The sequence below is a fragment of the Mesoplodon bidens genome (genome assembly GCF_964165515.1).
Source record: "Mesoplodon bidens genome assembly, chromosome: 3".
Classification (NCBI taxonomy): domain Eukaryota; kingdom Metazoa; phylum Chordata; class Mammalia; order Artiodactyla; family Ziphiidae; genus Mesoplodon; species Mesoplodon bidens.
In genome coordinates, this window is record NC_138178.1 from 101,962,487 (window position 1) to 102,023,434 (window position 60,948).

The 60,948-nt window shown below is 40.3% G+C and overlaps 3 protein-coding genes across 3 annotated transcripts in view; 1 reads left to right on the forward strand and 2 right to left on the reverse strand.

Annotated features, from left to right (window-relative positions):
• The window catches only part of AVEN (apoptosis and caspase activation inhibitor), a 164,626-nt gene extending 150,108 nt beyond the window's left edge, over positions 1 to 14,518 (reverse strand). The window contains exon 1 of the mRNA XM_081227521.1: positions 14,192 to 14,518. Within this exon, the coding sequence (XP_081083647.1) occupies positions 14,192 to 14,437 (246 nt within the window). The 5' untranslated portion in view covers positions 14,438 to 14,518. The remainder of the gene's footprint in view (positions 1 to 14,191) is intronic.
• Positions 14,519 to 27,014: 12,496 nt separating this feature from the next.
• Positions 27,015 to 28,613, forward strand: CHRM5 (cholinergic receptor muscarinic 5; the record flags this gene model as incomplete). The annotated part of the gene is made up of 1 exon (XM_081227910.1): positions 27,015 to 28,613. One exon carries the CDS (start codon positions 27,015 to 27,017, stop codon positions 28,611 to 28,613), a length of 1,599 nt encoding a protein of 532 aa, XP_081084036.1.
• Positions 28,614 to 41,390: 12,777 nt separating this feature from the next.
• On the reverse strand, positions 41,391 to 53,595 carry EMC7 (ER membrane protein complex subunit 7). The gene is made up of 5 exons (XM_081228598.1): positions 53,302 to 53,595; positions 49,648 to 49,767; positions 45,447 to 45,585; positions 44,072 to 44,152; positions 41,391 to 41,865 (listed from the first exon to the last, which is right to left on the reverse strand). The coding sequence occupies exons 1-5, from the start codon at positions 53,532 to 53,534 to the stop codon at positions 41,713 to 41,715; spliced, it is 726 nt and encodes a 241-aa protein (XP_081084724.1). The 5' UTR covers positions 53,535 to 53,595; the 3' UTR covers positions 41,391 to 41,712.
• Between the last annotated feature and the right edge of the window lie 7,353 nt (positions 53,596 to 60,948).

Consider the following 60,948-nt stretch of genomic DNA (forward strand, 5'->3'; position numbering starts at 1 on the left):
GCAACTAAGCCCGTGAACCACAACTACTGAGCCTGAGCTCTAGACCCCGTGTGCCACAACTACTGAGCCTACATGCTGCAACTACTGAAGCCTGCACGCCTAGAGCCCGTGCTCTGCAACAAGAAGACAGTGCAATGAGAAGCCCACACACTGTAATGAAGATTAGCCCCTACTCGCCACTAGAGAAAGCCTGCATGCAGCAATGAAGACTCAGTGCAGCCAAAATAAAATTAATTAATTAATTATTTTTAAAAAACTACACTTAACACTGCCAGCCTCCTTCACAGGGAAGTTCTGATCAGTTAAATGTAAGGATGGCTTTCAGGGCCTACAAAGAAGCAGTTCTAGGTAATTTAAATTAATGTTTGTTTCTTTACTCATATGAGTAATGCATGTTCATGGAAACAAAATAAAATTCAATAGTACAGAAAGATATAAAGGAAAATCTTCCTTTTCTCCTATTCTTATTCCCCAAAGGTAACCACTACATACGTTTCTTATACAGCCTTCCATTGTATGCCTATGTATGAATATCTTCTTTTTATACAAATGTAATACTATACTTAGTTTTCTGAAGTAACCTTTTCCCTTGATATTAGACATTTTCCATATCTACCCCATTCTTTAATAACTACATGGTATCCCTCTGCATAGACATACCATGATTTACTTAACCAGTCCTTCTTAACAGACATTTAGGAAGTTGTTTCTAGATTTTTCTTATTTTAAGCAGTGTTGCAAAGAACAATCATCTACTTACATTTGCTAACTATTCAGACATATTTGTAAGATAAATTGCTAACATGGAATTGCTGGGTCACAGGCTAAACCCTGATGTCAAATGGTTTCATTAATGAGTTGTATCAACTCCCACCAAGAGAAGAGTATCTAAGTGTTGAATATGATCAACACTTTTTTAAAAAACATAGTTTTAAAGGTTCTTTCTGCATATGCTTTCATTAGGAAGTTTATCTGAAAGGAAATTAACATAGCTTTTTTTTTTTTTTTGGCTGCGTTGCGTCTTTGTTGCTGTGCACGGGCTTTCTCTAGTTGCGGTGAGCGGGGGCTAGCTACTCTTTGCTGCGGTGCACGGGCTCCTCACTGTGGTGGCTTCTCTTGTTGCAGAGCAGGGGTTCTAGGTGCACGGGCTTCAGTAGTTGTGGCATGTGGGCTCAGTAGTTGTGGCGCATGGGCTTAGTTGCTCCGCAGCATGTGGGATCTTCCTGGACCAGGGATTGAACCTGTGTCCCCTGCAATGGCAGGTGAATTCTTAACCACTGCGCCACCAGCGAAGTCCCTAACATAGATTTTTAAATATTTGTAAGCAACCTAATTCATGTTCCCACCATCTCTTTGAAGCAAATAAAGAACCTACAATCTCTACTTGGCAAAACAAACAAAAGTAACAATAATAATAAAATTAGGGCACAAGAAATGCTCTGTCCTAGGTTAGTCCTGACCTAATTTTATAGCATAAAGAAACACCACTAAAAAGCTAGTTACTTTCATTATTCCCTGCTAGATAAAAAAAAAATTTTTTCTCCAATCCCATTATTCTATACATAGAACTAACACAGCACATTTTTATAAATAACTTCTAGTTTAAATTTAACAAACATGTACTCTTGTCAATTCATTAGTAACAGATTAGGAAATAGTTAAGAAAAAACAGAAAAATAAACACTAAAATTTCTTATGGACTTTAACATTTCAAATATAATTTAAAATATACAGAACCATATAAATCAGACAGCTTTAAAAAAAAACTTTTCTATTTAATAACTGACCAAAAAAATGGCAAAGATAAAAATGGCAAGGACTCCAAAGTATAGATGAAATAAGAATCGTTTGAATAATACATACAACAAATGAGTTTAAAACATAAATAGAAAACAAAATAGTGAAAAGGGGCGCTATACATATAAGACCTCTGGATACTATAATTCCTGTTTTATTCTCACAGTCTAAAAAATCTGTGGTTTGCATTACACTGGAAAGTTTAAAAGATTTAGAACAAGGAAAATATAAAATCCAATGTGATTTAAAGCTCTTGTGTAGATCTGGCCCTTGGGAGAGCAATAACTTTTTAGTTACTGAGCTCTCAACCACCAAAGGAAGGGTACTTCAAATAGCATAACAAAGGCAAATGAAACATAAAGGGTTCCCCTGACCTGAACTCCCAAAATGGCACTGTCTAAAAACACACACTCTCTAGCTTGCTCCATTTACCTTCTAAATTACCTTCTATTGATAAATCCTATCACTCATCTGAACACCACAGTGCTATATCATGTACAGGCCTTCAAGTAGCTTACAATTAATGAAGGAGACATACAAGTAAATAACTGACTATAATAAAATGAAGACTAAAAATAAGTGCTCTATTTACAAAGTACCACATTGCTAACCGAGGAAAACTGGAAGCTTCACTAAAGGTGGCATTCGAACTAGCATGTGAAGATGAATAAGATTTTGAAAACCAGAGAGTGTGAGAAATGTAATATATCAGTCAAAGTTTGGGTTGCAACTATAGAAATCAATTCTGGCAAACGTGGGCAGCAAATGAATTTACTAAAAGAATTTCGAGTAGCTTATAAAATAGATGAGAAGTCTAGAGGCTGGGGAAAAAAAACAAAACAAAACCCAAGCAGGAAACTGAGCACTCAGTCACCTAACAGAAATAGTGAGGATGCCATGATAATTGCTATAGCAAATAATCTCTAATTATCCTACATCTATACGTCATTGCCTCAAGATTCAAAGCCTAATAAAGGACATTATTGGATCAACTGGAAAAATCTCAATAAAGTTAGATGATAGTATTGTATCAATTTAGTTTCCTGATTTTAATAATTGTTCTATAGTTATGTACGAGATTTCCTTGCTTTTAGAAAATACAGGGCTTCCCTAGTGGCGCAGTGGTTAAGAATCCGCCTGCCAATGCAGGGGACACGGGTTCGATCCCTGGTCCGGGAAGATCCCACATGCTGCAGAGCAACTAAGCCCATGCACCACAACAACTAAGCCTGCACTCTAGAGCCCACAAGCCACAACTACTGAAGCCCGCATGTCTAGAGCCCGAGCTCAGCAACAAGAGAAGCCACCACAATGAGAAGCCCGCGCACTGCAACCAAGAGTAGCCCCCAGTCACCGCAACTAGAGAAAACCTGCAAGCAGCAACAAAAACCCAACGCAGCCAAAAATAAACTGATTAATTAAAAAAAAAGAAAATACATACTGCAGTGTTTAGGGGTAAAGGGACATCATGTCTACCATTTACTCTTAAAGATTCAAAATAAAATCTTTAAGAAAAAACAAAATAGTCGATGCTTTGTGTCCACCTAGAGGGGTGGGATAGGGAGGGTGGGAGGGAGATGCAAGAGGGAGGAGATTTGGGTATATATGTCTACGTATAGTTGATTCACTTTGTTGTACAGCAGAAACTAACACACCATTGTAAAGCAATTATACTCCAATAAAGATATTTAAAAAACAATAGTGTGTGTGTATGTGGAGAGAGAAATAGGAGAGAGACAGGAACATAACCTGTCCAAACTAAAGTGATTGTCTTTCTGCACAAAGTCCTTTGTACAGTGCGTGACACCACACAGTCCCTTCACCCAGAGATAATCCCTATTATTTGTATATGCATCGTCTTGCCTGCCCATCTTGTCTTATTTTCTAATCAAAGTTTATTTGCAAAATCCTCTTTTCAAATGCTATGTATTTATGTTGCTAATAATATACGACTATAAAAAATTTGAATAAAGGGAAAGACAAAGTTCCACATAGTCCCTACATTTTCCCCACTCCAAACACAGATTAATAGCTTGATACGTATTCACACCCTTTCAGGGTTTTAAATTAATGTACACATCTTATAATTTTCACATAAATACATATTATCTTTTTTCCTTAAAGTCTTATCATGACATCTTTCCAGTTTTATATCGAAAGACCATACAGCAAAATGTTGACAGTGGTTATTTCTGGGTAATGATATTACACGTAATTTTTATTTTCTTCTTGGTATTTTTCTGTTATTTAACAGACTAGGTAGAACTTTTGATCTTAGGAGATACCTGTATCTCTGATACAAAAGGGAAGGAAAAGAAACAGATTAATTTTGACAACATAGGGAGGAATATTGGAAGAAGTCAAATTTGAGAAGTTTAGAATTGAAGAAATCACATGATAGAGGCCGTGATGTGGTGTGTATCAATCACATATAAGTGAGTGTCACCCAGGATGTACTAAAAAATATAAACTGTAAATTAGGTGCCAAAATCTTCAGAGGAATCAATCATGAAAATAGTCTCATAAAATGATAAAATATCATATTTGACTAAATAATTAAAAATCATTCATTTTTGCCTACTTACCATACTCTGACTATATGTGATCAATCCCAAGTTGACAGTTTCAGGGAAAAAAAAAAAAAAAAGTCTCTCAAATTAAACATTAAAAAGTCCCCCAGGGCAGTTTTTAGTCTTAAGGGAATTCTTCCTATGTTTTGGCTCAGTCAAAAACGCTCTTGTTCCAGAGAACAGAACTCTGTCCTACACATAACAGCATTAAGGGGAGACATGTTTTGTCACAAAAAGAAAAAGAAGTTTCCAAAAATTAGAAAGAGTAGCAACGGCTGCTTCAAAACACAGTAGGATAGAAGCACTTCCAGAATGGCAGAGTAAGGACTTCCGAATATCCACTCTGCCACAAAAGCAACAAGAACACTGACAAAAAATTGTTAAAACCAACACTTTCAGAACTATGGAAATTAACCAAAACTTTGCAACAACCCAAGGAGTGTTTATTCAAGAAAAACAGCTAAATTTCTGTAAGAACAGCAACTTGCTTATTCCAATCCCACTCTACCCAGCTCTACAATAGCCCTGAAAATCAAAAGCCTCACTACAATGGTGACTGTGAAAACCAGCAGCCTTGCAGCCACTGGAGAGGGTAGAAAAGCTTGCCAAAGTCCCATCCCCAGAGAGGTGTCACTATTTGACTTTTCTGGAAGCTCTGTAAAAAGCTCCATTCTCAGATCTTGCTCTTTTTAATAAACTTATTTATTTATTTATTTATTTTTGGCTGCGTTGGGTCTTCATTGCTGCAGGCGGGCTTTCTCTAGTTGCAGTGAGCAGGGGCTTCTCTCGTTGCAGAGCAAGGGCTCTAGGCATGTGGGCTCAGTAGTTGTGGCTCACAGGCTCAGTAGTTGTGGCACACGTGCTTAGTTGCTCCACAGCATGCAGGATCTTCCCAAACCAGGGCTCAAACCCATGTCCCCTACATTGGCAGGCGGATTCTTAACCACTAAGCCACCAGGGAAGCCCTCAGATCTTGTTTTTATTTGAGCAGACTTAGAACTCACCCTCGGTAAACAGTCATATAACCAGGAAGTTTGTAAAAAAGAAAAAAAAATCAGCAGCAAAAGTTTAAAATCACAGCCACTTGAGGCAGTGATACCAGATGGGCTCAAAAGAGGCTGAAACTTATAAGGTAAAACTGGAGAATGAGATGCCCAAGAGGGCACTGTAAAGCTTTGACATATTCCTGAGAATCTAGCCGGCCATGCACATGTGCAAAGCTGTGGGCATGCCCAGGAAAGATCTGAGAAGGCCCTAATCTTTTCCCTCAGGCCAACCTTGAGGCTCTACACAAGCAGGAAGTGAACGTTAAGGCAGAGCTGTAAATTTCCTGATAGAGCATTGAAAACATACCCAGAAACACACGCACAGAGCCTCTCAGTAAAGGCTGGGAGACTTACTGCTTCAAAGCTTTTAAGGAAATTCTAAATGAAAAAAGATAATACCTTATTCAATAAGTAATACAAATTCTAAATATTCTATACATCTGTAAGTTCCTGTGTGTGACTAAGTGTAGTTTTGCATTTGACCTGCATACTCTAAGATGATTAAGACTCTGCATGAGGGAGGACAGCAGCATGACTGTAGATAAAAGAACCACCTTTGACTGTGTTCATCTAATTTCAATCTTTACAACTTTGTAAGGTAGACACTCTTAGTCACCCTTTACAGGTAAGGGAACTGAGTTTCAGAAAGCTTATGCAACTTTCCTGAGGTTTTACAACTAGTAAGTAGGGGTTTGGAAGGTAGGTTTCTAACCAGTCGGCTACACTGCAAAACACACATCACTGACCGCCATGTGATATAGCCCCTGAAAGAAAAATGAAAAAACAGGAAACAAAAAACATGGGCGGGGGCTGGGGGGAGGAGAGAAAGGAAGGAAGAGAGACAGGCAAAAAGCAGAACTTAGGTAGGTTTTGAGAAGTTATACCCTAACTATTCATTTGTCTATGAAGTCCCGTTATCTACCACCTTGAAACAGTAATTCCTATTTGTCCATAATTCTTCAACTCTAATACTTAAGTTTTCAGAGACCCCGTCCCACATGGGATCACCGTGATGCCCCCACCAGCATGGACACCCATCCTCAGGCTTCAACAGCACTTTCCCCTCTCCTCCCTGCCCCCCACGAAGCCACTCAGGAAACAGATGAGGTGCAAACCTGAAGCTCCCCTCCCTGCCAATTCTGTCTAAAAACCCTCCATTTTAAGTCCACTTCCATACTGTAAAAATGAAAAACCAACTTATCTGCTTAATTTTCCCCTCCAATATACATAAAATAATTGCTCTTAAAATAACATTTTCTATTAACCTCTTAATTCAATGATTCTCTTGACTGTGAAAAAAAGAAGAATACTTTTTAAAACTTAATAGGTAAACAAGGACCTACTGTATAGCACAGGGAACTCCACTCAATATTCTGTAACAACCTATATGGGGAAAGAATCTGAAAAAGGATATATGTATATGTATAATGGATCACTTAGCTGTACACCTGAAACTAAGACAACATTGTAAATCAAAAATACTCCAATATAAAATAAAAATTAAGAAAAACTTAACAGGAATTGTCCTACAAAATCATAATACTACTGACATAAAAAAAGAAGCAGCAAACCAAAATACAACCTGGGAGTGGGGTGAGGGACAGTAAGGGAAAATAGGAAGCCAAGCTTTGCCTTTAGAAAAATATTCATTTCTTAATCAGGCTTTGCTCCCAGAGAACTCACAAGTTCTTCAGAAGGACCTGAAGTTTGTGTATCTGCAACAGGGATTAAGCCTTCTTCAGTAGTATAAAAAAAGACTAGGCTTTAGTTAGTCCAAGTATTAAACAAAGACTTGTTATTTTATCATCAGCATTGTAGTAAAAGAAAAAAAATGAGAGCAAAATATCCTAGTCCTCAATATCATGAATCCATCTACTGGGATGTGAACTTCAGATTCATAATAGAACCACAGATCCAAATCCATGATTTAAATGAAATTCACACTGCATTAGACTTTGAGAGAGAAGGCTAAGTATTTTACATTTTCCCAAAATGCAGCTGTTAATGGTCCTTTCAAGCCAGAGACTACAGACATCTAAATGTGGTGACTAATTATTTCACAAAATACACATCCATTGACAAAATCTCCCAGTGCTAGTAACTTCCCACAGCTAAATACAGAAACGGAGGGATCACAGCACTGATAATCCAAGCATATATATGAATTTTGGGCAACAGTCCTGTCATCCCAATACTTTGCTGAGGTTAATATTAAAATGTGTTTGCTATCCCTCAATGTAAGTTTGACTTGGTACTAAAGAAATATGGATCAGAGGTATTTGTATCAGTCCTTAATAGCAAGAAGAAAAAAGGCGAATTAAATATGTACAATGGGGAATTCATTCTATCAGTCTCTTACAAATTTTTTTAACTGTCATGCTATTTACATATACCAATGATGTGACATGGATGGTAGAAATGGCATCCTTGGGAGTACTGTTCTTTACAGAAATTGTCTTTTAAGTAATTTAAGGCTGACAGACATCAGGTTAGTCAAATTCTAAAAACAGCATCCTAGCGACATCAGGATAAAACTAAGCATATCAATTTGTATTTCTCAACACCCTTTGACAAAACCCACTCAAAAGTGTGATATCATCTATAACAATTATCAAGGCACTGCCCCATGAAAACTCTGTAGAAAATATTCAGACCAACAAAGTTGTTGATTATTTCCATCCAAAAGGAAAAAGAAGAAGTATTAAAGAATTTATTCTTGGTACCTCAACACACACGCACAAACGGCTCTAACAAAAGAAAAAGAAATTTTAAAGAGAATGAATGTAGTGCCCTAATAAGTTAATCGGGAGCTTCTATAAAATAGAAATAATTGTGTCAGTATGGTCTTTATTTCTCCCTTTGGTATTTCAAAGTGCATCAGGAAATAGCGACATTTGAAGAGAAAACACCTTTACAACCACTTAAATTAATTTCTTAAAAAATGCTTGTCAGTCATGCTGTGGTGTGGCTAAGACCAAATGACTTCTTACATAGCCTCTCTAGAGGTCACTTGCCCAGTACTGTGAAACGTAATCACTACTTTTTCTGAAGAAAAAAGGAAAAAGCAGAAATGGCTTACTACGTAATTCCCCAGGAAATGTAGCCGTGTTGAATTATGAGCTTGCCATTTTCCATCCTAGCAGTAGTTTAAATCAGAGACAGTAACACTACTAAGAATGACAAAAAATTGGAAAATTGGAAACCATACTCTGCACATAGCGTAAAACCCAAAAAAAATCCCAGAAAAAAAATACTCCAACCTTCTGGGTGAATACATGCAATAAACTACCTTACTAAGGAAAGAAAAAAAAAAAAGTAAGTAATGTGATTTTTTTTTTTTTCAACTTAACAGTGAACAAGACAAGCTCCTGTCCTCTAGGACAAAGCAGAAAGTCAAGGGCTAAGGTAGCTCAAATACGGGGCACTGAGCTCAGTGAGAGATAGGGTTCAGGTCACAAGGAGATGAGGGGAGATGAGGGGAAACCATCCCTAAGGAGATCCTGAACAGGGCCTTCTGACAGTAGTGCAATTAGCAGAGCCTTCACGTACTGATTTCCTCTTTTCCCTGTTTAGAGCCCTTTTTCACAGGGCTCTACACAGGCTCCTGATAGGAAGGAGAGCTCGTAAGTAATGTGATCTCAGCAGCCCTCTGATGGAGTAGGCATAGGCCTGGATGGGGGGAGGGGGGTCATATAGATTTTCCTAAGGGTTTTTGAACAAGCAGGTTGTTAAAAGAATCAAGTTCCAGTTCCAAATATTCAATGTCCATACTCTTTCCTAAGAGCAGTCTATCTTAGAAATACAGGACACTTAGAACTGGAGGACAAGGCAACCCCTTCTCGGCCATTCTCAGTCTGACTGTGGTGCATTCCCTGAAGCCCAAGCAAAGGGTAATTTGAAATACAGGTGTAGATACTGAGAAAGTATTGAGACCTTTCACAAATCAGTAGTTTCCAATTCCTTGTTTTCAACAAAATTGAGGAGGACCTAGTCTAGTTGTCAGCTGACAGATCATTCAAATGTTTTACAGTAATGATTTCAGCATATAATCAGAAAGGTATTCAAAGAGTTGAGTGACACTTATGACGAAAATCCAACCAGTCCCATCTACCAATTTATGAGAACTATGTTTCTCAGTACTTACATCTATAAAAAGAAAAATTAGGAAGAGAATTGACAGTGAATCCTGTCTCATTCGGGCACTAAGTAATATTCATTCATGGATACCCAACTAAACTCATTAGGGAAAAAGATTATTTACATGATCTTTTTACATGAAATTTACATGAAAGTTTACATGTTTAACAACTGCTAATTAAAATAGACTGTATATAAATCAATGTGATTTTAATTTAATCTAAAAGAAAAATTTATACTCAAGCCTTAAGGTTACAGAACATTTTTTTAAATCACAAATTGTTACAAGGAAGCAGAAAGGGTAATCACTAAAAGATTTTCAAGTTCAAAAATATATTACACTGGGTCAAGCTCTAAGGGAGATGTGGGATTAAAAAACAAGTTAAAAAGAATAAGGAATAATGTAAGTCTTCTCACTGTTCATATTAATGTGATTCTTAAATGGATGGTGGTGTACAAACTTCCAGTTATAAGATAAGTAAGTACTAGGGATGTAATGTTAACGTGAGCAATATAACACAGCTGTATGTTATATATGAAAGTTAGAGTAAATCCTAAGAGTTCGCATCATAAGGAAATTGTTTCCATTTTTTTTAATTTTCATCCATGAGATGACAGTTGCTCACTAAACTTATTGTGATGATCATGTCATGATGTATGCACACCACATCATCATGCTGTACACCTGAAACTCATACAGTGCTATACATCACTTATAACTCAAACTGGAAGAAAAAAATAATATCGAGGGACTTCCCTGGTGGCAGTGGTTGAGAAACCGCCTGCCAATACAGGGGACACGGGTTAGAGCCCTGGTCCGGGAAGATCCCACATGCCTCAGAGCAACTAAGCCCGTGCGCCACAACTACTGAAGCCTGTGCGCCTAGAGCCCGTGCTCTGCAACAAGCCATCACAATAAGCCCATGCGCCGCAACGAAGAGTAGCCCCCACTCGCCGCAACTAGAGAAAGCCTGTGTGCAGCAATGAAGACCCAACACAGCCAAAAATAAAAATGTTTTTAAAAAAAGAAAACCTTGAAAAGAAAATTTTTAAAAATAATAATAACATCGAAAAAAGAAAAAGGTGGAAAAATAGATAATGATGGCGAATATTAAATGACTATAGTATTTAGACTCCATGCATAAGAATGATGTGACACTTCTATTTAAAAAGTCAATACAGGGGCTTCCCTGGTGGCACAGTGGTTGAGAGTCCGCCTGCCGATGCAGGGGACGCGGGTTCGTGCCCCGGTCCGGGAGGATCCCACGTGCCGTGGGCTGGCTGGGCCCGTGGGCCATGGCCGCTGGGCCTGCGCATCCGGAGCCTGTGCTCCGCGGCGGGAGAGGCCACAGCAGTGAGAGGCCCGCGTACCGCAAAAAAAATAAAAAATAAAATAAAAAATAAAAATAAATTAAAAAAATAAGTCAATACAGAGACTTCCCTGATGGTGCAGTGGTTAAGAGTCCGCCTGCCAATGCAGGGGACACGGGTTCAAGCCCTGGCCCGGGAAGATACCACATGCCGCGGAGCAACTAAGCCCATGCGCCACAACTACTGAAGCCTGTGCGCCTGGAGCCCATGCTCCACAACAAGAGAAGCACCACAATGAAAAGCCTGCACACCGCAACCAAAAGTGGCCCCCACTCGCCGCAACCAGAGAAAGCCCGCACACAGCAACAAAGACCCAACACAGCCAAAAATAAAAAAAAGTAAATGTATAAAAAAAAATGAATAAGAGCAGCTGACACATTAACATGGAGCAAGAAAGCAAAGATCTGACACCCACAATAATTGAATATGGTATCTGTATTACCTTAAAACCTTACAATCATATCAAAACATCAGGAAAACAGGTATGTGAAAAGGATCACTCAAGTCCTCCATACATCCACTCTTCAAATCTCAGAATCACTCCAGATGCAGTTTGGGGTAGTAGTTAAAAGGTTCAGCTGTGGAGCCGAAATGGCTGGGTTGAATTCAGACTCCTTAATTTGGTGGTTGAGTGATATTGGGCAAATCACCTAAGCTCTCCTAACTGTGAGTAATCTAACTGTGCCTCAGTTTTCTCATCTCATACTAAGTGCTCAATAAATGTAAGTTACTATTAATATTTCAGGGAAGAAAAAAATTTCCAAGGACTGCCAGTAGGCCTTGACTTCCTCTCTGTCAACAGTTCATCAAAAATATTAAAATAATACTATGCAAATCCTAGTATTGGGGTTTTAAGTTAATGATTGCATTAAATACAATATTACACCTAGTGGGTATTCAATGAAGATAATTAGCCTTATGACATGATAATTAGCCTTATGACATCCAAACTCCATAGGCTTGGGGTTCATACCATCTATAGAGGAAATGATTTAAGAGCAGGAGAGTAGCAGATGCAATGTACTCAACTAAGTTACCTTGGAGTATTACCTATCAAGAAGTTGTTTTGTTTAGTTTTATTTTGTCCTGTTTTCTACTTATAAGCCATGTATCCGTAGCAGTCTACAACAGTAGCAAAGGGAATAGACAGTATTCAATTCTGCAGTTAGGTACCTGGTCCTTACACAGCTAAAACTCTACTGTGAACTTTTTTTCTTTCTAATCATTTCAATTAATCTCCATTTGGGGCACAAATGCACCATAGGATATGAGAGCAAGGAGGCCTCAGGCACCTTAATCAACCTTGTCCCATTTAGCCTTTAGGCACCAAGAATGGTATTCTTAGCAAGCCTAAATAGGAAGAGCACTTCAGAATCTGAGACGTGGAAGTGACCTTACAGGCCACCAACCCAAACCAAAATGAAGGAATAATCTTTCCAACCTCTCTTCATCCACCTCTGCCTGAAAATATGATGGTGGTGGTAATAGTGGCTGCAGCTATGCCCCAGGCACTGTGCGAAGCATCTACATTCACTGACACACTGAATCATTAAACTGTGAAGTAAGAAAATCCTAAAAGAAAACACAAGATGGAATTTTTCAGACCATTGTAAAAAAGGATAAAAGCCTAAAGTTTTAATACAATGGTTACAATATTAGCATAAATCAAAAAATACATTATTCATCTCTAAATGATACACCATCATTTCACTCAATTTAGTTCAACAGAGACCAAATACCAAAGGTACCATTACTACAATTACTGTTAAAACGTGATCCCTGCAACCAAGGAGTGTCCCCTTTATTCTCAGTAAAGCAGTAATTGGTTCACAAAAATATAAGAGATAAAACACAGTCAAGTCAAGGGCAGCTGGGTATAAATCCCAGCTCTGCCAATGGCTACAACAGCTTAGGCAAGTCAGTTAACCTATAAAAATCAAGATTTTATACATATAAAGTATACATATAACAAATTTGTTATCAAGTTATTTAAACAACTTCCAAGTTACTAAAAAAATTAAGTTGTAATAAAGTTATATAGGTAAATAATGTTATAAAAACAAGATGTGATATATAACGTGCACTAGACTGGTCAGTTTCCTTCATTTCCTGGTGAGCTGACTCTAAGAATTTCTTCATACCTCTCTCAAATTTTACTTATTACCTGCCTTAACCCTAACAAGGTTAAATATAGCACACTTAAATTTTGTATTTTTTTCCAACTCTATTTCTGTACAGAACTCCTATCTTTAGGGACATCCTACCTACTATGCCCTTAAGATATTACAAATATCAATACTTCAGTAATAGGAAATTTAACTCAACCCAAGACTATAATAATTTTTTAATCTATGCACATGGGAATTCAAAATATAAAGACAGTTTTGTACTACAAATGTTAAAATAACAGAGCAGCTCATAAAGACAGTAATTTAACTCCTTTAGCTAGGGTATCAGTAGAGTAACAGTTTGCTCCCAAACCATTCCCTGCTCCAAGCTGTAAGACACTTCCAATTATGAATGTGTGAATATGACCGATTATATTGCTAGTAAAATTGAGACCTGACTGCTGAAACATTTACAGATTGAAAATTCAAATAGACGAAGGCCACCGACCCGATTCCTACACATATACAATGAAAGAGAACTATACTATTAAAAAACAAAGAGAGAGAGAGAACTATGCATCCGATCCCGCCCCCAAATACTATAGAGTCCAGCTCGTCCGAGTCATTCTTTCACTGAGTAAACATTTATTATGTGCCTACTGTGTGCCACGCATTGCACAGGCAGTGAACAAAACTGACCCCCAAAACCACTCCTTCTTAATAACAGTAATGTCTCCCTGTGAGGTTAGGCACTGGGAGACCAAGCCCTGGTTGTCCCCACCCCAAAAGGGTTAATCACACAGACACCCGCACCCGAACCCAACCGGCCCACTAGACTTGCGGATACATAGCCGCGGCCGCTGGGTTCTTTAATAATTGGGCCAAGACCCCTTGGGCAGGCTGGGGAAGCCCATGGCCTTGACCCTCCAGGGCAGCCCAGCAGAGATGGAGCAAGGGACGCACACCCACCCCCCACGCCACGTGCGCACCCCGGCGCACGCCCCCTCCGCCCTTCCTGCGCAGGCGCTGCCGCCGTCGGGCTCGCGCGTACCCTGAACGCCGCTCGCGGCTTCTGACTCGGGGCCCGGACCCCCACCGGGCCCGGTCCCACGAGGCCGCGACCCTGACCCCGACCAGGACCCCACCAGCCGTCACCTCTTACCGGCGCACTGGGCCCGGCGCCCCGGCCTCCTGGCTCTCGGCGGCCGCCTCGCGGACCTCCTCCTCCTCGGCCTCCGCGGCTGCCTCGGAAGCCCCTGCCGCGGCCCCGGCGGCCGCCACCATCCCCGCCGCCGCCTCTCGCCACCGCCGCCGGGGCGCCCGCCCGCTCGCGGTCGCGATCCCCGTTAGGCCGGCCGCGGCCGGGTCGGCGTCCCCGGCCGCCCCGAGCTCCTCGCTCCGCCTGCATCTGGCCACCGCCGGCGGTGCTGAGCGCGCGGGAGCCGGGCCGCCGCGGAGACGCCCTTGCCCCACCGGAAACGGGCCGCACGGAGGAGCCGCGAGCGACGGGCCCCCGGTGACAGCGAGCGCGGGGTGCGGGGCCGGGTATGGAAGCTGGCCGCGGCGGGGGCGGGGCGGGGCGGCCCCGGGGCCTAGCAGGTGGGGCCGGAACCTGGTCTCCGGCAGGGCCGGGGGTTCAGAGGAAAGGCCTGACCAGTAGAAGCTGCAAGTGGGAGACAGGGGTGTTTCTGGGGGAAGGGCAGTAGTAAGTAAAGGGATGGGTTATCAAATAAAGTTTACATAATATGAACTCGTTTTTTAATTAAAAGAAGACATACTGATACGGTGTATTTGCCTAAGAAAAGGTCTTAAAAAGTATATAGCAAAACCTTAGTGTTACCGAGTGCAAGCTCCTGGTGCACGCTGCAGGCCAGTGAATCCGAGAGATGACTTGTTAGAGCAAGGAGTAACGACTTACTTGGAGAGACAGCAAACCGAGAAGAGGGTGGACTCCTGCCCCCCGAGGAACCAGCTGCCTGCGTTGGAACTCAGGCTTCTTTTATACTAAAACGGGAGAGAGCAAAGTCAAACATGTCCTCTTCCTCCCTGCAGTCATTCACAGGTGGGCCTGGTCAAGATGTTTCTTGTGAGCTAAAAAAGGTATTTTAGCTTAATGCTAACTACCTGGGAGGCAGGGTTCCCAGAGATGGGCCATTATGTATAATTGAAGCTTACACAGGCAACAGCCCTTTAGTGACTAACTTGTAATAGAATACGAAGGTTCTTCCCTATTACATTAGTGGTTAACTGCGGGGTGAGACTTCCAGTGAGTTAATTTTTCCTTTTTTTTTTTCCTATTTAGTCTTCTGATCTTCAAGAATGAATAGGTGTAATTATTAAAGTTCCTTCATACCTCTGGGTTCAGGAGGAGCTATGAAGGAAGTGGGGGTCGGCCCTCAGGTGAGAGGTGTGGCCTGCAACAAGCCACTGGGAGTAGAGAGAACAGTGCAGCCTGTCATGGACAGAAGGGGCTCCCAGGACGTCAGAAGAATTTTTATAGAAATGGCTGCTTTAGCTCACACTTACTGAGCACACGAGCATTTAATTCTCCTGTCAGCCCTGTGAGGTAGGTACGACTGTCATCCTTAGTTTACAGATAAGGAAAGAGCCCTAGAGAAGTTAAACCACTTGTCTGATGTGACACAGCTGCGGTAGTGGTGGAAATGACATTCTCATTCAGGCAAGCTCAGTCTCTTCATGTTTGTGTGTCAGTGTCACTTAGTAGACAGTTTTGGGGACTCACCCATATTTTATGATTTAATATTTTGTTCCTTTTTATTGCTAAGCAGTAGTTCATTTTATGGATCCAGTCTATTTTAACCAAGGGGGGAAAGGGCAGTTTGTTATGTGGATACATAGGAGCCATTTTTAACTTTGTATTACCAGGACTTCCCTGGTGGTGCAGTGGTTAAGAATCCGCCTGCCAATGCAGGAGACACAGGTTTGATCCCTGGTCCGGGAAGATCCCACATGCCGTGGAGCAACTAAGCCCGTGTGACACAGCTACTACTGAGCCTGCGCTCTAGAGCCCACTAGCCACAACTACTGAAGTCTGCACACCCTAGAGCCCGTGCTCCACAACAAGAGAAGCCACAGCAATGAGAAGCCTGCACTCGCCACAACTAAAGAAAGCCTGTACGCCGCAACGAAGACCCAATGCAGCCAAAAATAATAAATAAAATTATATTTTTAAAAAAGCTTTGTATTATAGAAACCACGTGAAAATAATACAAAGAAGGGTTAAAACATCCATCATCCAATCAGTGTGGCGAAACAGGTGTTTTTTTCCCAATCCTTTCTGTCCCTTTCTTACATTCATACATAGTTAACACTGTTCATTGCTTCTAATTATCTACTCTGTGTTAGGCACAGTGCTTGGTCTTGAAGATTTAGAAAAAAGAAAAAAAGCCACAGTCCTTGCTCTCAAGCATCAATAACTCACTTCCCAGAAGGAAGATAATAACTCTGTAAGCAGGTGATTGCACTATTGTGCTGAGTGCAGTGAGAGATTCAAGGTGGTCTGGAACGAAGAAAAGTTAAACTGCCTAAATGAGTCTCCCAGGGCTTCATGAGAAACAGACCCAGGAGCCAAGTCCTGATGGTTGATCAGGAGTTGGCCTGGTTGATAAGTGGGACTAGAGAACTGCTGAAGGGTTTTAAACTGCAATCTTGAACAAAGTAACGCAGAGCACAGTTCTAACTAAGTACTTCCCATATAGCACTTCCTTTAGACCTCACAGCAGCCTTATGAGGTACTACTAGTGTCATCCCTGTTTCACAGATGAGGGACCTAAGGCGGAGACGTAAAGTAACTTCCAAATCACACAGCTAGTGAGTAATGGAATGATTGGAACCCAGGGCAGTCTGGCTTCAGATTCTATACTGTTAACCACTGTACTCAGAAAACCATTCTGTAGAGGACAATCAATTCCAGGCAGCCATCAGGAAACTACTGGAAGAGCCCAAGCCACAAATAATTAGGGCCTAAATTAAGTTGAGAGCTAAAAAGGAAGATAATAGGACAGATAGGAGATGAGAGAACTGATAGGACTCTGTGTCCAAAGTCTAAGTGGGGAGGTCAGGGTGAGAAGTTAGGGGTGATGCCCAGGTTTCTTGCTTGAGTGACCAGGTAGCCAATGATACTATTAGTCAAGAGAGGAAATACAGGGTTGGGAGAGGAGATGTGTCAGGATAATAGTATTTTTTTAACACTGTATTCTATTATATATATTTCTCTATTCATTGTCTTAATAGTTAACATTTTTGTCAATACAGTCACTTTTCACACAGTACATCAATTTTTCTTTCTTTTCCCTCTCTACTCTTCTCCAGCCTTTCCCATTTTTTATTCCTCCACATCCTATTTCTTTTTTTTTACCTTATCTTTTTTTGTGAAATTAACACTGTCAATGGCACTCAGAATTAAGATGAATAACTTAATTCATGCTCAAATTCATAATCCCACCCCTAGAGAAACACTAAACAAGCAGATGGGAGTGGTAACAAGAATTTTATCCTTTTCTCTGCACCCCATAAAGGAACCAACAGGAGAACCCCTTGGACAACATGGGCCCCCATCCTCTATGTGGCCAGGAACTGTAATGGTTTCGTACATTATCTCTTCCTAATTCTACGTGCAGTGACATAAAGTTGGTTGCTTGAAACGGGTTACAGTGGGAATTTTTACACCATGGAAATTGGCAAAATTCTGCAAATCAGGACTTTGTTTCCACCCCCATCAGCGGGGGTGGAAACAGGTTGTTAAATATTTATCAACACACCACAGATTCAGTCTGTCACCAAGATGAAGATCCACATATTAATCTCACACCAGACAGCACAAATCAGGGCTTCTCAACTCTGACACATTTAGGACTTGGTAATTTTTTTGTGGTGGTGGTGGCTTGTCCTGAGCATTGTAGAATTTAACAGCATCCCCAGCCACTAGGTGCTACCGACTGGCGACCCTCCCTCCCCCCAGTTATGACAACCAAAAATGTCTCCAGACATTTATCCCAAGGGGCAAAATCACCCTGCATGAGAACCACTAGCAAAAATGGATTTAACTGTATAACTATCCCTCAAGAAGCCTCCAAAAGTATGACACTGAAAAGATCAGTGGGGGTGGGGAGCAGGAATTCCCTGGCAGTCCAGCGATTAGGGGTCCACACTTTCACTGCTGAGGGCGTGGGTTCAATCCCTGGTCGAGGAAATAAGATCAGTGGGTTTCAGATTAAGCCAACTTTGTTCGAGCACAGAGAGACTTGTTTGTGGGTAGTAAAAGGTAACATTTATTTAACATTTACTTTGTTCCTGGCACAATTCCAAGCACTTTACACACACTAACTCATTTAATCTTCATTAATATTTCTATGAAGTAAATACTATTATTCCTATTTTACAGATAAGAAAACTGAGTCATAAAGGAGTTCAATCACTTGCTCAAGCTAATGAGTGACAAAACTGAGATTCATGCCCGGTCAGTCTGGTTTCAGAATCTGTGCCCTTATGTCTATGCTGCAGATGTCATCAGAAGTCCAGGGACTACATTACTCTGCCCTCCCCATCTATGAATTCAAGGTTTTTTCAATTCAACCAGGAGTGTTTAGGATATGGAGAATTTGAAGGTCTCCTGCTAACACTTCCTAACTGGAGGACATCACTGACAGAAATGCTTTTAACCAGGATGTTGAGAATGCTTTCCTCATTTGATTCTGATCCACATGGGAAAAGTGTCATCAAGGATGAAAATGGCACACAAGTACCTACTGCATTGCAAAAAAAAAAAACAAGAAAAAAAACCCAGAGAGCTTTTAGTTTTATAAATAACAAAGGGAAGGAGGATTTTCTGCAGCTGCTTTGACATAATAGTCCTGATTTTAAATATATGCCATTGTGAATAAAAAATTCAGTTTTCCCTTAGGTAGTATTCATGAGATATCTAAAACAAAGTCCCGAATTACATAGGTAACTCCTAAGAAAATAAACTGCACTTGTTGCATATTTTAAAATATATATGACCTAATTTTTTAAATGAAACCAATTCCTTAAGGTAATAGTTCTCAAAATGTGGACCAGCAGCATAGCATCACCTGGGAATGTATTAGAAACGCAAATTCTCAGGCCTAACCCTAGAATCAGAAACTCTGGGGATGAGGCCCAGCAATCAGGAGTTGCACAAACCCATCAGGTGATCGTGATGCATGCCCAAGTTTGAGAACCACCATCTCAAGGTAGTATTGGGCATTTAAACACCACAAGAATACCTCCTAATTCCTAGTCCAAGATTTTATAAACTCTCACTCTTTGATGAAAGTACATGTTATTTTTCTTCTTTTTTTTCAATTTTTTTTATTGAAGTACAGTTGATTTACCATGTTGTGCCCATCTCTGCTGTACAGAAAAGGGACTCAGTTATGCACATATAGACATTATTTTTTATATTCTTTTCCATCATGGTTTATCCCAGGATACTGAATATAGTTCCCTGTGCTATATAGTAGGACCTTGTTGTTTATCCACTCTAAATGTAATGGTTGGCATCTACCAACCCCAAACTCCCAGTCCATCCCTCTCCCTCCCCACCCCCGTCTCCCTTGGCAACCACAAGTCTGTTCTCTGTGTCTACGAGTCTGTTTCTGTTTTGTAGAGTCTGTTTCTGTTTTGTAGATAGGTTCGCTTGTGCCATATTTTAGATGCCACATATAAGTGATATCATATGGTATTTGTCAGAAAGTAGCTGTTATGATAGGATTTTTTTTTTAAAGGCACTGTGTCCTTGCACATATAATTCTTATGGGGAAAAAAAAGCATCTTCCTGATTCTTCTCTTTACAGGCAGGCAGATTTTCTAGTTTAGTTGATTTCTGATGCTTAGTCTATGAACAATGCAAATTGGAAAACACTGATAAGGTCTCTTATGTCTGTTTATTTACTTTGTGTTTTGAACAGCAGCATCCACCATTGAGGGGTGCTCTCTGGCTGAAGGGGGAGGGAGTCTGACAGGAGTCATTCTTTCAGGCCAGGTTCCCCAGCCTGTAACCCGGGGAAGATGAGGGCAAGTGAACCGCCTGTCAGCTCACAATGGTGCTTTGGCTTCCAGAGCTGGTGTCAGGGGTAGAGAACTCCCAAAAATGAACGGAACAAACTCCGAACATACAGAATTCATGACTTGATCCCTTCTCCTCTCTCCCTCCAACCTCACTCCCACTCCTGCTTTCTGTTTCACGGAGAAATGGGAGCAATCAGAAACGACTCTCCACCACTGCCATTACTACAACTCCCAGCCTACCAGTGCCTGCACACATATACCTTTCCTCCTCTCCTGTTCCTGAGAAGGCCTCGGCTCCAGTGCGAGGTCAGTGCCTTTAGTACGGCACTGGGTCCTATCCTTGCTCACCTATTGGAGGACATCTCTCCAGCAACTACCCCTCCTCTCTCCTACACATCAGTTCTTCTCTTCTAATGACTGGATGGCTCCCATCAGGCTGCAAACATGCTATAATTTACACCTTTCTTAAAAACAAAAACAAAAACACTCGGTCCCACATTCTAATCCAGCTTCTGCCCCATTTCTCTACTCCTTTCTACAGCAAAGCCCCTCAGAAGAGTCATCTATGGCACTGTCTCATTCCTTCTCCCATTCAGCCTTGAATTCACCCCACAGGGCTCTCATGCCCACCACTTTACCAACGTGACTTACGTTCTCCATGTAACTACATCCATGAGTCAGGTCTCGGTCTTAATTTTTCTTGTTTTAATCAGCTTCATTTGATACAGTTGATCGATCACTTCCCCCTCCTTGAAACATTCCCTTGTTGCTTCCAGAATGACACACCATCCTTGGGAATTCAAAGATGAATATATGATCCATGCCACCAAGTCTGTTAGGAAGACTTGGACAACACCGTCAAGAGCTTCTGGACTTCCAGAGTCTCACATAAATCCATTTGTGGCGGTACCGCCCAGACTTTTTCATGTCCAGGCACACATAAAAGATGATAACATCTGCCCCGTACTTCGGGATAAGGAGACGACCGACCCCAACAGAAGACAACCCACCTAGGCAACTCCAAGGCCTGAGGGTCACAACACGTGCTTTGAATGGCTCCAATTTATGCCTTCATGTAAAGCAACCCAGCTCTGTTTTCTTGGGCTACAATGAAAATAGTCATTTGATGGCCTTGGTCATAGACTTCTCTGTCGCATAAATGTAGTGCAAAGGCTCAGTAATTCTTACATACTCTTGTTCTTAGAATTGTAGAAGTTTAACTCCTTCAGTTCAAGGCCTGTTGTATATCCCTCTTACATGCCCCGCAGCACCTAGCACAGTGGTGAACACAGAACGTATTTTAAAAAATATGTCAGATTAAAATTCTGTGCCAGATACTACTGCTTCAGCAACATCATCTTTTTTTTTTCTTTTATGTGAAAGCAGGTTTATTTAGAGAGATACACATCCCATAGGCAGGATGCAGTGCGTCTCAGGAGGCGAGAGTGGCCGAGAAGTCCTTTCTTAATCACCATACGTTTTTGGACAGCATTCCGTTCTATCAATCAAAGGTTAGATAGACCTTACTTGAAAGTAGAAACCAAAAAAGACAAGTCCAGAACTTCCCTTACTCACACATTGTATCATTGGAAGTTCTTCCTGATGTCTAACCTGATGGTACCTTGTGTCTAAGCTTACTTTCTGAAAGATTTAGCTTTGAAAAGGAAGGAGAGGAGGAGTGGCACGTGAACAGTCTGCATAACAACACAAGCTGGTGATGATGGTGTCCTGGTATCACTGGATTGTAGATGCTGTTAAAGTTTTCCACTGTGGTTGCTATGGAAACAGTGAAGAGTGGTTTAAAGCTTCTCAGAGAACAGGTGTTTCAGAAAAGCAAAGCCCCTGAAGTCATCAAGGCCACTCCACAAGGAAAGGAATTCATTTGGTACACAGTGTTACCTTTCTCAGTTTTTATGTTGTTTTGCTCCATTTCTAATTTATTGACAACAAAGAAGCAAGAAGCAATCTACCGAGGTTGGGAACAAGGACACTTTTATTACTCTGAGATTCTTGTTTTCTGTTCAGTAGTGGAAAATAAACCAGGGATGTATCTGTTCTCTGCCAATGCAGGCACCCTAGAAATAAACATATTCTCGACACTATGGTGAAAAATGGAAACTTTTAAAGTTTGAGTAACCAAATAAGAACTCAGAAGAATTCTCACTCCTCCCCATAACCACTTCTATTTCATTTGCATCCATAACACACACAAAAACATTGAGCTTCCCCTCCATAAATACAATCTTTCAGTCAAAAACATTTTAATGATTCAAAAAGTTTATTATGGAAGACTAAGATGCCTGAAACTCAGTTTTCACCCTCAACTATCATCCAGCTATCAGAACAAAAAGAAATCAATCCTCAGTCATGGAACCTACCTCATGTCCCAGATGCCTTTGTCTGTGGAAAGTCTGTCCATCCCAGCAGTTTAGGAATCAGGAAAATCACTCTCAAAAATGAGGCAGGGGAAAAAAAGGAAAGAATAGAGGGAAGCAAAGCTGGAAAGGAAATATGTATTAATGTCAAATAAGAACTCTGTGCTTGTGATTAAGTAATTTTTTTTTTTTTTTGGCCACGCGGCATGTGGGATGTTAGTTTACCCGATCAGGGATCGAACCCACACCCCCTGCATTGGAGGTGCAGAGTCTTAACCACTGGACCACCAGGGAAGTCCCTCAACTGTCCTTGGAAGGCAGAAGGGGATCCGAATTGTTACTGAACATTTCAGTTGGAAAATTCCATTTTCAACAGCACATTGTAAGCTATGGTTCCCCTTTTCTAAGAAGTTCAGAAATTACCCCCAGCCTTGCTATTTAAAGTATGGCTCGTGGATCAGCAGCATTGAGAGGTTTTGAGAAATGCGGAATCGCAAGCCCTGCCCTCCTGCAATTTAACAAGATCCTCCAGGTAATTCATGAGCATTTTGGGAAGCACTGATCCTGGTCATCCTTCAGTTCTAACGTGCTCTGAGGTGATGCCAACGCTGCCCCTCTATCAACCGCACCCTGAGTAGCAAGGATCTAGAGAAGGCACTGGCTTTCCACCCTGGCTGCAAGTGAGAATCACCTGAGGAATTTCAAAACAACATGAGCCTGAGTCTCTCCTACATAGATTCGGAATTAACAGGTATGGGGTGGGGCCCAGACATTAGTATTTTTCAAAAGCTCCCAGATGATTCTAACAAGTGGCCAGTGGTGAGATCCACTTACCTAGACTAACTCTTCATTTTATAATAATTAAAACTCCAAACTGCCATTAGAATAGGACTTGGTGGTTTCCCTACATTGTCTCATTTGGGAGTCCTCAAAACAACTCTGTAAGGTAGATACAGCAGATATTGTTATACCTGTTTTAACAGATACGAAAATTAGCTGAGAGCTGCTTTCACTACACTAACTTAGGGCGCAGCTAAATAACTGCTATTTCCCTGGTTGAGAATAGCAGAAAGTTGAGGTCTAAAGTTAATACAACATCCAGTGTTTTCCACTGTGAGTCTATAGGAAAAGCCTGAACTCGTTTTAAAGGATAAATCACCAATGCCAATCTCTTAATTTTATATGTGAGGAAACTGAGGCCCAGAGATTTGTCTCAAACCACAAATTTTAGCTGAAATGAGAACTCAGATCTCCACACTCCTAGTTCAGTATGTTTCCCACTAAATTGCATTTCCCAAGCGTGATCCATCTTGAGGGAGTCCACAAGATACTAACAGGTGTTCCAGATTATGGAGGATAATCTGCTTTACCCAAAGCCTACTGATTCAAACGTTAGTCACATCTACAAAATGCCTTCACAGCAACACCTAGACTCAGGTGTTAGACCAACAGCTAGGTACTGTAGTCTGGCCAAGGTGACACTTAAAATTAACCATCACACTATGTAATAAACAAAAATAAAAAAGCATAGGTATCCTAGATTGCATAGTCCAATTTCCTTATTTTGCAAATGAGAAAACAGATCAGAAAGGATAAGCCCCCAGTGACACACATGTGTTCACAGGAGAACATGCACACCCACATTCACAGAACCTTTCATAAGTTGCTCACTACCTTCTAATACAATTAAGTAGAAAAATTAAATCCCTCCAAAACACCATTTATTTTTATTTTGAAGACGATTAGAAAAATTCAGCGGTCCATTGTATTACTTCTCTCCAGGCTAATGCTCCCACACGCTGGATGTGGGGACTACTTTCAGAGCAGATGGGGAGTCTGGAAATAGCTGACACTTTTCTCCCCAAAAGCGGACTTACTCTCAAGTTCATTCCTGTCCCTCCTACCCACCCCCTCAACCTCTCCAAGTCTCACCTGTCACTTCTCAGGCTTTCTCCAACTTGATGCCTCCTTTTGCCTCTGGGCTTGCAAACAAGCTCTTCCATCTGGGGCACTCTTTCCTCAACCCCCTACCCCTCCACACACACACCCCTTTTGCCTGGCTAAAGCCCAGTCATGCTTAAGTCTCAGCTGAAACATCTTTTCCTCAGGTAATGCCCCTGCCCCTACCAGACTGGGTTAGATGTCCTTCCCATGCACCCCTATGGCACACAGTACCAACCCCTGATATTTACTGTCTATTTATCTATATCTCCACTAATGATATCCCCAGCATGGTATCCCCAGTGTTAGAGTGTATCACATAAAGACATTCAATAAATATTTATTGGGGGAAGGAAGAAAAAGAGGAATGAAGGAAAAAGGGAGGAATGAAGGAAAAAGGAAGGAATTTCTGTAGGGCCTATCTTGCACTGCATAACTGAGATCTGACTATTAGAAACAGTCTGTGATGAAATTTGCCCAGGGAACTGCAGGGGGTGGAGCAAATTTGGTCATTTCAGGTGCTAGGGAGTCTCTGTCGAGTGACCTGGCATCCTGGGCACTGTTCTGCCGTCATTTGGACATTGATATCACCAGGGAGTTATCGGTGTAAGGTAACAGGAAGCTGAACCAGGGTAGTAGCAGCGGGAATGGAAAGGGACCCATAAAGGGATGTTTCATGGCTAATTTGGACTGCATGCATTGGGATGTGAAGGAGAAGGGTGCAAGATCAGGAGGCTGGGAGAATCTGATTTCCAGTACAAGACAATATCATCAATTCAATTCCATACTGAATTGGAGGTATTAGGAAAGCATCTAAAAATACAGCTGAAAATAGAAAACAAAGCCAAGAAGATCTATAGTCCTTCACAAATTATTTTTATCAATTACTGTTATCAAAGAAGTGTCAAAACTGGCCAGTAGGCAGAACCGGTATTGCCTATATGATGTGCTTTGAGGGTCATCAAAAAGACTCTTCTCCTTCACGATCTATCATCATGTCAAGGTACCTGAAATGTAATTAAAATGGTACTTTTCGTATATCATCACATATAATTTGTATGCACATATTATATCTCTGGAAGGAAAGATAAGTCATGGTAACAGTGGTTACCTCTGGAAAAGGGGGATTAGGAGATTGGAGGTCAGAGATGGGAGGGGAAACCTATCTTTTAACATTTACACTTTTGTACCCACTGAAGCTTTTTATCATGTACATAGATCTTTAATGTAGAAAAGAAAATTTTTTATTTTATTTTTAAAAGTTAGAATTTGTCAATGGGCAGTTGGTTAAATAAATTATAGTACATCCATTAAGTGGGATAATGTACAGTCATTAAAATGAAAAAAATGAAAAAAAAAAAAAAAGATAGATTTGATCCAAAAGATGTACTGATCCAAAGGTGTCCATGATGATAAGTGAAAAACAAAATTTAGAGTGTAAACATTAAAAATCCACCCATTAGAAAAAAATGTGTTTGAATATTTGTTAGCATGTATATGCATAGGGAAAAGCTGTCAAAATACACCTGTTAGCATTGATTACCCTGGCAAGATGGAATTAGAAGAAACTTTCGCTTTCTAAGTTATATATTTTGACATTGCTTGAACTTTTACAAGGAGCATATTACTTTATAATCAGAAAAAAAGATAATTTAAAACATTTGGGACAATGCAAATAGCCCCAAAATGGAGGGAGGGTCATCACATTCAGCAGCTGGGGCAACTTTTAAACCCTCTAGATGAAAACTAGGTACTCATGGGGAGTGTGTGCATTAAGTCAGGGAGAAGTGCTGTAATACAGCCTTGGCTCACAACAGTGCCTCAATAATGTTTAATAACTGAATTTATAATTAAACTCAATAAAGTTGGACTATAAAGTAGATACAACTTGTCTTTTTCCCAAGTGAATGACAAAATAGGTACTTATCACCAGGAGCTTTAAAAACAGAGGGTCTGACCTCAAGGCCATAGTCTAAATAACTTAACATCACCTGTTTTCCCCTCTTCCCTGCTTTCCAACAATCTGATTCTTTTCGTTTGCCCTTGTCATCTTCCCAGCCCTTTTTAAAAAATTGCCCATTAGAACCACAAGGGGGCAGCAGCCTCATGTACAAGAAAGGCTCTCAGGCATTGGTAATCATAAAAAGCAAAGGGAGGAGATGCCTTTATAAAAAGTGTTATCAAACCTTTAGAGTTGGAGTTTCCCTGGTGGCGCAGTGGCTGAGCGTCAGCCTGCCAATTCAGGGGACACAGGTTCGTGCCCCGGTCCGGGAAGATCCCACACGCCGCGAAGTGGCTGGGCCCGTGAGCCATGGCCGCTGAGCCTGCGCGTCCGGAGCCTGTGCTCCGCAACGGAAGAGGCCACAACAGTGAGAGGCCTGCGTACCAAAAAAAAAAAAAAAAAAGCTCTAGAGATTTCAGCATCTTGCTCTGAATAGGTGTGGGACCACATTTAATGTTCTGTTAGAAATTATAAACAATGAGTGGAAAAGAAATCCATGCTCATGAGTGGAGCTAATGTATTTCCCTCTCTTCCAGAAACTGGCCAGAAGAATTGAGATAGAAAAGAGAACAGTCTAGAACCTAAGACTTACTCCTAATGTAAACTCTTGCACCAGGATGGAAGGGGAATCTTACCACAATGCTACTACCGTCAACGGCACCCCAGTGAATCACCAGCCTTTGGAACGCCACAGGTTGTGGGAAGTCGTCACCATCGCAGCTGTGACAGCCGTGGTGAGCCTGATCACCATCGTGGGCAACGTCTTAGTCATGATCTCTTTCAAAGTCAACAGCCAGCTGAAGACAGTTAACAACTATTACCTGCTCAGCTTAGCCTGTGCAGATCTCATCATTGGGATCTTCTCCATGAACCTCTACACTACCTACATCCTCATGGGACACTGGGCTCTCGGGAGTCTGGCTTGTGACCTTTGGCTTGCACTGGACTACGTGGCCAGCAATGCTTCTGTCATGAACCTTCTGGTGATCAGTTTTGACCGATACTTTTCTATCACAAGACCCCTGACGTATCGGGCCAAGCGTACCCCAAAGAGGGCTGGCATCATGATTGGCTTGGCCTGGCTGATCTCCTTCATCCTCTGGGCCCCAGCGATCCTCTGCTGGCAGTACTTGGTTGGGGAGCGGACGGTGCCACCAGATGAGTGCCAGATCCAGTTCCTCTCGGAGCCCACCATCACTTTTGGCACTGCCATCGCTGCATTCTACATCCCTGTTTCTGTGATGACAATCCTCTACTGCCGAATCTACCGGGAAACAGAGAAGCGAACCAAGGACCTGGCCGACCTCCAGGGCTCTGACTGCATGGCTGAAACTGAGAAGAGAAAGCCAGCTCACGAGGCTCTGCTCACGTCCTGCTTTAGCTGCCCCCAGCTCACACTGGCCCAGAGGGAAAGGAACCAAGCCTCCTGGCCATCCTCCTGCAGGAGCACCTCCGTCACTGGCAAGCCATCCCGAGCCACTGGCCCGAGCACTGAGTGGGGCAAAACAGAGCAGCTAACCACCTGTAGCAGCTACCCCTCCTCAGAAGATGAGGACAAGCCCACCACTGACCCTGTCTTTCAAGTGGTCTACAAGAGTCAGGCCAAGGAAAGCCCAAGGGAAGAATTCAGTGCTGAAGAGGCCAAGGAAACTTTTGTGAACGCTCAAACTGAAAAAGATGACTATGACACCCCAAAATACTTCCTGTCTCCAGCTGTTGCTCACCGACCCAAGAGTCAGAAGTGCATGGCCTATAAGTTCCGACTGGTGGTGAAAGCTGATGGGACCCAGGACACCAACAACGGCTGTCGCAAGGTGAAAATCATGCCCTGCTCCTTCCCGGTGTCCAAGGACCCTTCAACGAAAGGCCTTGATCCCAACCTCAGCCATCAGATGACCAAACGAAAGAGGATGGTCCTCGTCAAAGAGAGGAAAGCAGCCCAGACCCTGAGTGCAATTCTCCTGGCTTTCATCATCACATGGACCCCTTACAACATCATGGTCCTGGTTTCCACCTTCTGCGACAAGTGTGTCCCAGTCACCCTGTGGCACTTGGGCTACTGGCTGTGCTACGTCAATAGCACTGTCAACCCCATTTGCTATGCCCTCTGCAACAGAACCTTCAGGAAGACCTTTAAGATGCTGCTTCTCTGCCGATGGAAAAAGAAAAAAGTGGAAGAGAAATTGTACTGGCAGGGGAACAGCAAGCTCCCCTGAAAAGTAATGACTCCCCTCAAAAGAATGACCATGGTCAAGGTCCTCTGAGGACGGGTGAGCTGATTCTGGTTTACTTTTCAAAAAGACCTTTTGAGTCCCTGAGGACATGGAAAGGCTCGAGGTCTGTCGCCAAAAGGAAAGAGTCACAGCTGCCACAGTTGCTGCCGTATTGAATGATTCTTATCCATGACCAGGGTTGTCTGATGCTGCTGGAGTGTTTGCCACCAAAGTAAAGAGACAGACTCATAACCCTTCACAGGAGGAGGAGCACTTGGTCACAGTGAACAATAGCTGAGGGAGCTCCTGTCCAACCTTCTGTGGGCAACAGCAGGACCAGTGGAAACCTGTCACAGAGTTTTGTGCAGTATGTATGTGTCTGTGAAGTTGTCTCATTTCAGTGAGAACCAGGAGAATGTAAGTCAGTGTCACCTGTTAACAAGAGTGATATTCAACTGGCTTCTAAGATTCTATTTCTTTATAAACTGATCAGTATTTATTATGCAGCTATTATGTGTTCTGTACTGTGGTATGTTTTCCTGTCCCTACATCTGAGCAAAGCTCTTGCTCTTCCTTTTCACAACTGATGCCAATTCCTGGTACCCAATAAGGCCAGGCTGGTTCCCACAGAACCACCCTTCCTCTCAGAGTCCTGGGTCTGAAAGGACATTGGAACCTGATCACACCCAGTCCTACAGAGAAGCCTCTATTCTGCTAATAAAGGTGATCAGGTCTCCACAGGCAGTTATATTGTTTTTACCAGTGGGGATTTTTTTCCTTTCATGTAAATAAATATTAAGTGTTGTAGTTTGTGCCCTTTGAACCCAGTTATTTATGCTCTGTCCTTAGGATGACTAATTGTATGACAGCTCTTCACTGGGTAAAGACCTTCTCCAGTCTGTTTAATCATGGTTCTCTTAAATTATTTTCAGAGGTCTTACTTTCTAATCTCTTCACAAGGCAAACCTGAGGCAAAATGTGCAAAACAAATTTGGTTTCACTCCATGCTTTTGGACTTCTTCCAGGCCCTTTTGCAGGCCCTCATCCAGACCCTCAATTCACACCCAGGCACAAGCAGGTCACTGTGCTGTCTCAAGCCAGAAATGCTATTTAGAGGGACAGCAGGGGAAAGGTTCTTTAAAAAAAAAAAAATAGGTCCTCCAAATCATGGCTCAGAAATGACTTACTGGACTTCCCTGGTGGCGCAGTGGTTAAGAATCCACCTACCAATGCAGGGGACACGGGCTCGAGCCCTGGTCTGGGAAGATCCCACATGCCGCGGAGCAACTAAGCCCGTGCGCCACAACCACTGAGCCTGCGCTCTAGAGTCCGCAAGCCACAACTACTAAGCCCGCGCACCTAGAGCCCGTGCTCCGCAACAAGAAAAACCACCATAATGAGAAGCCTGCGCACCGCAACGAAGAGTAGCACCAGCTCACCGCAACTAGAGAAAGCCTGTGCACAGCAACGAAGACCCAACACAGCCATAAATAAATAAATAAATTTATTTATTTATTTAAAAAAAGAAAGAAATGACTTACTTAGTCATTCCTCTCCAAATTCACAAAAATGAGAAGCCCAGAAAAATACAGTTGAGGTCCAGTAATGCTGGCTATGGTCATTAAAAATGACCATGTTTTCTTTAAAAACAAAATGTAGGCCATAATAATGTATAAAAATAAAAGTTATCAACATACATTTAAATATCAGGATTATCCAAAAACCAAATTTTAATTGAAATCTCTGCGTATATAAACACACCAAATCTAAGAGGTTTCTTTGATAATTCTGAAAATAAACCAATGTGCAAGAAATCAAAACAATACAATAATGCATAAAATTAATGAACAGTCCACAAAGAAAGCAGCACTATAGCATACAACAAGGATTTTAAAGATGAAACACTCCTGTCAGACAGAAACTCATTATTTAATCTGTTAATTACATCTGCAGTTGTATATAAAAATCTCTGGATGGGCTTCCCTGGTGGCACAGTGGTTGGGAGTCTGCCTGCCGATGCAGGGGACACGGGTTTGTGCCCCAATCTGGGAAGATCCCACATGCCATGGAGCGGCTGGGCCCGTGAGCCATGGCCGCTGAGCCTGCGCGTCCAGAGCCTGTGCTCTGCAATGGGAGAGGCCACAGCAGTGAGAGGCCCGCGTACAGCAAAAAAAAAAAAAAAAAAAAATCTCTGGACTTCTTTTCACCTAATGTGGGCCAGTTCTTTTTCAGCCTCATTTGCTAAAGGGATGTAAAAATAGCTGGTTTAGTTGTCCTGGGAATTTGGTATGTACTTGAGTATAGGAGAGTTTCAAGCTTTCCACTGAAGAGTGAATTGGCCTCTTCTACAGAGTACCAAGGACGCTTCAGGGAAGTGGAGACCCAGGCCTCTCCAGCCCTGTAGGGACTTGATGTTGAGATGGAACATCTTTGAAGCAATGTAGCTGCTGAGGCTCTATGAAGGGCAGGTTGACACCCACCAAGAATTTGGTAGAGAATATTAACTGGCTCAATTCTCCAAGACAGAGACTCCCAGGTCTACAAGATGCCAGCAGGATGTGGCTTCATGAGCTCTGGATAAACAGTTGATTCTTTTAGTTTAAGGCTTTGACAAAAGTGAAAATCCCTCCAAGAGAATAGCACTTTGAGCTCACTCACTGTTCACAGTAGAGAGAGATACAACCTAATTCAAACAAAAGAACACAGAACTGAGGGGGTGGGCTGGTGGAGGCACACTTTTCTCACTCCACAACTGCCTAGAACTAAGCCTTTTTTGTCTTTTGTGAAATTAATTGAGAGGCCTACGCCTCCTACATCACGGGCTTTGGGAGGCAACCAGTTATGCAGACTACCTATGCCCCTTGACAAAGACAAAAAGAACGCCCCAAACTACTAGGGGAAACTAGACTTCTTTAGAATAGGGCCTCTGGTGGGGTCCTCAGAATGAACAGATCCAACTGTAAACTACAGGGACCTGATGGGTGGATGGGTAGGGTGTGGACTGACTTTGGATCTTAGGCCTTCTTATGCCCCATCTCCAAAGCTCTGTTTGTGGTACACTGTGTGCAGCTTTGATTAGTTGCCTGTTGGATACTGCTATGTTGCTAATACTGTGGTTTGTTTCTCCTTGCTGTGAATTTGATGGCTTGTCGAGAAATCTGTTTTCAGTACAATTTTTGGTTAAAGCATTTTGTCAGTATTCCTGGTCTCTGCTTTGCTCCTTTGGTGAATGTCTTTTGAGGGTGATGCTGATGTTTGACTCTTTGTCATTGTGAAATCTGTACCTAATCTCTGGAGAGAAAAATCCCACTGTCTACTGTAAATACTGGAATCACAGCAAAGGATGTGGGGACTGGACTGCTTTTCTGTATCATACTAGCATTATTCTAGATATTAAAGAAATTTAACCACACAGTAGTCCAACGCAAAGTGTTTAAATAAGAAAATGGTCTCGGGCATCCCTGGTGGCACAGTGGTTAAGCATCTGCCTGCCAATGCAGGGGACACGGGTTTGAGCCCTGGTCCAGGAAGATCCCACGTGCCATGGAGCAACAAAGCCTGTGTGCCACAACTACTGAGCCTGTGCTCTAGAGCCTGCAAGCCACAACTACTGAGCCCATGTGCTACAACTACTGAAGCCTGCGCGCCTAGAGCCCGTGTTCTTGCAACAAGAGAAGGCACCTCAATGAGAAGCCTGCGCACCGCAACCAAGAGTAGCCCCCGCTCACCGCAACTAGAGAAAGGCTCCATGTGGCAATGAGGACCCAATGCAGCCAAAGATAAATAAATTAAATAAATTTGAAAAAAAAAAGAAAGAAAATGGTCTCAGTGAGCTTGACAGATCCATCTGTGTTAGAGACTCCACACACATTCGCATTGCCTGGCCTTTTAAGGGGGTAGGGGTTGATATACAATGTAGATACATGTCCCTCTTGCCACCTTTGTGATTTTCCCCTTTCCTCTCAGTTACCAAATGACCAAATTAAGATGAAATAATGATGACAAGATTCCTGTGACTAAAGTGATCCTATCACCCTCCAGGACGAGGGAGGTGAGGCAGACCTCAAACCAGGGTACGTTAGCCAATACAGACCCTGCAACAAACCAGAACAGCAGCATTTCTTCTCCAACTGCTCAAAGAGCTGGTGCCCCAGTCATTTCATTCCCATTGTAAGTGATACTAATTCCCATCTCCCCCCACTCATATCACCAGTAAAGTTTGAAATTATATAATTCTTTCCAATAAGAGCCCCAGATTGAGAGTGAGAGGAGGAAGGGAAATACGTTTTTGAAGCATCCAGAAAGGAACCAGAAGAAAAATTATTTAAAACATACAACTTTTTTTGGGGGGGGAGGATAATTTTAAACTTAGAAAAAAAGCTACAATAATAGTACAGAGAACTCTGATATCCTTCTCCCACATTCCCCAGTTGTTAACATTTTGCCACATTTGTGCTGTGTGTGTGTGTACACATTTTTTTTTTCTCAACCATTTGGAGTAAGTTGCAGACATCACATCCGCTGACCTCTAAATACTCCAGTGGGTATTTCTTAAGAACAAGGAAATTATCTTACATTACCACAATACAAATACAAAATCAGGAAATTCAACATTGCAGTAATATTATTATGTGAAACATAATTATGTAATACAGTCCATACTCAGTTTTACCAGTTGTTCAAACAATGTTCATTATAAGAATTTATTTTCCAGTTAGGATCTAATCCAGGACCACACACTGCATTTAGTTGTCATGTCTCTTGGACTCTTTTAATTTGGAAGAGGTCTTCAGCTTTCTTTCGTCTTTTATGATATGGTCATTTCTTTAGAGCACATTCAATCCAGTTTTTAAAAAAGAATTTCCGGGGACTTCCCTTTTGCTCCAGTGGTAAAGAATCTGCCTTCCAATGCAGGGGATGCAGGTTCGATCCCTGGTCGGGGAGCTAGGTTCCCACATGCCGCAGGGCAGCTAAGCCCTCGCACCACAACTACTGAGCTCCCGTGCTGCAAACTACAGAGCCCACGCACTCTGGAGCCCACATGCCGCAACTACAGAGCTCAAGCACCCTTGAGCATGCACGCCACAACTAAAGAAGAGAAAAAAACCCGCATGCCACAACTAGAGAGAAGCCCGTGCGCCACAACAAAGATCCCGCATGCCGCAACTAAGACCTGACACAGCCCCCCCAAAATTAATTAATTAATTAATTAAAGGGTTCCTTTAAAAAAAAAAAGAATTTCCATCCGTTTGCAGTTGTCTGATGCTTCACATCAGATTCGGTTTAATTTGTTTGTTTTGATTTGGGCAGGAATGTCATGAATGTGATATTGTGTCCTCAGTGCATCACATTAGCAAGACATGATGTTTTATCCCAGTAGTGGTGACACTAACATGGATCACTTGGTTAAAGTGTACCTCCCATCCACTCCGCGGCGTTTCTCCACTATAAATTTACTATTTTTCCCTCTGCAACTAATAATTTTGAGAAAGAGATTTTAAGCCTCTATAAATGTCCTATGGGTCATCAGGTTTTCACTCAGTAATTGTAGCATCTCTTTATTATTCTCATCAAGTTATTCCTATGATGATTGCCAAGTGGTTGGCATTCCACTGTAAGGAAGACTTGTTCCCTCTTTATTATCTATTTATTTACTTATTTATTACTATTATAGACCTCATAATAATTGGTTAAAACCCATTACTGTCATTATTTCAATGTTAAAATTGTCACAAATTTAAGCAGTAAGAGCCCCTTCAAGATGATTCCTGTGACCCTTTGACATAGTTCAAACATTTTTTGAGCACTCCCTTACTTTCTGGAACAAGAAGATATTCCTGGCTCATCTTCACTCTCCCCACCCCAACCCAAGAATCAGCCATTTCTTCAAGGAGCCCTGGTTTCATTAAGTAGAGAATGGTACCTGACTCAGTTCTAGAATCAGGAGGGAAGGCAAAGCTTGTTTTTCTTCCATTAACATATTATCTCAAAGGTTTTGGGTATCTGAGGTTTCTACTAAAGACTCTAGGCTTTGGGGCAGTGATTTTCATATACCACAGTTAGTTTAGAGACTGGTTATCAGTAAGCAGTCACGCCAGGTGACCATGGAACGCCATACACAGGATTTTCCCTTACCGTTTGTCCTGGGAGGAGCGAGGTGTGTCCTCGAGAAGATAAGGCAAATTCAGGCCTGCAAGGCCTCCAGGCGGCCTCTGCCTACCTGTCCAGGCCTTCTCCTCTCCCCTCTTCCAGAAGTGGTGCAGCTATATGGCTCTCTCAGTTCCTTCAGGGGCCGACCTCCCTCCCACCTCAGCTCACATTGGGAAGCCCCTCACTCTCATCCCTTCTCAGCCTCAGCCTAGTTTATTCCTACGTAGTCTTTCATCTTACCTCACAGGTCACTCTCTCAACAAAGTTGTCCTACATTGGCCCTCTACCCTCTCATCCAGATTCCCATGTTATGAGCTTTTATAGCACCCAGGACTTTTCCGTGGAGCACCTATCAAGGTTTTCATTACATATATTTATGTGTTTGGTTATTCATGTCTATTTCTCCCACTAAACTCTAAGCTCCGAAGCCAGAGTTCATGCTATTTTGCTCATCATTGTGTCCCCTCACCTAATAGCCTTTGGCACATTCAAGAGTATAGGTGGGGCTTCCCTAGTGGCGCAGTGGTTGAGAGTCCACCTGCCGATGCAGGGGACACGGGTTCGTGCCCCGGTTACCAGCAGGTGAGCTTGGGAAAATTTTAACCTCTGTTTCCTCATCTGAAAAGTAAGAATATTAATAATTATGAACTTTCACTGAGCACTTATATGAATAGGGTTAGTATCAATATTAAGTGGGATAATACATGTCAAGTGTTCTAAACAGTTCTACTTATGAAGTAGATATTTCCCCCATTTTACAGATGAACCTTTGATCCATTTTACTCATGAAGAAACTGAGGCTCAGAAAGGTTTCTTTCCCAAGATAATACAATTAGTAAGTGACGGAGCCAGGACATGTATTCACCCAATTTCTCCCTTAACTTAAAAAGTTCCTTCTGACCCATTCATTCAAGATGGATATGGAGGCAACACAGCCAATTTTGCATTGACTGAGGGAAAAAGAGAAGGCTTTCAGCAGGTTGGAGATCATTTTGGGCAGTTCTGGATAAGTGCATAAGTTAGGACACTGGGTTCAAGTGATAGACACCTACTGGAACTAGCTTAAGTAAAACACATAAACACTATACTAGAGGATATACCAGTGCTCCGTGGAACGCAAGGGCAAGAACGCAGCGACCTCAGGAAAGGATTTGAACGAAGGTACAGCTCTCAGATTTCATCTTCCACTTCAGCTTGGAACCTGTTTTCTCCTTTCCTGTATTGTACATGGTAGAATAAAGAGCCATGAACATCTTGCAAGTTTATAGGTTGCAATCTACTCGTTTAGTCCCTGAGTTTTCATTTTAAATTTCCCAGGAACAGCCTTTGGCTTAACCTGGATGAGATGCCCATAAAAGCAGAGCCGCACAGCACAAATACGGTTGCTGGGACAACATCTTTGCACCCCCTTCTCAGGGGAGAACCAGTTACAGGGGTAAGCTGGGTGACAGCTCAACAGATGTACATTAAAGGAAGGAAGGCTCTCATTGTCAGAGTTTAGATTTTCCTCTGCCCTTCCCCACTTTCCAGTTTTGTTAATATATCTCATTTTCTCCTCCATAAAGTATCGATCCTACCATTCCTCACATTCTGGGAATAAAATAATTTACTTTTGGGGATAGAAAGAAATTTGAGAGACCATCAGGTAGGTGCATATATAAACCTCCTAAGAGGTGACTTTTGACCAATTTTTTAACAACGCCAAGAAAAGTAAATCTCACGGTCACTGGTACCTCACAATTTTGTTTACTATGCCAAGAAATTCCTCTTCACAAGAAACTAATTCCTTCTGCTGTATTTAAGTCCATTTCCTTTCTCAGACTTCACAGAGTGGTACACAGCTCATCAGAATTTGCTTTAAAGGGATTATCAAGCCTTTGAAAAATCCCCTCGGCATTCTCTTTACCAAACTAAAAATTACAGCCACTTTAATCCTTCTTAAAGTATATCTAGTTAATATAGTCATGAGGTCAGTAGAATCATTTGTATAGAAAAGTATGAATATTAATCGCTGGCAGCTCTTCTCTAGACCTGCTCTGTATATCTTATTATAGAGGCTAAAACTGAACACAGTACTCTCCAAATCAGGATAAATGATAAGTAAGGGGCTAGGCTGGAGATGGTGGGGGAAGGGATTCAAGAGGCTTTCACTGAATCCCTGCACGAATTGCAGCTGAACCTCCATGGACTTGAAAGGTTGTCCAGCAGCTACTTGCTCCACCAGTCTCTGCCATACTCTCTTTGTGGGCCAGATTCCTTAGACTGTTGATTCTGCTTACCTGTGGCTCAGGATCAACATACTGCCTTCTCTGATACAGTACCACCCAACTGACTGGCTCAAGTCCCACCCTCAGTCCAACCAGCTGTGGATGGGAAGGCAGGTCCATCCAGGCCTGTGAAGAGACAAGTACAAAATGAAATTTTTCTTTCTTGTGTATAATGCACAAGATACCATGACAGCAATGACTGCAAGGAAGCTTTTCTTACATATCTTCTCATGGTCCCTTATGAATCACCTCATAACACGTTTAGAATGATTCCATTTCTTAATCTTCGTGCCAAATTTTCATGATCACTTAATTCTGAAGATTTTCTAATTTTTTTTTACTACAGCTATTTAGAAATATGCTTTAAAATATCCAAATATATGTAGTAGGAGCGGGATTACTTCGAGTGGGATTACTTTATATATACATATTTTCCATATGTATATGGAAAATTTTGTTTCAACATTACCTAAGGAGGTACAGATACAAATCTTCAGTCATTGCTAGTTCATTAAATTTTAGTGGAATTAACTGTCTTGTCAAAGTTTTCTATTGGAAATTCTGTGCCCAGATAGTTTTTACGGCTCTACCCATTCCTCCTGCTTACCACTTGACATTATTAATTTACTCCTCCCTCTTCTCAGGTTTGCCCAGGCTGGCTCAATGCTATCAGACGGAAGCCGTTGTGAAAGGCTTCAATCCCCTATGCTCCCATGATAAAGCTGTGTTACTGTGGGAAAGGAGATAAGCTAATACATGGTGCTATTTGGGGAAGGAGGGATTTTTATCTAAAATAGCTATTTTAGTATTTCATCATCTTTTTTCAGGAATGTTAAAACAATGTTCATAATTTATAGGCAACATCTGAATTTTGCAAAACCTACCCTCAAGTTCTCCTAAATAATTATAAACACTTGTACCAATTGGATATTCTCATATACTTTTCAAATTAAAAAATAATTGACTCTGATGACAATAATCACACCTAAAATGCTAAAAGGAGAGCACAACTAGGTCCTGTCTCAACATACTCTTTGAACAACACTAAAGGACTGGGTCGCTAGCTTCTATTATGTTCCCTAAGGTTAGTGCTTAGCAGAATTTTTGTTGGGTTAAAATACAAAATGCACATGTAAACCACCCTAAAAGGTGAACTTTTTGTCCAACTTTTAAAGAACTGATTGTAACCATGCAAAAACATGACTAGATGTGACCTGGAAGGCAATTCTAAAAAATGAAAATAGTTGTTTTAGTTTTTTCTTTAGGATATTTAATAAAAATATTTTCAATAGACTTTTTTAGTTGAACACTAAAAAAACCCCCAAACTTTCTGAAAGTTTGAGTAACTACTTAAATGAAAAAGGTCTTCTTTATCATTGACCTCATCAGGACCTCGAAACTCTTCCAGCTACTGAAAAGTATGCTGAATGGTTGCTTCCTCTCTCTCATCAGAGGGAACATAAGAAAAAAAATGATAACAGACTTTACTACTCTGGGCATGTTAGGTAAAATGCCCATTTTTTTCAAAATGTTAACCAGACTCGAGATGAGTCCTGAGGTTTTGACTCCTAAAAAAATGCTTGGAAACTTGGGAGCTATGGGATCCATCCCAGGCACTCATGGCTTCCTGGCAAGAATGGGCCACAAAGATCTGTTTTGCACAAAGTTACTACTCAGGTTTAATTTAGCAGAACTGAAAAAATTTTAACCACAAAGCTTACATTTAAAAAGAGATACATGTAAACAGAATCTAAGAAATACCCTAAGGAAGAGCAAAACACTTTGTCTCCGAGAGAGGAATAGCAGAAAGAACCCAAGGAAGTTAAAAAAGTTGGCACCAATCATACGGTTCTCAAGGGTAGGAAATAATAGTATTGGGTTAAAATTATATTGGAATTTTGGATCTGAAAACGAATTTACAGGTCTAATCCAAATCCCTCAATTTATAGACGATGAAACTTGAGGCCCGGTTATTCATTCAACAAACATTTATTATGTGCCTACATGCTCAATGCTGGAAATACAACAATGAACGAGACAAGACATGGTCCAAAGAAGGAATGTGACTTGCCCAAATTCACAAAGCAAGTTAGCAACTAAACGGGCTCTTTGCACTCAACTCCAAATTGTCTAATAATATACAATCTTTTCTGCACCTGAAAATACACTAAGCATTTGATGGAGCTGTGCAAAGATTTTCATATACAATTGATGTAATAACATTCTGTAATTAGGTATAAATATATATTATATTGAGTGTTAAAATCTACATAAAATAACAAGTTTTTAAACTAGCAAATGAAATGGTAATTTCCTTGGAAGTGCTAATTTCTAGCTTATTAGGTATTCCATGTGCGAATTTTGACAACCCAAATTTTGAAATTTTTGAATATGATTTCTGATTGTACAACTATGACTCTTACTATATTCTGGCTCCTTTGAATTCCAACTTTCATGCAATCTGTGTTCTAATATTTTAGTTATTTTCAGTAAATAACTATTTTAAAAGATTCTAACCATTAACCAGTTTACCCACCTTATTCATTCATAGCTTAACCAGCATGGTAACTTTAGTGTATGTAATATAATCAGAGATACAGCTCTTAAAATGTCCTGCACTGGAACTTATTTTTCTTTTTTGGCAGCGCCACACAGCATGCAGATTGTAGATTGTAGTTCCCCCACCAGGGATCAAACCTGTGCCCCCTGAAGTGGAAGCCCAGAGTCCTAACCACTGGACCGCAAGTGAATTCCCTTTTTAAAAAAATATTTGTTTTTGGCTGCATTCGGTCTTCGTTGCTGTGCATGGGCTTCCTCTAGTTGTGGCAAGAGGGGGCTACTCTTTGTTGTGGTGTGCAGGTTTCTCATTGTGGTGGCTTCTCTTGTTGCAGAGCATGGGCTCTAGGCGCACAGGCTTCAGTCGTTGTGGCACGTGGGCTCTAGAGCACAGGTTCAGTAGTTGTGGCGCATGGGCTTAGCTGCTCCGCGGCATGTGCGATCTTCCCAGACCAGGGATCGAACCGGTGTCCCCTGCGTTGGCAGGCAGATTCTTAACCACTGTGCCACCAGGGAAGTCCCGAATTCCCTTTCTTTGAACTCATTTCTTTAAAAGAAAACTCATGTACCTCATTTCAAAATGAAAAATGGCACCTATAATAGGATAATAAAAGGGAACGTTAAGAGTTTGGAACCAATCTTTTGTTGTTGTTGTTTTTTTTTTTTTGCTGATTTAATAACCCTAAGAAAGCAACAGGGGAGTTCTCTAACATAGGAGAGGATAGGAGCCCTACTAGAAGCAATACTGCAGCCTCAGAGTTCTTTAATTAAAACAATCCAGGGCTTCCCTGGTTCAAGCCCTGGTCCAGGAAGATCCCACATGCTGCAGAGCAACTAAGCCTGTGCGCCACAACTACTGAGCCTGCGCTCTAGAGCCCGCGAGCCACAACTACTGAAGCCCGCACGCCTAGAGCCCGTGCTCCGCAACAAGAGAAGCCACCGCAATGAGAAGCCCGCGCACCGCAACGAAGAGTAGCCCCCGCTCACGGCAACTAGAGAAAGCCTGCGTGCAGCAACGAAGACACAACGCAGCCAATAAATAAATAAATAAATAGATAGATAAATAAATAAAATTTTAAAAGACGGCTAAAAAAAAAAAAAAAACCCAAAATCCAAAAGAAAAGGTGTAACTTACTGAAATAAAAAGGTTTCGAGACACTCCTGATATTTGAGATATCCTGACTGGATATTTCAGCACCTCTGAGAATCAATAGTGGGGAAGATGAGGGGATTTGTAAGCTACGTCTGCTATACTACCAACATTGCAATATGGAGCTCTAAGGTTGATTTTCCATCCTCAGACTCTACAAGGCTCTCCTACTGCTGCACTTCTTTCCCCTGGCCATTCACTCCGTTATTATTTGTGCTTCCTCCCTACATAATAAGCTCTACAGAGGACAGGCACTGGATACTATCCATCTCTGTATCTTACCTTGAATCACAGCATATAGCTGATATTCAATAACTGTAAAATGAAACCAGAGATGGTAATCAGAATTTAAAAATTGGTAACACCTATCCTAATTCATATATCCGCACTCTGAAACTAACTGTAATAATAAAAATTAAAACTCCATCAGAAACATATGGTTCTACTTCAAATATCAGGGAATCTTAAATGGCAGGGCAGGACTAAGAATTCTGAAAGGTCTAGTTACACAAAAACCCACGGTGCATGCTGCTCTAAAAATATCAACCACTTCTTTTTCAACAGGAAAAATCAATTTCAAGCCTCAGATAATGAAAGATAGAAGAAAATTGTCAGAAATAAAGGAAACATTAAGTGAAAAAAAAAATGACAAGATAATTTTATCTCTGGATTAAGACTTACTTTAATATACCTAATGTATAGTACTTCATATAATTTATTAATGTCATTTTCTATAGGACACTGTAATTAATTCAGTGACATCAATATTGACCTCATACAGACAAAGGGTGAAAGCTGGGTTTTCTTGTGTACCAGATACAAAACATGTGCTGAAGAGTTATCACATGCAACAGTTGTAAGAGATCAACTTTAAGGATGACTCCAGTTTACAGTAGTTGCTTCACACGGTTCTCCCTCAAGACTTGGATGTCACCCAGTGTTGCCAGGTTTGTGCACATGCCACCTCTGGCTGGCCTGACTACCTCCTTTTGCCAGCCCCACTTTTGCCTGTTTTACTGCTGCCACTGCTAGATTTGCCAGATGATTTTGAAGAGAAGAGTCTTGTCATGAACTCGGAAACATCAGGCAATTCATGATTGGAATTCAGCATATTCATTGACTGCTCCATCTCCTGTGGGAAGACAAAGCACAATGGTATGAAAGGCACGTGTCATTTAACAACTAACACTTCCCTTAAGGAAGGAGGAGAGAAATAGAACAGGTAAAAGGTACTGGTTCTGAGCAATGATGTAATGTCATACCCAATAGCATTTCAGAAACCATGTTTCATGCCTCCTTTATATCACTAAGCATTTCAATCCTTAGTAAATGTCCGACAAGTGGTGCCTGGGGTTTGATTCAGCTTATGTTTTCATAAAGGGCATTTTCTCGGATAATGGACATATGTGATCATATTCCTGCCACCTTATTTTGTTTTCCAATCAGAATGCTTTCTTATTGTTTTAACAAGTGTTTTCTTAAACTCATGCTTTTTCTAGATGCATATAACCAGAATATCAATCTTTAACCATGTATCAAGGTATCAGAAAAGTCTGGAAGGTAACTGTAATATTTCCAAGACTTGATTCCTAAGGGCCTTAGTAGTAAATCTATGAATACTGTATGACTTGGGTGACCTCAGTTACAGCATCTAAAGCAAGCAACATCAATGTTAAAATGTTACAAACAGTCACTGGCAGGACCTAAGGACACGGCACTTTTATTTTGAGGTTCTTGTCCTCCCCCTTACTGAGCCAACAATCTATAAAGTACTGTTCCATTTTTGACAATATTAATGTAATGTCTGCTTCATTTGAATTGTATGTGACATTCCAAAAGTGAACTTAAAATTGTATTAGTTCGGACATGAAAAAAAATAGCAAATACTCTATTATCTATTGTTTAAAATTGAATTTTTTGTTCAATTATTAGCTTGGACTTTCTCCCCAAATGTAGAATATATACATGAGTTTTCAGGCAGAAAGCACCTTTACAAATACAGCCAGGAAAAGAAACATTATGTTAACATGCCCTAGTAATCAAGAATTAAATGTTTATTTTAAATATAACAGGTCTTGAGTCCCCGCAAAAATATATCATCAACTCTATTTTTGAACCTGTTCAATTCTGAAGCTCTTGAATGAACAACTTTTTACACTGCTTACTATATGCAAAGCATTTTGCAAGAAATGAATTTTTAATCCCATGTGACTTCTAATGTTTCCTTCTACTGATACCACAGAGAATTAACTGCCTTAACAGATACAAGGATATAGGATGTACACTTTCTAACCAACACTGAGGCAAAGATGCCAAAATTTAGCAATAAAACATTTTGAAACATCATAAAGCTTTCTTTTTTCATGAAGCTTTTTCTGCCATTCCAGCTTGGGATAAGTGTCTTACCTTCTACAGAACTTAATCACCTAGTACCTCAGCAAACATTTTTTATTTATGTATATCTTATTTTTCCATTTAAACCCACACATGCGCACATACACACTCACACAATCCTCTGATGGCAGGAAGAGTGCTTTATAAATCCATTCTACTTCCTACATTTAACTGGACTATGAGCTTGTTGACAACAGGGATGACATATAATCCATTTTTGTATCGCCTGTATCCAGAACCTAAAAATTGATTAATAAATGTTTATTCAGTGATGAATAAAGTGTAAATACATATATATTAAATACAATAGAAAAACCTGGAATTCAGGAGATATTTGTTGATGGTTTTTGGGTGGAAGAATAGATAATTTTTTTTTTTTTAATTCTGAAGATTTTATACGGAAGCAAATATTTAAAAGAGACAAAGTGGTGGCACTAAAAATTTGAAGCATCTTACTTGGCAACTCCTCTCCCCTTTGCCAAACAGTATGATCTTGTGGTAGAGAGTTTGAAAACCACTATTCTGTTTTTCTCCCTTGGTCTATCCGAATTTCTTCTGTGTGTCTAAACACATAAACTAAATGTGTACTCTGAAGAGTTTTGTAAAGTAAAGATAGATTATAAGAAGCTACCATTTTGCAAAATATTTGGATTAGGTATACCAGAATTATTATGCTTTTCAACTATTAAACAAGCGAGGTGCAAAGAGGCAAGTACTAAGCAGAATGTTTTAACTATATGAAGAGACCCAGGCTTTTATCAGGCAGAACCAACTGAATTTATCTGGTCCAGTGGAAACAATTAATTAAATGTCAGGAACATAATACTGTATCAACACAACCTGTAAATGAATTTGGCTTGGTAATTAGGATAAAGCTGAACAAACCCAAGCCATTCATCCACAACGGACAGACCAGGCATCAGAACATGGCTCAGTCATCTTACCCGCCTCATGTCAGGATCACTTGTGTTGACCACTTTGGGCAGAAGCACAAATATCAATAATGGAAGAACCATCATCATAACCTGTGAAAGAAAAAAATTCAGAAAATGTTTTTCCTACTTAACTGTAGAACAAAATCTGCACTTAACAACCAATGATGGAATTAAATATTGTAAACAGAATAAAACTAGCAGCCACCACTTCAATTCTACTGAACGAGCCCTGGTGACAGCAAGGTGCTCCTCGGTATCTGACTGTTGTCATATAAGAGTCTTACCTATAAGTGTGTGGACTTTATATAGACAGCTTGCTTCACATCTGTGCTTCCTATCATTTTGCAGAGTTTAGAGTTTTATCTAACACAAATAGTTTGCAAACTGAACTATTCATTCACTTTCTTCAGTCTGCAGTCTGGCATTGAGATTGGTGATCCTAATGGCCAGGTGGATCCACAAGTCTTTCCAGATGACTTGTGGTTCTTAGAGAAAACACCACATCCCCCCTCTAACGTACAATATACCACTAGGCAACTACTACAGCAGACAAGTTTTAAAAAATGACCTAGGAGCTTCTACCACTGCGTATGTTCCCATGGGATTTCAGAAATGAGAACATGGAAGATATTTCTCAATTAGCTTTGGAGTCTCATCACTAACTTCGCCCATCCACTCTACCCTCCTGCCTCTTTATGCCTAACTGCAGATTCCAGGTACTAATTTATTCCTCTCAAAGGATGTACAGCCTGAAACATCCCTATTTGTGTTCTAAATAGCTATCAGCAAGAAATATGATCAACATCTAGATAATTCTAAGGTAATAATTCAACTTTCAAAAACAGCAAAGAAAAAAAGTCAAGCTGTTTCTAAATATGCTATTAGTATTTTATATTAGTGGATACCATAAAATCGTTTCATGAAAATACCAAGTACTTAAATTACTACAGAATAACTTCTCTGTTCATAACACATTTTAAAAGAAGACTTTGTAAAAACCTTACTTGTGCCATCAAGAGGGGAAATTTATTAAACGACGGCACATTCATCAATGGACTAACATTCAGGTAGTATGAAGGATGAGATAGCTAGCTCCATGTGTGACTTACCACATACTCTTATTCTATTTGAATTTTAAACATAAGTACTTAACTAATTTCTGCTGCACATTTCAATGTCAAATCTACTGTGCCATTCTCACTACTATCTTTTTCATTATGTATTCCCAAAGCTACTATTTTCATGAAATTCATGAACTGTTCACAGTAATCCTTTGATCCAACAATCTAACTCTAGCTTTCCTTTCACAGGGGTTAGAATTTTTCAACTGCCTGGAAGCAAATTACAGATTAGTAAAAATACTTTATTGTAGCCTGATACATACCATTGGGTTCATCAGAAAGTCTGTCCAGCCCCAAGATTCCCTTTTAATAAAGTAAGAAGGTGGGCCTGAAGATTTCATTTGGAGAGGATAGGGCAGTCTGACCACTTCTGATGTTTTGATGTAATTCACATATCTCGCTCTGATAAAGCAACATGAAAAAAGCATCAGTAATCCTATTAAAAGCATTACTAGTTAAAAGAAATGCTTATAATATATTAGCAATGCCTTATAATTACCTTTAGCTTTTTCCAAAATGCTTTGGCGTCTAAACTTTTGATCTTGAAAATCTGATCAAAGTAGCTTTATCTGTATGTCTAAAATACTTAGCAAAATGGAGAGGGAGAACACTAGATTTGGAATCAAGAGACCTAGTTTCTAGCTATAGCTCTGTTATTACCTTGGCCTGTGGTCTTAAGTTCTTAACTTTTCTGGTTATATCAGAAGTTCTCCTGGAATTCTTCTAGCTCTAAAGCTCTTTGATTCTATTTAATAATAAATTTATTTTGTTATAAATATACAAAAATGCTGGAATTTTTTTTTTTTTTTTTTTTTTTTTGTGGTACGCGGGCCTCTCACTGCTGTGGCCTCTCCCGCTGCGGAGCACAGGCTCCGGACGCGCAGGCCCAGCGGCCATGGCTCACGGGCCCAGCCGCTCCGCGGCATATGGGATCCTCCCAGACCTGGGCACGAACCCGCATCCCCTGCATCGGCAGGCAGACTCTCAACCACTGCGCCACCAGGGAGGCCCTGGAATTTTTTTGATTGTCTGAAACATGCATTGTTGAGTACACCTAATTTTAAAGGGTATTTTGCAAGAAAAACCTAATGATTTAAGAAAGTCCTGCAACAGTGCCATAGGTAACATTACATTTTTACCAGACATGCCAGTAATTTTAATCACCCATGTACAGACATATTCCAGTTTACTTTTTGAAAATTGCCTCCCCTATTTTTTCTATCATTTCCTTCTGGAACTTCTATTAGACACATGTTAGATCTTTTCATTCTTTACTCCACCTCCACATCTTGTTAAATTCTCACTTTCACAGTGTCCTTTCCTTTATCTGTATTGCTTTCTGGGTAATTTTTCTGATCTGTCTTCCAGCTCATCAAACCTGTTCAGTTGCTTAGTATATCCACTGAGTTTTGTATTCCAAAGCATATACTGAATGTAAAAGTTCAATTTTATTCTTTTTTCAAATATCTATGGCTTATTTTGGTATTACGGTAAAAGCATTTCTTTTATTTGTTTAAAGCATTTTAAATATACTTTAAACAATTTTGTAGTCTATATCCAATAAGCCTACTATCTAGAGTTCTCAGAGGTCTGATTCATCTGCTGACTCCATGTACATTGTTTTCTTGGGTATTTTATAAGTTAAGTAGACTTTATTTTTGCATGGGACTGGACAGAGAGTTATGCATTTGTCTCTGCCAGGAGTGGGGGATTATGACCAGGGGCCATCTTATTAATTGTTCAGATTGCAAGTTTCTGGATCATGCAAGAATAAATTCATACCCAAATTTCAATGAGGGTGTGACTATCAATTTTCAGGATAGATTTTTCCCTCCAAAAGCCAGGGCCAGGTTGGGAATCTGATCTTTTGGATTTCAGGCCAAGGGTCAAAGGGGGAACCAAGTCTTAGATCTAATTCTGACCCCAAGCATGCCCAAGGCTTGCCTCCCACCTACACACTGCTAATAAAATCCAAGGCTTTTGGTGAGAGAATAACAAAACCCCCAGGTAGGAAAGTAGTTTACAGTTTATCCTCTGAAGATTTCCCTTACTTTTTTGGGAGCTATACATTTAAAAGGAAATGTTTATCATGCTTTACCCAGCATTTCTAAAATTTTTCATTCTGACAAAATGTCAGAAATATAAGTCTCACATATATCTGAAACTAACTTATGCATGCTTACAAAATATTGGTCAAGAATATTAGTATCTTATATGGATCCCTCTTTGTTCTCTACTCTGTCCTCCCCAATTATTAAAGTGATAAGGGCCTTGTTTTTTTACCTATGCTTCAGGCATCCAATCATCAGGAATGGATCTGAGAACATGAATCCAACTGCTGCAACCAGTCCTTAAATACTAAAGCAGGAAGTACTCTTTACCCAAAGTGAAAAAGCAAATAAAACTTTATATTTAGAAAAATATTTCTAATTGCTTAGACTACTTTACTCAAAATTCAAAGTAAAAAGAATAAATAAAAATAAACTATAATTTTTAATCAACAAGTATCCCCCTTTAACAACTTTCATTCCCTCCAGTATTCAGTTTTGTTTTGTTTTTTTGCGGGGCCAGGCCACACGGCTTGTGGGATCTTAGTTCCCCAACCAGGGACTGAAGCCGGGCCCACAGCAATGAAAGTGCAGAGTCCTGACCACTGTACCCCAGGGAACTCCCAGTATTTTCAGTATTTTAAAAAAACTTTTAAACCTATATAAAGTTCATATGGTAAATCTACAAACCACCCCCATCTCCAAGCCTGCAATACTAAAATACATAAAAAGCCATGATAAGGCCTTTACAGTTTAGATTTTAACATACTAGAGTTTTATACATATATTTAAAAAAACTTTTATGCCTCTAAAAAGACATGAGAAAGTCAATAGCTAATGTGGTTCAGTTACTTTGGAACAATCCATTTATTACATCAAAAATATTTATAAACATATTTGCAAGGTATTACCTTTAATTCATGCTCCACCTTGCTCTCAATAGCCAACAGCAAGAAATATTAGCATTTGGACAAAGTAGAATATTCTAAGACTATTTAATTTCAAAAATAGAGGGGAAAGTAGTTTGTTTCTAAAGAACGTGTTTTTAGTATCATCACAGTATTGGTTTCGTAATAATACCAAGAATTTAAATTACCACAGAATAACCATCTCTGTTCACTACACATCCTAAGAGGAAAAAGAACACTCTATCAACAGGAGCTGACTTCGCTGGACTAATATGCAGCTGATATTAAAGGATGATGCAGCTCAATATATGACTCACTATTTTAATTATAGCATATTTACACATTACACTTTAAAAACTTTCAATGACCAAAAAAAAAAAAACAAAGGAAGAGGGAAAGCATTTTAGGAGTAAACGCTAACTCAAATATAAATATTACAGTACTAACCGAACATCTCTCTTATGTCAGCTCAATTTGGGGTCTCTACAAATCAACCTAAATATGCTAGGCACATAACGAAAAGGTCAGTAGTAAAATACAGCTCCTCTAACACCCAAATTATTTTTGCCTTTGCATGACCTCTTCTTTATTACTGCAACATGAAGTAATTCTTTGATAGCTCAAACAAAGAAGAGACATTACCATTTAAAACTGTTTGGTATTTGTCAATTACACCTCAATAAAGCAAGCAAGCAAGCAAGAAAACTGCTTCCTATACTTTCTGGTCAGATTAGACTAAAGAGAGCACTATTGGCATAAGACTAATAACAAATAAATAAATTGGGGTTATAAGAGCATAAGGCTGAATCTGAACACTGTGGACATCTACACAACTGATTCTAACTTCAAATGGGTTTGTGGTATTTCAGGATCAGAGCCTGAATTAGTACAAAATTCTTTTCACCTCGACTTCAAAGCATGTGTTCATCTACTTAGAACTTCTGAAACTTTCCTAGTCTTCTAGCCTCTAATACTGTACTTTTCTTTTTTTTATTATGATCCTCACTTTGAAGTAAACTCCATGATGCAATCTACCGTTTTCCAAAGAAATACTAAATTTCCATTGCACACTAAATGTTCCAGACAGGAAGAACTATAGAAATTTCTAGATCAACGTACTATCAAATAGATACTAAGAGGTACCATCAAAATATCCCAATGACGAGTATTTTCAACTTCGAAAAGTTAAATTATTTCCAATTTTAATAATCATATTTCAATTAAAACTTTCACAGTGCTTTTGCTCCTATAGTAAGTAACCTTACCTCTTCTCTGTATAATCATATTAGGAGCTTAAAAATAAATATTAAGCCAGAGCAGGAGAAAGTTCAACTGTACAATATTATCAATGCTCAGATTAGAACATAAGGATGTTTTAAATATTTTAAGGAATACCTGTAGTTTAAATAGGAAACTTTCCAACCTTAACTATAAATTCTAAAAGGAATATATATAATGAGGTATTCAGTAGCCTAGCCTTTGGTAAAAATTAAATCAGTTGTTCTCACCTCATTTTGCCTTTTGAAGTGATATCTACTCGGACAGGATCAAACCTGTAAGCTGGAGAAATAACTTCCACTACATAAGATCCAGAAGGTATATCATGAACCACAAAACTCCCATCTGTCCTGGAACAATGAAATTATCATATTTAGTCACTTCTGATCAATAGCTTATTCTTTTCTTATGTTTTAAACCATCTGTTAACTCCCAAACCAACACCTCCCAAAATGACAGTCAGAGTAATTAGCAAAAAAAACTCCCAAATTGGCAAGAGTTGTCCCACATTTCAGCTTCCATAATTAACACTGCATGAGTTCTGAAAACGCCCCAGACCATTCCACAGAGACATAGAAAGTACTTCTATTCCTTCTGTGGAATAGAGATGACAGGTGACAGGAGCACAGGTCCAATTCTAAAGCCATGTCTTCATTCAAGGGAATGAATAATATATGTCATTCCTACAAGATTAGGGGTCCAATTTTGTAGATCCCCTCCAACAATTTCTTAATTAAAAATGGCCTTTTTTCCTAGTTTTAATTTGCATTTTGTTTTCTTTCCTTTTTTTCTTTTATACGGAAAAGGTAATTAAGTAGTTTGTTCCACTTGTTACAAATAGTTCCCATCTACCTTGGTTACTTCTTTCTGGGTATGTAGAAGTTTAAAATGTTTATGTAGTTAAAACCATCCACCTTTTCCTTACTGCTTTCTTCTAAACTTCTAGACTTAGAAAACCACCCCATCAAGAACTGATAATTTCATGTTCACAGACCAAAATTAATTTGTTTTGCTAATGAGAAACTGCCATTCTGAGGAAAAAGAAGTTTCTGTTTCAAGAGAACAAATGGTTCTAAAGGGACTGCCTTTATCACAGAATTGCCAGTCTCACAATAATGTTAAAATAATGCTCCTTAAATCATTAGGCTCTTTCACAGTTAAAGGAATAGTTGATTCTGTCACATCCACAATGTTTACTAAAAAGTAAGAGGAGAAAGTTCCTTACTACTTCAAAGTACACACTAAACCGAAACAGAATCGAAGTGCAAACATCAGGTTAACTTACTCCAGAGCTGGATGTCTTCTATTTGCCCTTCAGATCATTCTCCACCCTTCTCTCCCCACAGCAGGAAGAGAAGAAAATGAGCTTAGTATACTTCCCCCCCCCCCACGAGAGGCCCCTAACTGGCTTTGTCAAGGGACACAGCTCCTTTCAAGGCAGTTCTTTCCTCTGTTCTAGGTTCCAGTAACCTTTAGTTCCCCGCCTCCCTTCAGGCTTAGAGGTGACAATAGCCTTGAGGTTGTAAACTCTGGAGTACTGCATAATCTGGTTGTTTCCCTACACCATGACTACCCTGGTTAATCCTTTCATTTAACTCTCCTAGAATTATTCTAATTATTCAGTTTCTTGATGGGACCCTAACTTAATGAATTTCAAAACACTTTCCTAGGTCCAGAAGAAAGAGAATTAAGTTAATTCCAGCACAACACAAATAATAGCAGAACTAATGGTGTAAAGAAAAAGCAAATATATTCTTCCTCCTAAGGTAAATATTTTGCTTTAAAAGATAACATAGACATTGTATAACGAAATTTTAAAACTTGGCTTTTAAAATGTACGCTACAATACAATGACCTCGTTGGACCCTGATTTGAAAGAACAATCACATAAAACTATTTCTAAGATAAGTGGGAAAACATAAAAATGGACTGGGTATTAGATGATATTATGGCATTATCATTTTTTTTGTCAAATCGATAATGGTACTGTGGGGTTTTTTTTTAAGTCCTTATCTTTCAGAGATACATAGTAGTGTTTTTACAAGTGAAATTATATTATGTTTAAGATCATCATATTTAAATATTCCAGAAAGAAATTAATGAGTTGCAGAGGATATATAAAATCAAACAGTAAATTGTCATGGGTTCCTAAGCTATTCTGTTTATTTTAGTGTATGTCTGTAATTTTCCATAAGAAAAAGTTCAAAAAATTACAGTATATAATCTTACGTATGCATAGCACATAATTTCAAAAAACTGAAAACTACCTAAATGCCCGCAAACAGAGGACTAGATAAATAAATTATGGCTTACATACACAGTGATGAGAGCAAGAAGTGGCATGGGAGTCCTCAGTTGAAACTCCCCTGATCTCCATTTAGCCAAGTCCCAAGCCACCTCCAATAAACACAGTCAAAATTGCATGTTACTTATGCATAACAGGTACAAGACAAATTACCTATCCCTCTTCCAAAAAGGGTGCCACCATAAGCTCTTCATATTAATTCTCAATTAACCTTTCTACATACAAATGAAACAACATGAAATGGTATCAGAAGCTGCTCACAAAATATTAAATGAAAAAAAGCAGGTTACAAAGCACTGTATATTGTATATCACTATTAAAAACGTAGGTCATATGATTCCAAAGAGATACAATAAAATGTTAAGGCTTGTTATCTCTACTTTGTTTATATTTTCTTCAATAAACATATCACATATACATTATTTTCAAATAAAAAAATGTTTATTTAAAAAAACTGTATACTGCAGAAGAAAAAAGAGAGGTCAAATGGTTAATTATGGCTAATTTTCTAAAGCTTAATGAGTTTTATTATTAAAAGTTCATTTATTAGGGTAAAACTTAAAGAATGCCCTAATGCCAGATTTGTAATAACACACAGCACTTTAAAAATGACTGTAAGCTTGTCACTATTTATTAATCTGAGGTTGAAATTCTCATTCAAAGGCACCTGGATACTCTGAATATTTCCAAAACAGATTTAGAATTAAATGTCCACACTTAAATTGTCTGGTTTTCAGATACCACTTGCTGGTATACAAACCTACCAGAGAAACGCTTCCTTTTTACCAAATGAATTTTCAGTTCAAAGTTTCACTTTCCAAGCAGCAATTGAAAAATTTAAAACATTATACTTGTGCCTAGACATCTGAAAAGCAGGCTGCTGCAGAACTGGACTTGCTAATAAATCTACCACGTCTTTTAATATAGGCTCACATCCTATTTCTACTAACAGCTAGAAAGGACAGAAGGGAGTAAGCAAGCACTGTGGAGTCTCACATAAATGACAATAGTGATGTCGCAAATCCCTCCATGAATTCAAGTGTAAAAAAGAACAAAATCCCACCTCCAGGCAAAAAAAGGTGCTTTGATTAGGGACTTCAGGGTCCATTAATTTTAGAAGCAGCAACATTAGCCTCCCAGTCTGTGTCATCACTAGAAGCCCTGTGGGCTTTGAGAATTCCCACTTGCTTAGTATCTTTCTACACAATATGAAGCTACCAAAAGACTGAAATGAATGCAAAAAGGGGCCAGATTCCAGGGAAACGAGATGAGATGCAAAAGAAAGAATTCAGCAAAAGACAAATAAGGGGTCCATCTGTGCCCAGGGCCCGGGAGCGGTCGTCCCCATCCAGGGCCAAAATGGAGTTGAAGATAACCGACTCCACTGCTCCGGGCCTGGGACGAGCGCCAGCCATCCTCATTTCTGAGGTACGGGACCGGGAAGGGGAAAGCGTCGACTGCCTCGCAAGGTTCACCCTCGGACAGCGACGTCATCAGGTCTTGACACTCAGCTCCCCTATGGGGAATTCCCTTCCGGCTCCCAACCCAACCGCTTTCGCGATGCCCTCAGGATGCTCACTTAAGAAAGCCAACGTGCTCTTCTCCATCTACCAGCACTCGGGCCGCCGAGATCCAGTCCTGGGGCTTCACACCAGGAACAACCGCACGCCCCTCAATCTTGAAGCGATCTCCGATACTGACTCCACTCCCTCCTGACCCCTCGGAGGTAGCCCCAGACACCTCCGAGCTCTGGGCATCCCCTGAGAGCATCAGCAGAAGGAAGAAAAAGAAGCCCCACACAGCAGCCGCCATGACTGCAGCTCTCGGCGCTTAGGCTGGGAGCCCCGGAAGCCCTCCCCGTCTCTCGCCGTCGCCGTCTCCGCAGGCTGATGTCGTCATCCCTGCGCGCCGGGTTCGGGCACCAACTGTGGGCTCAAACCCGAGCGCAGGAGTCTTAGCTAATCCACTTGCGAGGCGGAAGTGTTGCGGCTACCTCCGCGCGCTCTGGGTTGGAGTGCGGTGTGAAGAGCGCCGCTTAAGGGGGCCGCTCACAAAGTGAAAGTGAGGTGTGTTGCTGTGGCCGCCGGGGGTGCTGAGGACCTCACGCGAGTGAAAGATGATTAAAACCGAGAGGAACGGGGATCTTAAGTAGCGTTTGCAAATGAGGCTCCGACTTAGGTAGAAACAAGTCCAGAAGAGAGCGTTTAAAAAGCTTCTAGAGGGCTTCCCTGGTGTCGCAGTGGTTGAGAGTCCGCCTGCCGATGCAGGGGACGGGTTCGTGTCCCGGTCCGGGAAGATCCCACATGCCGCGGAGCGGCTGGGTCCGTGAGCCATGGCAGCTGAGCCTGCGCATCCGGAGCCTGTGCTCCGCAACGGGAGAAGCCACAACAGTGAGAGGCCCGCGTACCGCAAAAAAAAAAAAAAAAAAGCTTCTAGATTCCCCAAGACGTATAAGATGAAAAGGCTCCCGCTTGTGTGTTTGAAGGAGATACCACCTCTGCATAGAAAAATAGCTGGAAAAATACGTAAACTGTTTACTAAGGGCTGCGTCTGGTGAAAAGGGAAAGAGAGGACATTTATCTGCATTTATTTATCTATAATCCACCATTCGTCCAGTTTTGAATGCTTTACCGTGACAACAGGTGAGTGGGGGGAACCTGCCAATTTGATCGTGAGGGCTAAGCCAAGATTTCAGAGATATCTGCTCCAATCCTTAAATTTCTTGATGATAGAAAGGAAAGTGGCTTGCCCAGGGTTTCTGTTGGCCTTAGACATTGCCACTCTTAGAGTTAGCCTCCCAGAGAGGAGTAACCAAACATTGAAAAAAGATACAAGAGCCTAGGACTCTGAACCCCTGGCGTGGGGTAGTGACGCAGCCCTCGGGGACCACCCCATACTCTCTTCTGAGCGTCGGCATCTGCTGCTTAGGGGTACTTTCCCCGAGTCTTCTGAAGATGGCCATTTCTTCACATTTAATCTTTGGAAGGAGCAGGCATGCTCTAAAAATATCATGTGCTACAACTCTCCCCATCAACACCAACCGTCAAAACTATGCTAAATTATAAAGTTAAATTTCACTTTTCTAAAATGATACAAATATACAGAAATAGAAATAGCTTCATCCCAAATTTTTCTCATTTTCTTTCACATATTTTTGGTGACACTGCTTTGCTGGTGTCTAAGGCACATGTTCAGTTTGACCAACAGGTCATCAGTGTCGGTCTTAATACTCCAGGTAGAAGCTGGGAAGTTTACTTTTTCTGTGGGGCAAATGGTGGGAGAGGACTAGCAGCACACAGCAACTGAACCCTCTGTATCCCCATTTCTGCCTTTCTCTTTCTGCCCCTACCTTATAGTCATTCTAATACAAAAGTATCCACTGATTTGACCCCTCAATTTCCAGGCTTATACTTCCCCAGAGGCGTTAGATGGAGAAGCCTAAGTAATGTTTTCAGGTGGTGTGAAATTCTGTTATCTCTCGTGTTTTCCAGGTAAACCACAGGAATTGCATAGATATTCAACTCCAAATTATACAAGAGTTATTCCATAAAGTAGCCCTTGGACTCGTGCCTTATGAAAGAAACTATAATTATAATGAAATATTTTAGAAAGATTTTGTACTGGACTTGCTCTGTTTGCCCAGTCAAATCCACTTTCTACCCTTCACTCTGCTTTGTGCCCTGGAAGGCTGGACCTTGAAGGATTGCAAAAGCTTGGTTCCTTTGCCCTCTGAGTGCTTCCAGTTGGGTTCAGCCAATAGGAAGTATGAGTAGGACATCCTTTTTAGTTTCCCTTACCAATGCCCATACTTCCAAGAAAGTTTAATGAAGGGATAATTTACAATCACCATTTAAGTCTTCCGTCTATTTCCTCAAAGGTCCTGACCCATGTGGATTTCAGGCAGACTTAGTTATCTTAATTATGGAAAATATTGTTAAAGTGAGAGGTGATCAGTTTATCATTCAGGATTTTTTCTTTCTCTCTCTTCCTTTTTTGCTCCCTGGTTCTTGGCTTCTTCATATCATGGCCACAAGGGGGTGAGCAAGGATAGGGACAGAGACAACACTCAAAAAACCACACAAGGAATTTTTATAAATGTTGGATTATACCAACAGAGGTTGACTCTGGGTTTTACAGGTAATCTTTCTTTTCTTTTTCAAAGAGTTATGTGTCTGATTTTTTGAAATATTTTTATAATTATAAATATAAATATATAAATTATTAAAATATAAAGCTATTTTTAAAAATAAAAGAAGCTAAAATTGCTAAATTATATATATATAATAGAATTTACTTTGAACTCTTAAAATTTGAATCAGCCAAAAAACAGTTGCCATTCTTATCTAGAGTTTTGATGATCACTTAAAGTGGCATCTTTGGTGGTGATTTTGATCTTTTTTCCCGGTCTCAGTATTCTGCTTGTCAGCATCTCTCAGTGTCATGGTGCTTTTCAAACTATTCTTCACACTTTGGCTGTCATAGTAGGTTATAAGGTGTGACTACAAAGTAATGGGGATCATACCCTTAGCTGCTTTGCTTATATTTAAGTCAGTGGGTTTATCTTTAAAAATAGAGTAATACTACCTGAATGCTTGGGAAACTTTAGCTGTGCTAATCCCCAAATACCCTGCTACTTACTTTAAGTGATTTTTGCCCTTTGAGTTTTCAAACCTCATTTACTTCAAGTAGATTAGCTAATCTTTTTCACTCAAGTAAACTGGAACCAACCAAGTCTCTTGATATTTAAAAATGTCTATCATCCACTAGGACCCGAGGTTTGGCTTTCTCAAGTTCCCTATGGAAGCCTTCTGAAATGGACTTAGATGGAGTTCAAGAGGCACCTAACTTGCCTTAATGTCCTACAAAAATAAATTACAATGGAAAGATTTCACTTTTCTTGTTTTACCCTAAATTCTCATCCCTTCCACCAAATTCTGTGAAAAAATAAGTAAAATAAAGTAGGGAAGTGTGAAGATATGCTAAACAACTTATAAACATGAGGAGAAAACAATCATCTTTGATATTAAGCAAAGGCAAAGAGGCAAAAATTTAAACATCCCGTGAGGTTCTAGCAAAAGTGTTTTGTCAATGCTAAAATATACATACTGCTAGTTAGTGTATTTGAACAACAGTGAAAAAGAAGCCAAAGTGTTAGAATAAAGGTGTTATGTAACACTTCCTACCCTCTGTGCTTTGGGGTTCTTCAGGCCTGGTAGACCCACTTCCCACTGGCTTGTGGCTGCAGTGTAGGAATGTTCAATGCACCACAGGAACCAAGGCTAAGGGATTGGCTCCAAGACCAGTCACAGTACCTGAGAAGTAACGGTAGTTGACCTCTAGGCTCCAACAAGTCATCCCAAGGTCCTCCTCGTGCCTCCTCTGTGTGGTCTGCCTCACATGCCAGCCCTTACAAAGCAGTAGCCCTCTATTTACATCTGTGCATAATAAGCCTGAAAGTTGGATAGTCTTCATGCCTTGATTTGAGTCTAACTGCCTTTTAAAAAAATAATTGTGGTAAAATACAAATAATCTAAAAGTTACCATCTTAACCATTTTTTTAAAATAAATTTATTTATTTATTTTTGGCTGCATTGGGTCTTCGTTGCAGTGCACGGGCTTCTCATTGCAGTGGCTTCTCTTGTTGCGGCTCTAGGTGTATGGGCTTCAGTAGTTGTGGCACGTGGGCTTCTCATTGCAGTGGCCTCTCTTGCTGCAGCTCTAGATGCGCAGGCTTCAGTTGTTGTGGCAAGTGGGCTCAGTAGTTGTGGCTCGCAGGCTCTAAAGCACAGGCTCAGTAGTTGTGGTGCACGGGCTTAGTTGCTCTGCGGCATGCGGGGTCTTCCCGGACCAGGGCTCGAACCCATGTCCCCTGCATTGGCAGGCGGATTCTTAACCACTTCACCACCTCAGAAGTCTGTCTTAACCATTTTTAAGTGTACAGTTCAGTAGTGTTAAGTGTATTATTTACATTGTTGTGCAACCAATCTCCAGAACTTTTTGCACATGCAAAACTGAAACTCTATACCCATCAAATAATTCCCCATTTCCTCCAGGCCCAAGCCTCGGGAACCACCATTCTACCTTCAGTTTCTATAATTTGACTACTCTAGATAGCTCATGTAAGTGAAATCATACAGTATGTGTCTTTTGTGACTGGCTTATTTTACATAGTATAATGTCCTCAAGGTTCATCCTTATTGTAGTATGTCATAATTTTCTTCCTTTTTAAGACTGAATAATATTCCATTGTATTTATATACTACATTTCTTTTTAATCCAACTGTTGATGGACTTTTGGATTGCTTCCACCTTTTGGCTATTGTGAATAGTGGTGCCATGAACCTGGGTGTACAAATATGTATTCAAGTCCCTGCTTTCACTTCTTCTGAGTACATACCCAGAAGTAGGATTGCTGGATTATATGGTAATTATACGTTTAATTTTTTGAGTAAGCACAATACTGTTTTCCCTAGCAGCTGCATCATTTTACATTCCCATTAGCAATGCACAAAAGTTCCAGTTTTTCTGCATCCTCCACAACACTTATTTTCTGTTTTGTTGTTGTTGTTTTAAATAGCCATCCAAGTGGATGAAAAGCAGTATCTCACTGTGGTTTTGATTTGACTAGTGCTATGGTCTGAATGTTAATGTCACCTCGAAATTCATATGCTGAAATCCTAACTCCCAAAGGTGATGGTATTAGGAGATGGGGCCTTTGGGAGGTGATCTGGCCATGAGGATAGAGCCATCATGAATGGGATTAGTGTACTTATAACAGACACCCCACAGAGATCTCTAACCCTTCCCCCAATGTGAAGACTTAGTGAGAAGATGGCCAATCTATGAACCAGGAAGCAGGACTGCCTCAGAGCAAGACCATGCTGGTGCCTTGATCTTGGACCAACCAATCTCCAGAACTGTGAGAAATAAATTTCTGTTGTTTATAAGCTACCCAGTCTGTGCAACTTTGTTATAGCGGGGCTAAGACAACTAGTGATGTTGAGTATCTTTTCAAGGGCTTATTAGCCATCTGCATATCTTCTCTGGAGAAAAGTTTTTTCAAATCCCTTGCCCATTTTTCAAGAGACTTGTTCTTTTGTTGTTGAGTTGTAGGAGTCCTTCATATAACTGGATATTAACTCCTTATCAGATATATGACTTACAAATATTTTCTCCCGTTCCATGAGTTGCCTTTTCATTCTGTTGATAGTGTCCTTTGATGTATTACAAAAGATTTTAATTTAGATGTGGCCCAATTTGTTTATTTTTACTTTTGTTTGGTGTTATCTCTAAGAAACCGTTGCCTAATCCAATGTCATGAAGCTTTTCCCTTGTGTTTTCTTCTAAGAGTTTTATAGTTTTATTACTGTCTTTTTTGACCATCTTCCACATTTTTTGGATGATCTCTCTGCTTCTTGTAAAATCTAAACTACTCACTTTTGATGGGTAGAGCTGTTGATTAAGGATTTTTTAAAAAACTCAATTGTATTACTTTTGGAGAGGTCCTCCCTATTAGAATGCAGAATATTTCCTAGGTACAGAGTCTTCTAAAACTGACAGTGCTTCTCAATTTTCCCATTCATACATATCACCTGAGGATTTGTAAAATGCACATTCTGATTAGCAAGTCCTGGGTAGGGCCTAAGTTGCTGTCCTATGGACTACACTTTGAGTAGGAAGGTATGGGCGAGAGCTGTGATCATCAAAGTATGGCCCTCTGTTCATGGGTTGTCTATGACAGTCTTCCAATTCAGATGCTGAAGTACAAGTTCTTTCTTTAATTCTTATCATGTGACAAGCAGTTCCGTAGAATTTCATATAGCATTAATTGCTATATTTTGTGAGTTATTAAGAGCCATTAAAATGTGGATCCGTGAGCAACATTAGCAGAGTATTAGACTTTACAACAGAGCCTTATCATGATTTTAGGGGACCCTAGGCACTGTTGCCTTTGTAGACCCCTTCCTCCATAAAAAAATTTTAAATACTATTTTATGACTGCATTGGTATAAAGACAGATATAATCCAGGAAGCTTCATTATTGTGGAATCATTATTGTTTTATTTATTTTCTTCTATTTTAAAAGATATTAAGACCTTTGTGGGCTCTTAAGAGTATCCTGGGCCCTAGGCACTGTGTCTACTGTGTCTAATACATGAGTTGGCCTTGGTTTACCATAGATTCTAAGTTAGAATTCCATGAGGAAGACTGGCAGCCATACAATACTTGGCAGATTGTTGAGCTCCCACAATTAATGGGCAGAGGCAGATAGTTGGAATTCCTACAGTTTTCAGACGGGATGCTGTCTGAAACACATTAGCAGTGCTGTGCATTCATCATAATTTTCGATTGTTGCTCATCCTACTTTTTGCTTATAATAAATTACTGTTAGTATACTTTATCTGTTAGTTTGTGTGGGAAGTAACCCTAGAAAGTTTAATGATACAAATCGATATATTTTTGCCTATAATTTCCCAAAAATCAGACTTTAAGATAAGATACATGTTATTATAGTTCAAATGTCGTTCCGTCCCTTTTTGCTAAACAGGTGTATAGTTTCCCAAGGTATAATTTTCGGTTGTCAGAGCTTGTCCATAAGTTCATATTCTTCTCTTATAAAATAAATACAAGTGACAAAATGGTTTTTCTTGTACTTTGTTTTACATCTGAAGAATCAACTTGAATGTTGAAAATGTCATCAATGATGGTAGGAGTCTAGAGAGAACCAGATGCTAAAAAGGTGGTGGCAAAATATCTTGAATAGGTTGGTTAAAAGTGACAAAAAGAGATCACAATAATTTCAGGAAAGAAGATCCATGATAGAAGGACAAAAGTCTGGATGCATCAGGGGAGATAGAGGAGAATGCTGGCCTCTCACTCTGGCGCAGGAAAAGGATATTGGAGAAGGGACTGTCTCTTGGACACAGCTAACCTTTACCATAAATTATAATTGAACTGAAGATTTTGTATGCTAGTATATGCTAATATAGTGTGTTGTTTCCATCTGTGATTAGTATATTAAAGTTTCTTTCACCCTGGCCAGCCCATCTGAATGGTCATATTAGTAACTAACATTTGTCTTGCTTATCTCCTAAAATTTGGACCTTATATCCAAGAGTACCTACAGCAAGGAAGTCCTAGGAAAATGTCTCTTCCCAACACTGACCTAACTTACTATCTTAGCTTCTACCTGTATTTGACTCTCATTGAATCCAGACCATTAAAA

Coding starts and splice junctions, on each gene's coding strand:
- EMC7 (XM_081228598.1), bottom strand. CDS start 53,534: ATGGCGGCTGCTGTGTGGGGCTTCTTTTTCTTCCTTCTGCTGATGCTC. Junction 49,768..53,301: donor GAGCACGTTGGCTTTCTTAA/GTGAGCATCCTG, acceptor TCATTGTTCCAG/GACAGATGGGAGTTTTGTGG. Junction 45,586..49,647: donor ACTTCAAAAGGCAAAATGAG/GTGAGAACAACT, acceptor TTGCTTTATCAG/AGCGAGATATGTGAATTACA.